Below are 72089 nucleotides of genomic sequence, written 5' to 3'. Positions count from 1 at the left end.
AAGCGAGGTCCTGACCCCCTTTTTGCCACCCTTTATTTTATGCTAATTATAGCGTTAACCAATTCTTTCAAATATGCAAATAACTTTCCCCCAAACCGGAAGTCAGGAACACCACTCGGCGACTTATCGCAGTTCGTCCGACGTCGGTATCCTCTTAACCTTTCTTCGCTCCACGCCTCCTATTTTACAGGTAAAATCACACTTTTCGTATTACTTATTTATGAATTGATTATACAAGTTACTTTTGTAAGACTTCGTAGATGGTTTTGAACCCAGTCTCTCATGCCTGTGTGTGATAGTAAGCCCGGTATTTAAGTGAAAAGTTAATTCTCAAAAGTTGACGAGTGTCTTGATAATTTTCGTCGACTAGCTATATGTCGTGTATCAGCTCGCCACAGAACGCCAGTTCTGCGAGAGAACATATTCGATGGGTATTCGAAGGGTTATACACACTTCGCACTCTGAGTCTATGAGAGAATATTCTATTCGTTCGACAGTTGATATACAAATTGAAAGTGCATGATATTCCTTTATGTGAAAGGGCAGACGCAGGTGATTGACGCCTTATTGTACAATGGGCGAATCGTCTTAAATTTGTTAATCACATTGTTTTAAATTTGAATGAAAGTAATCCACTGTTCGCGAAGAATAAAAGGTGCGTTCCGCTCAGCTGAGAGGAGTGCACAAGGGGTAGTCTACGAGTCGAGACCTGCCGAAGTGACAGCCGGCTAAGTTTGGCCGTAGATGTTGATATTGAATATATGCATTTTAACTGGGAAACGTAGGCGAGTAGAAGGATGAAATGACGATCATCAATGTGAAAGCTCGTGTACAGTATAATATTAACCTGCAGGTGGCGAACCAAGACGAAGCTTCGCAAGGTTCGTGATGTAGACTATCGATACGTTTCGAAGTACCGATGTTCGGGGAAAAGCTAGTCTCAGTAGAAGTTGCTGAAGGGGAAGAAGTGTTCGAAACGTGCACTCTATGCCATAATATTCGATGTGTACGAGGTATTAACTGTAGAACTAGATCCTCTGTGGAGTCAGTTCATAATAATGTTATAAATGTATTACAAGTACGCCAGCGAACTGCTTTCTTAAAGTTTCGTACGGTCAATCCTAAGGGTAGAGTAAGGCGTTGGATAGACTAACATTGGGCCTGACCAACGTGCATCATTCCAAAGGTATGTGAGTGATAGTGGAAGTAGTTGTCCACAGTTGGGACTGATCACCCCCCCCCCCCCCTTGTTCATGTTGTAAATCTTGCCTAAAGTACCGTATGCCACATCGAGGGAGAGAGAGAGAGGGAGAGAGCGAGCGAGGGAGACGGAGAGAGAAGGCGGAGGGAATCGCAGCCGTTGCTAAGGGTTACTCGTACAGGGGGCTCGCTTCGTACATCCTTGGTCTATGTAACTCTTTGTTTGACTGCAGAAGTCGAATCCGACTCAGTTCGCGTTTGATTTACGCTGTTTTCACTTTCAAAGGGGAAATAAGTTTTGAGTTTACTCGTCGCCGTGATCGTAGTTTAGAAAATGTGGCGGCTTAGCGAATTCGATTCGATGGTACGATAAACGTTGCATCATTAACATGTTGAATGTGACGGCTTGTTTGCAGTTGTATAGTTTTGTTGAATGCTTATGTAGATGATTTAGGAGTAAACGTCTACAATCAGATATATAAGCCTGACTTCCCCTTTTCTGCTCTTGTTACGATCGATGAATATCCGGTTATTATTGTCACTTTGCTGTACATATATGTTTATTTTCTGTTAGTCGTCGTGTATAGCTTTAGTCCATTAAATTGGCATGGATGTCAAGTGACACGGACGTCGGGTATTTATTTGGAAACTTGAGTAGTCATAGTAACCAGGTAAACCAATCATGTAAAGTAAATGCATCCTTTCATAATAAAGAAATAAAATCATTTCATTGGATAACAGAGTAAATAAATAAATTGTTTTAGCATTGTTTGGGTTAATATGACTACTCAGAGAAAGCAGTTTTTATATGATTACGGATAGTTCGTTTGATTAAACTCTGCGTTAGAAAATACAATCGTAAAGTTATTTATACATCGAGCTAATAAGGTGAATCATGTGTTTGTTTATTTTTGTACTAGGTGATTTTATGAAGTCATCAAGTTGCATAGTTTAGTATACAACGGTAACGGTTATTCGTAATAATAATATACGCATTAATAATGAATAAGGATAACGGGAAATGATAAGAATTGGATTTAGAATAGTTTGATTAATGCAATAAAGTAGATTGCAACAGTACACGAGCATTAGGGAAGTATAATGCGCTAGTTAGATAGTAAGGTAGTGAATTAAGATAGTTAATGAGTGGTACTGAACATCTTCGAGGTAAAGATGCATCACAAGTGACAGTCTTCCTTTGTGTTTTAACATTTGAGTCGGCATTAAGGAGAGTGTTTAATAATAATATGTTTGTTTTATTCTTGCCCTGCACTCTTTGTACATATACGGCCGCTGATTTGCTGTTTATTATTTTGTGTTCTTTGTTTACTTCCGGTTGGAAGTTGAAGTTAAGTAAATAAATGGCAGTTCGTCCGACGTCGGTATCCTCTTAACCTTTCTTCGCTCCACGCCTCCTATTTTACAGACTCGACTCCCTTCAAACATTCTTCATCTAGCCCCACCCTACTCCAAGGGAGGGTTACATTTCTGGCGTAGTCGGCAGGATCGGACGGGCTGCGACGAGTCTTAAAATAGCGGAAGGCGGTTCTTTTACTGAGGGAAAGGGAGGACACACGACCGTGTCCCACCATTGACTGGCCAGAGGCAGGACCTAGAGGGCAGGAGCAGGTGATCTGGAGGACCGAGAGGACTGGAACAGATGATCTGGAGACTGGACTGAGGGAGCGACGTTTCTGGACGAATCCGATCAATAATAGCTACATATTACATTTGCAATAATTTGTATAATACTTCAGGTGGATGCACTCCTGTAATTATCTGTTGTTTTATGTTATTTTTCTTCTTTCACGTATCTTCTGAATTTGAGTGGACACGTCTGCTTATATTACAGCCTGTAAGGTACATACCCATTCTATTTGCCGCCTCATTTTGTACGGGCTTCGTTTAACCCACCCGTGTCCACATAACATCACCTTGCTTCTTTCATTTTGACATTAATTGTTTCTTTGTTAGCAAATAGAGACAAAATGGTCACACGCGAGGAAGCCAGCTTGCAGTTCGACCAAAATGAAGCGATAGACTTCTCCCTACAAAACCAACCCGCACCCGGTCCGACGGCATTCACGCAGGTCAGGGGTGTCCCTGCCTTTAATGGGCGCGACTCGAAGGTAGGAGTAGATGATTGGATTCGCGACATGAACTACTTCTTGACGGCAACCAAGACCCCGGCCGCCCTCAAGTTCCCAACTATTGTACGAAACTTGAGTGGGGAAGCCCGTCGCCTCATCCTCAACCTACCAATCGATGAGCAAACACCAGCAGGGGCGTTCAAAGAGTTGAAACAGGAGTACGGGGATGTGACAGCGACAGATCCGTTTGCAGCCTTTTACGAGAGGACGCAACGGAATGGGGAATCGGCCACCTCTTTCGCGATTGCGCTCGAGGCACTACTGAGGGGGATCGAACAATACCATCCCAACGCAATCAGACCGGATCAGAGGGATTGTGTCCTGGCCACGCAATTTATGAGGGGGCTGAAGGACGACGAGTTGCGTCATAGGCTGGCTCCGATGAGACCTCGTGGGATGTCGTTTCGAGCTGTTAGAGAGGAGGTGCGTCTGATATCCCACGAGCGGCATGGTAAAGCCAGGAGACATGGTGGTGCGGTGTTCTCCCAACAGGCGAAACAGAGTGACGAACAGAATGAAACCCAGGCGCACTTGCTCCAAATCAGCCGGACATCGGAGGACGTCCTCAGGTTAGTAAAGGGTATCTCTGACCGACAGGAAGAAGCGGACCGAAAGCTGGCAAGCTTGGAGTCACGAGTCAAAGCTTTGGAGGTATCCCGACCTGGATCGGCAACCCAAACCCGGCCAGCAGGTTGTTGGAATTGCGGCCAACCGGGACATTGGAAGTCAAACTGTCCGAACAGACCGGCTCCCAACACCCGCGACGTCACCAACGGACGGTTGGACGCAATCCAGCAGGCGCAGAATTTAAACTGGTCGGGCCCGCGCCGTCTATAGATAGTTGCGCGGGCAATACCCAACTAGACCCCAATAATAATAATAACCCAAACCCCGAGAGTCACCAATATAAGACCCCAATAAGTAGACTACAGAATAACCTCCCAGTCGTTGGCCCGAGTAATATCGACACCGTCAACATAAATGGTGTGTCATGCACCACCCTTATCGATTCGGGGTCACAGGTTACTACAACCTCCGCCTCCTTCGCCAAGAGACACCCAGCACTCTCCAGAATACCGCCTACTCCCTCAGCAATTGAAATCAACGGTGCAGGCGGACACACCCTCCCTCACGTTGGCGTTGTCCATATCACCGTTGAATGCCAAGGGCAGAGGTTCGATAAGGTACCTGCTTTGATTGTCCCACCAAATAGTTACGGCCCAGGAATCGATGCTCTCATTGGCACAAATCTAATCCGCGCCTTCCAGGATGGAGAGAGACGTGTTCGGGGAGCAGCGTACCTGGCGCACCTGAAGGAGGTAAGCCCCGCATGGCATACGGCATGCGCAGCAGTAGAAGCTGCACTGCCGGGTGACCACCTTGGAAGAATGGGAGAGCTCACCTACCAGGGGAAAACTGCGAAAATAATCAAGCCCAGAGAGGAGGTAGACGTTTTCTGCTGCACAACGAAGAGGTTGCCAAGATGCACCGCCATTGTTGAGCCCCTTAGAATGCCCCAAGGAACCAGAATGCTGGTAGGTAGGACACTTGTCGATGTCACTCCGGATAAACTCATCCCTGTCCGCATACTCAACCCGTCAGAACAGGCAATCACCATTTCGCCCCGGTCCAGAATAGCACAATTGTGCGTAGCCTGCTCCTACGACGACCCCCAAGCTCTAAGGAGTACCCCACCTGTGAGGATGGCCCCAATATCAACTTCTCAACCCACCCCAGCAATCCCCGTCCCTGGTGTTGACCTCACCACCGCATCTTTTGCCAATCAAGAAGAGGAGACGCAGCTGGTTAATCTTCTACAGGAGTACACCGACGTATTTTCACAGCACGACTTTGATTATGGGTGCGCAAAAGGCATTGAACATGAAATCCCGCTGATCGACGATGATCCATTTAGACTCCCGTACAGGCGAATTCCCCCTGCCCAATTCCAGGATGTACGGCGGCACATTACGGAAATGGAGAATGCTGGTGTAATTCAGAAAAGCAGCAGTCCATACGCTTCCCCAATTGTTGTAGTCCACAAGAAGGATGGATCTATCCGCCTTTGCGTGGACTACCGACGCCTCAACAGTAAGACCCGTCGAGATGCCTTTCCGTTGCCCAGGATTGACGAATCACTAGACGCCTTAGGCAGGGCCAAATATTTCTCGACCCTGGATTTGACAAGTGGGTATTGGCAGGTGGAGGTTGCGGAAAAGGATCGTCAGAAGACAGCCTTCACGACCCCAATGGGACTCTACGAGTGCGTCCGTATGCCGTTTGGTCTGCAGAACGCCCCCGCAACATTCCAGAGATTAATGATGGCCTGCCTCGGTGACTACAATTTCGAATCCCTCCTCATCTACCTGGACGATGTAGTAGTCTTTTCCTCGGATTTCTCTCAGCACCTGGAACGTCTTCGTCTGGTCTTCAACCGCCTTCGCCAGCATGGCCTCAAACTTAAGCCGAAGAAATGTCATCTTCTCCAAACTTCAGTTAAGTACTTGGGGCATGTGATCAGCAAGGATGGGATTGAGACTGACCCAGAGAAGACAAGTACGGTGGAGGGATGGCCACGCCCTGAGAATGTTAAGGAGGTCAGGCGATTCTTGGGCTTTACGGGTTACTACCGGCGATTTGTCGAGGACTACGCCAAGATTGCCCGTCCACTCTTTCACCTCACCGAAGGGGGTGGTGGCCGACGGAAGGTGAAGAAACCAGCTCCACCCTTCATCTGGACCAATGATTGTGAGCATGTTTTCAACTCCCTGAAGGCTAAACTAGTCCAGCCCCCCGTTCTTGGTTTCCCCGACTTCGAACGACCATTCTTACTGGAGGTGGACGCATCTGGAGTGGGTCTGGGGGCAGTCCTGAGTCAGAAGCAAGGTGGCACCAAACGGGTCATCGCATACGCAAGCAGGGGTCTGACCATATCGGAGAGGAAGTACCCTGCACACAAACTTGAGTTCCTGGGCCTCAAGTGGGCAGTGGTAGATAAATTTAGGGAGTACTTGCTGGGCCGGCGGTTTCATGTCTTGACCGACAACAACCCCCTGCTCTACGTCACCACTTCGGCAAAGCTGGATGCCACCGGCCAGAGATGGGTTTCAGCATTAGCAGACTTCGATTTCAGTGTGGAGTACAGGAGTGGACGCACCAATGCTGCCGCTGATGCCCTGTCGCGAGTACCCACCGGGGAAGAGGGACACAAGAAGGACGGCCACTGCCTCGACCCACAGGTAGTGGTGGGTGCGCTATACCATGGACCCCGAGATGCTGACCCCCCATCGGCCCAACAACTCATAGCCAGCCTCAGCACTGATGTGCCTGGAGTGCCCTCCATCAAGAGTATCACCCCAGAGACCCTCTCCCACCAGCAAAGGGCTGACCCAGACATCGGGCCAGCATTGTTCTTTGTGGAACAGGGTTCTAGGCCTACCAAGGAGGAGTGGCAGAGCTGCCACCCAAATGCCCGTCTTTTACTCAGGCAGTTCCCTCGACTGGTGGTGAGGGATGGGGTGCTCCATCGGCAGGTCCAGGATCCCACTGGTGCTCGAAGGTTGCAGCTGGTCCTCCCTCAGTGTTATCGGAAGACGGTGCTTGCCCAACTCCATGACGACATTGGCCATCCTGGGGTGGAGCGGACTCAAGACACTGTACGGCAGCGTTTCTTCTGGATCCGAATGGCTGGTGATGTGCAGGCCTGGGTAACTACCTGCAAACGATGCTGCCTGCGGAAGACTCCAACTGCTGGAAACCGTGCACCACTTTCCAGTATCCACACTTCGGAACCCATGGAGCTGGTGTGCATTGACTTCCTCAAGCTTGAGAAGTCCAAGGGTGGTTATGAGCACGTTCTTGTTGTCACTGACCACTTTACGCGGTATGCCCAGGCTTACCCAACCAAGGACCAGCTCGCCTTGACGGTGGCGAAGACCTTGTGGCAGAACTTCTTCGTCCACTATGGATTCCCTCGAAGAATTCATGCCGACCAGGGTCGCAATTTCGAGAGTCGCCTCATTTCCGAGTTGTGCAAGGTAGCGGGCATTGAGAAATCCCGAACAACGGCCTACCACCCCCAAGGAAATGGTACCACCGAGCGATTTAATCGCACCCTCATTGATATGGTCGGAACCCTCAACCCATCTCAGAAGGCAGACTGGAAGGAACACCTTGGGCATCTGACTCACGCCTACAACGCTACGAGACACGAATCCACTGGCTTTGCCCCATTCTATTTGATGTTTGGGCGATCACCCAACCTTCCCGTGGATTTAATGTTCGGCTTAGACAATGACAGGGACGTGGAGGAGTACGATGATTATGTCGCTGATTTCCGGGATGGGCTTAAGGCGGCCTACGACCTAGCAGCAGAGAGAGCGAAGGTGGCAAAGGACCGACAGAAATTTCCAGTTCGACAAGAGGGCAAAGGTTGGCCCTCTCTCCCCCGGGGACAGGGTACTCGTCATGGACAAGGTGAACAATGGGCGGAAACTAGCAGATCGATGGGAAGCTACTCCGTACACAGTCCTCCGAAAACACGGAGACCTACCAGTGTACACGATCAGGCGCTTTGACACTGGTGCCGAACGCACGGTCCACCGGAATTTGCTGGCACCTTGCATGTTTCTCCCAAATGACGACATCCCTATGGACCCCGACCCCCCAGGATCCCCAAACCAAGCTCAATCCCCGGCCAGGGAGACAACCACACCAGCGGGAGAGCCGATGGAAGTGGCTAGTGACTTACCAAATGAAGAATGCGGGGATTGGATCCTCCTTCGGCAAGAGGAGACCTCCGATACCGGAGGACCAAGACCCCTCGAGCATCATCGAAATGAAGAAGCGGTTGAAGCAGAAGGGCCCCCTGAAGAGCCTCCCGATGCCGCTCAGCCTGATGTTAATCAGCCCCCATACAATGAGGTAGAGGAAGAGGCAAATGGGATAGAAGGGTCCCATGAAGAACTCCCCGATGTTGGTCAGCTCGATTTTAATCGGCCCAAACCGCACGACCGAGGGGAAGAAGTGAGTGACATAGCAGAGCCCCCTGGACGCCTCCCCGACGCAAATCAAAACTCGTCCCCACCCCCATCACCCGTCCTGACTGACACTCCACCCGCAGAGAACCCTTCCCCTACACCCCTGACCAGGCGCAGTGCCAGAACACGCCACCCAGTAGATCGCTTACAGTATGAGACCCTTGGTCAAAGTAGTAATCGGTCTGTCTATCACATGAAATTACAAGCCGGTAAACGATTGTGGGCACAGTGGAAGAGCCCCCGCATGGCGGCCGCAAGGGCAAGATTGGGTATGGCTTAAGTGGTGACGATAAAGTTATTGTTACGGTGAGTTCGTCGCTCATTACATGTGAATAATTCATGGCGATGTAAGTAAAACTTAATTTGTATTGGAGGCATGCCGGGACGGCATGGATTCGAAGAAGGGGAGAGTGTAACCAGACGACTGGTGACAAGAATATTATATTCTTTAAGTTTCTCTTTTCCCGTTCCCGCGCTGTGGATCACGGGTTCACGGGGTTCTGGAACCTTCCTTGGCAGACTTGTCACGTGGTCAAGCGAGGTCCTGACCCCCTTTTTGCCACCCTTTATTTTATGCTAATTATAGCGTTAACCAATTCTTTCAAATATGCAAATAACTTTCCCCCAAACCGGAAGTCAGGAACACCACTCGGCGACTTATCGCAGTTCGTCCGACGTCGGTATCCTCTTAACCTTTCTTCGCTCCACGCCTCCTATTTTACAGGTAAAATCACACTTTTCGTATTACTTATTTATGAATTGATTATACAAGTTACTTTTGTAAGACTTCGTAGATGGTTTTGAACCCAGTCTCTCATGCCTGTGTGTGATAGTAAGCCCGGTATTTAAGTGAAAAGTTAATTCTCAAAAGTTGACGAGTGTCTTGATAATTTTCGTCGACTAGCTATATGTCGTGTATCAGCTCGCCACAGAACGCCAGTTCTGCGAGAGAACATATTCGATGGGTATTCGAAGGGTTATACACACTTCGCACTCTGAGTCTATGAGAGAATATTCTATTCGTTCGACAGTTGATATACAAATTGAAAGTGCATGATATTCCTTTATGTGAAAGGGCAGACGCAGGTGATTGACGCCTTATTGTACAATGGGCGAATCGTCTTAAATTTGTTAATCACATTGTTTTAAATTTGAATGAAAGTAATCCACTGTTCGCGAAGAATAAAAGGTGCGTTCCGCTCAGCTGAGAGGAGTGCACAAGGGGTAGTCTACGAGTCGAGACCTGCCGAAGTGACAGCCGGCTAAGTTTGGCCGTAGATGTTGATATTGAATATATGCATTTTAACTGGGAAACGTAGGCGAGTAGAAGGATGAAATGACGATCATCAATGTGAAAGCTCGTGTACAGTATAATATTAACCTGCAGGTGGCGAACCAAGACGAAGCTTCGCAAGGTTCGTGATGTAGACTATCGATACGTTTCGAAGTACCGATGTTCGGGGAAAAGCTAGTCTCAGTAGAAGTTGCTGAAGGGGAAGAAGTGTTCGAAACGTGCACTCTATGCCATAATATTCGATGTGTACGAGGTATTAACTGTAGAACTAGATCCTCTGTGGAGTCAGTTCATAATAATGTTATAAATGTATTACAAGTACGCCAGCGAACTGCTTTCTTAAAGTTTCGTACGGTCAATCCTAAGGGTAGAGTAAGGCGTTGGATAGACTAACATTGGGCCTGACCAACGTGCATCATTCCAAAGGTATGTGAGTGATAGTGGAAGTAGTTGTCCACAGTTGGGACTGATCACCCCCCCCCCCCCCTTGTTCATGTTGTAAATCTTGCCTAAAGTACCGTATGCCACATCGAGGGAGAGAGAGAGAGGGAGAGAGCGAGCGAGGGAGACGGAGAGAGAAGGCGGAGGGAATCGCAGCCGTTGCTAAGGGTTACTCGTACAGGGGGCTCGCTTCGTACATCCTTGGTCTATGTAACTCTTTGTTTGACTGCAGAAGTCGAATCCGACTCAGTTCGCGTTTGATTTACGCTGTTTTCACTTTCAAAGGGGAAATAAGTTTTGAGTTTACTCGTCGCCGTGATCGTAGTTTAGAAAATGTGGCGGCTTAGCGAATTCGATTCGATGGTACGATAAACGTTGCATCATTAACATGTTGAATGTGACGGCTTGTTTGCAGTTGTATAGTTTTGTTGAATGCTTATGTAGATGATTTAGGAGTAAACGTCTACAATCAGATATATAAGCCTGACTTCCCCTTTTCTGCTCTTGTTACGATCGATGAATATCCGGTTATTATTGTCACTTTGCTGTACATATATGTTTATTTTCTGTTAGTCGTCGTGTATAGCTTTAGTCCATTAAATTGGCATGGATGTCAAGTGACACGGACGTCGGGTATTTATTTGGAAACTTGAGTAGTCATAGTAACCAGGTAAACCAATCATGTAAAGTAAATGCATCCTTTCATAATAAAGAAATAAAATCATTTCATTGGATAACAGAGTAAATAAATAAATTGTTTTAGCATTGTTTGGGTTAATATGACTACTCAGAGAAAGCAGTTTTTATATGATTACGGATAGTTCGTTTGATTAAACTCTGCGTTAGAAAATACAATCGTAAAGTTATTTATAAATCGAGCTAATAAGGTGAATCATGTGTTTGTTTATTTTTGTACTAGGTGATTTTATGAAGTCATCAAGTTACATAGTTTAGTATACAACGGTAACGGTTATTCGTAATAATAATATACGCATTAATAATGAATAAGGATAACGGGAAATGATAAGAATTGGATTTAGAATAGTTTGATTAATGCAATAAAGTAGATTGCAACAGTACACGAGCATTAGGGAAGTATAATGCGCTAGTTAGATAGTAAGGTAGTGAATTAAGATAGTTAATGAGTGGTACTGAACATCTTTGAGGTAAAGATGCATCACAAGTGACAGTCTTCCTTTGTGTTTTAACATTTGAGTCGGCATTAAGGAGAGTGTTTAATAATAATATGTTTGTTTTATTCTTGCCCTGCACTCTTTGTACATATACGGCCGCTGATTTGCTGTTTATTATTTTGTGTTCTTTGTTTACTTCCGGTTGGAAGTTGAAGTTAAGTAAATAAATGGCAGTTCGTCCGACGTCGGTATCCTCTTAACCTTTCTTCGCTCCACGCCTCCTATTTTACAGACTCGACTCCCTTCAAACATTCTTCATCTAGCCCCACCCTACTCCAAGGGAGGGTTACAGAAGTATATCACTTTTATCTTATTTTGTCTCAAGATCTCGTTTTCAGCATTTATTACAAACACACTCTGACCTATCAATTGCCTTTACAACTGTTTACTTGAGTAGGACGCAATTGTACCACGTTTGGACGATATGTTGAATTATCACTGTTTATTACTAGTCGATTTACAGTCCAATGAAGTATAGAAGTTATAATACAGTATCTGATTGTATTTATAAAAATCATTTACCCTGAACATTTCCGTTTCATGTGGAGTCTTTATTCGTCCATCTGTCCAGTAATATACAGTACGAGAATCTTACTCTCATTGTCACATTGGAACTTTATTTTCTCCTTCGCAGGTCGTCAAAAGAGACCAAGTCGTTTGAGGAACCAATCATCCAGCCCCACAACTCTGTCCCATCTGCCTTCAGGAAGGTTCAGCAATAAGATGTGTAATACACCACTCAGGGTGTCGTGCCCTGCTAAACTTGTGTGTGGATATAGGTTCAGAATGGAAACTGTCCTAACGTTGTGTGCAGCGGCTGCGATAGTAGATTTCCTACATGAGCTCCTAGCCGGGGACTTTGTCAGATTGTGACATGATTGATAAAAACAAATAAAATGGGCTTCTAAAAATGTTTTTTTTTCTTTTTAAAACATAATGTGTATAATGATAGTGAGGTATAATGGCACATGTTATAGAGGCACAGTCTCAACACATTGTACTTTTTTTTTTTAATATGTGCAATATTTTGTTGCTTTTTGTTAGTATTTTCATTATTGTTATGATACATTATCATCCCAGCTTAGGCGATAGCTTTATAATCAATGAAATAAGTTATGGAAAGATGACGGATGAATGGATTAATGGTTACAATCATATTTTCAGCACTGACAGTACTGGATTGCCGTTTTGATAAGAAATTCGAGATAAAGTTATTGCATGTCAACTCAATCACAGGCGTGACAAAATGTCTTTATCATTGGGAGATAAGAGAAAAGAAGCAAAACAAAACAAAACAAATATTACAATACAACAGGTGTACATGGAATATTCTAATGTTCCCCACTTGGTATAATATCCAATGCGTACCCTAACCTTCATATTTGAAAGAGTCGTAAAAAAGAAGAGAAATATATATTGTATATATATACATTATATATATATATATATATATATATATATATATATATATATATGGGTGAGAATTTTGAACGATGTACAATTGCCAATTTTCGTACCTTATGACATTCTTTCCCTCAGAACACGCCAGGATGATCTAAGAAACCAGATTTTTTCATGTCATCTCAAAGATTGGTAAATTTCCTTTCAGGAAATATATGGTTTGGTTGACTTCTGCCTGATATTTTTCATTTCACAAGGACTTAAAGCGTAAAAATACGGTAAAAACGCTATTTTCACAATAATTTTTGTTTTTCAAACTAATGATGTGCATTTTTAATGGTACGTGGCATCTAATATCTGACCATGTTCTGGATCTGACATATCATGGGTATGTACCACAAAATTATAAGAACTTTATGAGCACGTATAAAATTACAGAGAACAATTAAAATATCAAAGTCCTAAACAGACGAACGTCCGTGACGCTTTTATTTCTATCGCTGCTGCAAATTCTACTTTGATGTCCCAACTGTAACGTATACGAAAATTTGGTGTTCCACCTAATGAACATATCCTGCAAAAATTGTACGTCTGCTGGCTGTACATGGGACGTAATATTCTTTTATGCAAAATTATACTCAGTTTTTGTCACGGACGTGCTTCCGCTATTTTCTAATAAAGATCGTAGCCCATGTAACGTTATTGGCGATATTGTTCTGAGTCGTAATCAACTAAGATCTAGCCACACGATAATATGTTTGTTTTGAGTTTCTGTCCATCCTTTGTCAAATAGGAACCGAAATTATATTTTTAGACGAACCTCCAAGAAAAAAAGAACGTCCGTGATGATTAAAACGTTTTCGAGTGGGACACCATCTTGCTTTGATGGCGAAGGTGCATTTTACCTTTGGCTCTCTAGCCGAGGAGCTGCATGCCATTTCTGGAGCGGACTGAGGTTCGTCCGCAGTTTTTGGACCATGCAATTCACCAAAAACCAAGCATATAATTAATATTTTCTCTGAAAATTCACCTCCTGATCCCCCTCTGAGCACTACATATGTTGTAAGGATGTCAAATTTCTTATAATTTGCATTGACAATAGCTTTTCAAATTTTTGAAAGAGTTAGGAAGGCTAGGTACTCTCTGCCGATTAGTTATCCGTCCTGGAACATGACCCTAGTAGTAGAACGAACGTCCGTGATAATTCCAGAGAACGTCCGTGACGTATGCAATCCCTCCGATAGGGATAACTTGTCCCGAAAGTGTCCTGTATTCTTTAAAACTTTTGGCTCGAATAGCGACAAATAAAGTTTTACAAAGTAGAAAATGAGTTTAGAACAGTAGTTTCAGAATTTTTAAGGCGTTATGTGATCATGATGAACAAACAATTGAAAATTTACTCACAATTTTACGCTTGTTTTCCCTCTAATTATACAAAAAACAGCTAAATACTTAAAACAAAGTTATAGGAAAAAGGAATTTTGCATAATCTGTCATTTCTGTGCGTTTAAATTTCTTTCTAATGAGGCTCTGGAGACAATTTGTACTGTTACAGGTACTGAAAGTTTCGCTCACGGACGTTCTGTCCGAGAAAGGAAATTTCTGACAATTACAAATATATCACTGCACATAAGATTAATGTTATTTGAAAATATTACCAAATCACCGAGCCGCTCATATCCGAAAGTGAATAGCGTTCAGCACTAAATTTACCTGTAATAACAAACGGAAAACGTTTTTTTCACGGATGTTCGTTGGTTGAATAAGTCAGTGGATTACATAGTAGAAGAAAGAGGATCAGTGCCACTTTTTAGTGACAGGTGCTCTAAGTGTTTATCTTTTGAGTATGGTAGCTGCCGTCTCAAACAGAACACATCCAGTTTTGGTCTCCATAACGGACGTTCGCTGTAATTGTCATGATATTAAATGCCTTAATTCATTCTTATTTTTCTCTTCATGACGATTTTTCTCTCATTCCCTTAATAGCCTGAACATGCTGCGACCAAACAGAAAACAAAAACAAAACAAAACGAACCAAAACAAATCCGAAAAGTGCTACGCAATCACATTCAGGATAATGACGGAAGAAGTCTGTAATGAGCATGTGTTGAGTAAGAAACGGAAAAGTTTCAAAAGGACGTGGAAGCAGTTGAATGAAAATGACTGAGAAACAGAGAAGGGATCGAGCTCCAACACACAGAGAAAAGAATTGCCAGTGCACTCCCGTTATACCAAATTCCTCTGGAGAAGTTTTTGTTTGTTTGTTTATGTTTTTTCATTCATCGAAATGCCGTCACAAGCGAACAAAAATCATGCAGTATACAATTATTGTCTGATGAAAACACACAAATCCTCCGCTTATCATCACATGGTGTTGTTTTACACTCATCAATGAAAAGCAATATTCATTTGTAATTTTTTTCCAAGATTTTTTTTTTCATTTTACATTTAAGAGACAGAGAGATCGTCAATTTGTTTGTGCTTTTGTGCTTACTTTGAAAACACATGTTTAAAAAAGTAATGATTAAGAATAGGTTTAAGGTTGCACTTTGATACGTTCGCTCTTCCAAAGATTCGTTACTCCGATGTCCAAAGGTTTGTTATTCCAAAATGAAAAAAAAAAAATGTAGTTAATTCAGGAGGTTTGTTATTTGAAATGTTCTTCGAAAAATAGATATTAAGGATCATTATTTTTAGGTCCGTTCTTCTAAAAGTGGAATGGGCCTAATATTCGTTTAGGTGAAAACGGTTATTATGAGGTTTTGAAATTGGAGGATTTTAGTTGTTAACTTGTTTCTCCACATTTGGATAAGCGAACATAATTTTTCATGTTCCAATTAATAAGCCTTTCGGTTAACCTTCGGAGATTCCTATCATTTACCGAACAATAAAGCTTCATAATTATACGAACTCTATCAATCTTCGTATTGACAAACTGTATGAATAACGAGCCTCCGAAATGACGCGCTACAAAAGGTTTGTTATAACAAACCATATTGTATAATATCGAAGTCACAAACATCCATCCAAGTTATTTTATGGACTTATTATGGACTTGTTGTGACGAAACTTCGCAGTATGGAACCTATTGTCATTTCTGACTAATATAATAACACAAATTCTCCTCGGTAACAGTGTGTAACACAAGGAGCAAACACAGAGGGATTTCTTCCTAACGTATTCGTTTGCCCTCCCCAGCTAAACTTCGTATTTCTATAACGGAGCACATTTCTGTTGTTTTTCTATATTAATTCTTTGTCATAATTTTAACTGTGGCCATGTTCGTTATATAAAAAGCAAATTTTGCGTTGTAGACTTTATATAACAAGTGTAGGACCTGAATATTTACTTCATGATAACGAAATTTTGATAAATATATTCGTTCTCAAGGATGGACTACGTCACTGAGATTACACGTACGTTTGTACGTTCATTTACGAGAGATGGAAAAATTGTTTTCTTTGATTCCTCATTATGAGAAGATAAACAAGCTTATATAAATGAGAACTGGTAATATCTATTCAGGATTTTGCAGAGGAGTTTGTTCTCGACATGAAATTGCTGTTTGTTGTGAGTAGAATGCGTTTCCAACTCAAGAGAGCTGCATTGTTCAATATCTTGTTTGTTCCGAACGTCCGTGAGCTACATGCGAACCTCCGTGATGAAAACTATGCTATGTTTGTTGGGTTATAGAGACTGCCCAGATGAGATACATCTTAAAAAGGGATATTATTATTTGGGAGTGAGGATTAAAGTATGGGATAGTGAAATAAGAGGTGAAAATATTGAGTTTCTGTCAAATGCGCGTAAAGTTACGAAAGTGTTTAGCGGAAGAGCAATATTTCCACAGAAATTACGAATTTAGTTAAATCATCAGTTGTTTACCATTACGTACAGGTTAAGAGTACAAGCTTGATATTCTGCAATCACGTACACATGTCCCTTAAGATATTTCGTTAGGATTTTGAACTGAATCAGATCTTTGGAAACTATGTTAAATGGTATTCAAATGTATGTGCTGTACTATTCTTCACGGACGTTCGCTGCTCTGGACATGGTAAACTTCAGCGGTGAATAAAAACTTGTTCCTCTGGGAAAATCTTAGTATAATTGGGTTCATATCAAAGCTTGAGTTATACTCTTTCAGGTAAGATGGATGATTTGGAGAATTTCCTACTTTCTAAATTTTGCCTTGTTTTGGCTCAATTGTACATCGTTCAAAATTCTGACCCATATATATCCCAAATTTGCAATGAAGCAATGAGTTCCGCTCATGTTTAAAGAATGTCATAAATTAATGTTTGGGATGGATATGGTATAATGGTCAAAACACGATACATTTTCAGTGAAACTGTGATGAAAGTAATGTTTGAATGATGAGAACTACAGCTGTAGAAGTTTCATAAGGCATGGCACTATTCTATGAAATAATTCTCCGAGTAGTATTTCTAGACAGGATGAGGAACATTATATTGGCCAATGCTTATCATGCTTATCGTACAACGTCCTCATTTTGAAATATATATGCTTTCCTCTAGCTCTTTCCAACTTCCTTTTTTTCTTACTTTTTCTACCCATTATTGGTATCTACTCTCTATTAATTAATTCATTATTAGAGTGCGTTTATCTTTTGGCAATCTTGAAGTTAGCTTTCTTTATGTGTCCTTACCTGTAATTTCAAACAACCAATACTTCAGCAAACACCAGTTGTAATCATATAATGTACATACATACATACATATACATAAATACATATATTCGTATATTTATATATGTATATATATATATAATATATTTATATATGTATATATATAATATATTTATATATGTATATATATAATATATTTATATATGTATATATATAATATATTTATATATGTTTATATATAATATATTTATATATGTAACTATGAAGAGTGTTATTGCAAAATGAGCTAAGCGCTATTTTTAATCATCTCAAAGTATAAAGTCCATCATGAAATATAGAACAATATTGAACCTTTCCAGTAATACCTCACCTGTGACATGACAAGGAATAGTCTAGAACTTATGATTAAAGATATCCTGTATTTTCTTACTATTTTCTTGTGTCTTTGCAGCTTTAATCACAGATATCTCAACTTAAAGGGGAAGGCTAGTAACTGATCAGTGGGAATCAGTGGAAATGCTGGGAGATGATTGTTCCAATCCCTATGGGATTCATTCAAGAGTTCATTGTATATCTAGTGTTGTGTGAAAATGATTTGCTTCAGAATGGTCTCATATTCAAGTAATGTGCAGTTTAATGCTTCCAGGTTAGCGTCCCTGGTCAGTGACGGAGCATTAATCTGCACATTACTTGAATATGAGACCGTTCAGAAGCAAATCATTTTCACACAACAATAGATATACAATGAACTCTTGAATGAATCCCATAAGGATTGGAACAATCATCTCCCAGCATTTCCACTGATTACCACTGATCAGTTACTAGCCTTCCCCTTTAAAGGGACTGTATTGTACTGGTTGAGGTGGGGATTCATGTTTTGAACATTCCTAAGTGAGATAATGAGAAACCTCTTATGAAATATAAAAGAGCATGTAATTTCAAAAAGGATTCAATGTTCATTAATTTTGATGAAAATTGTTTTTCAAATAGCTGAGATATCCCAAAAAAGTGATAATAACAAAAGGCGACAGGCCACGCCTTTTATTAGGATCTCTTTGTTTAACCTTGTTTTTGGATATCTCATCCATTTCAAAATCGATTTTCATCAAATAAACTTTTGATACCCCTTAGAACTGCATACTCTTCGACATCTCATAGAGTGGTTTCTGAATGTCTCGTAAAACGTTACAAGCTAAATCCTCACCTCAACCAGAACTGTACACACCCTTTAACAAGAACGGAGTTTTGCGATAAACCTCTTCGTAATATGTATAATATATATACATATCATCAATCATTTTCAAGTAGGTTTTGTCGGTTTTGATTCGTTACAGATGGAACATTGATACATATCAAACAGGCAAGTTTGTTATTGGCGACACACTAATGGAGTATAACAAAATACCACAGTGTAAGTTTGATGTTTTCACTGTTTATTGATGTTATTCGATTCCTCCTCCGGAACTTGAACATACAAGAGAAATTAATTAGAATCTTTAGAATTTTTTTCTGAAAAAGCTATGAAAGCGCGATCACATTCTACGTGTATTTTCAAATCAAAGAAATAATAAGACTTGTGAAATTAGAAAGTAATGGAAATTATCAGTTTCAAATATTTACTCACAAAACACTAAAGACAGTTGCAACCACCTGACGCACATCATGTAACTTAGATAAGGAGGTGATGTTGATCACACCTTTAATACCTGCTTACACATTCAGTAGAATTCCTCTTACATTCAAATTACAAAGACTAAGATTCGTTTCGAGTAACTCTTGGCCTGTGGTGTTTAACCGACAATAATGATTTTAAGGCCGCAATGGTAGGGTCATGGTTTCTTAATTATTGGCCGACAATCTACTTTAAGGAGCACTGTAGATTTATGAAGTGCAGATATTGTCCCGTCACTAAAATGGCACATCTTACCAGTTACTACGATACCCAGTCACGTCGCAGATATCAAAGATATCAATTTAGTGCAATGCGAGATGATACGGCTGAGATATTCTGATTTTCAGCTGGTTTAGAGGTAAAAAATATCTTGCTTACTTTCAAAGTTTATGAATGTTTAGAAACTTATAATCTTTACAGTGTTTGGAGAGCTTTAGAATAATAATAATTCACACGAAACTACATGAGCAAGAAAAAGAATCTCTTGCACCTTTATCGGGCTCGGACACGGCGCGGCGGGCAAGAGAAATGAATGCGATTAGTTATTGTGATATAACTGACGATCGAGACTTAATTTGTCACGGGTAACAATAGTCCAGAGTCACTTTGTATGTTCAGACAAAAACAGCAGCAAAAATTAGTGACATTGGACTTGGTGGAATTGCCTTTCATTCAGTTAATGAATGCCTAACACTGCATCAATCATCAATATCGTTTCTCCAAAGTGTGGATTACTGTATTGTAAATGATACGTAAGTGATCTGCGTATATTATGTTGAATAAATCATACATAGTTGTACGAGCTACCGACACCATTATGACCAATGGAGTGTTGATTTGTCTGTCTCATAACCACCATAATAACTTATTATTAGCTTCTAGCCGGAGAATTTGTCAAATTGTGAGATGATTGATAAATACAAATAAAATGGGCTTCTAAAAATGTATTTATATTTGTTAGACATAATGTGTATGACGATAGTGACGTATAATCACACATGTTATAGAGGCATAGTCTCAACACAGTAAACCCGACAGTGTAGTTTTTTGTTAAATACATGCGATATTTTTTCTTTTAATTTTAATTGTTGTTGTAATATATTATCATCCCGGCTTAGGTGATAACGATATAATTAATATAAAAAGTTAAGTTAAGGAAAGATGATAGATGAATGGATAAGCTTAACAATCATATTTTCAGCACTGATATTACTGGATTTCCGTTTGATAAAAAAATTAATTTGAAATCAATTTATAACATGTCATCTCAATCACAGGCGTGACAAAATGACAAATACAAAAAAAAAAGCAAAACAAAACAAAACAAATATTACAATACAACAGGGGTACATGGATTTTTTTTCCAACGGGTATAAATGTATACCCTAAGCTTTATATGGGATATAACTGTTAAACAATTTTTTCATTAATTTGCATGGAAGCAATGGATTGATGTAAAGTTTGCAATGGTTATAGTATAATGGTCAGAAATCAATACATTTTCAGGGAAACCGTGATGAAAATAATGTTTGGTTAATCAACTGATGATGAGAACAACAGCTATAGCAGTTTCATAAGGCATGACACTATTCAATGAAATAATTCTCTGAGTGCTATTTCTAGACAGGATGAGGAAAATTGAAGTATTCAATGGCAAATGCTTATCATGTTTACAATGTCGTCATGTTAAAATAATTATGCTTTCCTCTAGCTCTTTCCTACTTCCTTTTATGTTACGTTGCTGATCTTCCATTTGTCCCTGTTTTTGGTAACCATTGTTTGTTCCTGCTTTCTATTAATTCGTTCATTATTACTGTGCATATATATACATTTTTGTCAATCTTGAAAATTTCTTTTTGTGTCCTTACTCGTATATCCAACAACCATGCAATACGTCACGCAAACACCATTTGGCACAATAATTTTATATACATAATTTACTTGTATAATTCATAACTAAACATACAATTATATATTATAAATATATATATATATATATATATATATATATATGAAGAGTTTGTTCGCAAAAACCGATAAGTCCATATTTGCCAAATGGAAATATTTGCAATTAAAGGTCAAGAAAAATATAGAGAATAATAAGAAAATTTTTGCTTCTTTTTACCATAACTTCAAAAATGTACCTTTATATGTAGTGACCAATATATCATTTAAAAGGTATTATTTTGTACTTTATGACAGAGACCGTACTTCAAAATCTTCAAAAATGGACTTATCGGTTTTTTGCGAACAAACTCTTCATATATATATATATGTATATATATATACATTTTATATATCAATGTATATATATATATATACATATATATACAATTATACATACACAATTTATGCATATATATATATATATATATATACATGCTTCGATTCCTCAGAGATATAATACTGATACATGTAAAAAAGACAATTTTGTTATTACGGCACACTAAGGAAGTATAACAAAATACCACTGTGTATTTTCATGTCTTGACTGTTTATTGATATTATCAAATAATATTATTCTTCTTCAGAACTTGTACATTCAAAGAAAAAATATCTTTTTTTTTTCTAAAAAAGCAATGACAGACCGATTACATTCTACGTGTATAGTCAAATCAAAGAAAAAAACAGAGCTTTCCAGTGTCGTAAAACTTGTGAAATCAAAAAGTTGTGGAATCTATTAGTTTCAAATAGTCGCAAAACACTGAAGACAGTAAAAAGTTGCAACCACGCATATTATGTAACTTAGAGGAGATGATGCCGATTATACATGAATTACCTGCTTACACATTCAGTACCATTCCTCTGACGTCAAATTAAAAAAATTCATAAGATCCTAGTTCGCTTTGGATTGATGGCTTGCGGTGTTTAACCAACAATGATGATTATAAGGATAGGGTCGCAGTTTCTTTAATAATTTACTGAGAATATCTACTTTAAGGAACACTTGAGATTTGTAAAATGCAGATATTATCCTGTCACTTATAAATTGTACAACTTACCAGTCACTACGATACTTCGACACGTTGCAGATATCAAAGATTTCAATAGTGCAACGTGTCATGATGCGGCTGAGAAATGATCAATCTCAAACAATGTTAAACAATGTCAAACTAGCGTAGAAATCTGAAAGTGATATCTTGCTTAAATATTTGGAATTTCTATAATATTTGAAGTGTTTTGAAAGCTTAAGAACCACAAAAGAAAGCAAATTGCGAGTGAAAGGAGAGAAATTTCTTGTCGCTTAATCGAACTCCCGCATAGTGACGGTAACAGAAATAAATGCAATTAATTATCGTAATGTAACTAACGATCGAGACTTCATTTGTTACGGGCAGAACAAATGTTAGTAGCATTTCTGGTCAAAATGCCAAACATTATCATCAATCATAAAGATTCTCCAAAGTGTAGATTAATGAATTGTTAATGATGCATAATGGATCCGCGTATAATGCTGAATGAATTACATGGGAGCTGCAGAAAATGAAACCAACCATTATGCTCAATAGAGTATTAATTTTTCTGTCTCATGACTGGCATGCACACACCCGGTCACGCACACACACACACACACACACATACCCACAACTGGGGAATAAAGTAATGATGTCGTATTTCTTTTTCAGTAAACGAAGAAGTTGAAGCCTGAATGTTATGTCCGTTGAGAAAATAATGTAAAGCAGAAGCAAGAAAGATCTTTGAACCCTCTTTACTTGGAAGCAATCCACATCCGAAGTATGTCCGTTTAGCGGCTGAAACTATTCAACTGTAAGGAAAGATTACGAAAGAAAAATGATCGAAATATGTCGTTTGTCGAATATTCTAGAAGCGAGTACGACAAAAAGGTAGATGCAAATCTTTGAATACAATCAAAATAACATACATGTAAGCCTATCGATGTCTTCATATATGCCGTCTTCAAAAGCAAAGGTCCCGAACATGAATAGCACCGAATTACCTCATCGCTACAGAGTGCCTTTCATTGAATATCCCGACGTTAACATTGCATGATATAATCTTAACCCTAACTAGGCCGGGCTATTTAGGTAGTTGATAGAGCGGGGGGGGGGGGGGGGGGGGGGAGGGCCTCCCAGGCCCCCCCCCCCCTCCAGATCTCGGCCGTCGACCGCGCGATCGCAACGAAAATTGGCACACACATTGCCTATGATGGACTCTAAAAATGCCATGAAGTTAATTTTCCAAAGAATCATCATTTATGCTAAATTATGCTAATTTATGCATGATGATGCATAAAATCAGACTATTTGGTATAAATCACAAAAAAAGCTCAAAACAGGCACATTTTTTGTGTAAATATTCTTTTTAGTGTCCTTAGCAAATGTAATAAAAATAAATTGTGATATGAGAAAAAATTCTTAAGTATTTTATTGTTTTGTTAATTTCTTATGTATTTCATTGTTTTTTCGACTTTATGTTTTTCATTGCTTTTTCGATGAAATTTGTCCGCGACATCGCTCCGAACAAGAAAATATGTTATTCATTGAATTTGATCAATAAAACACCAAAATAATCATGCTTTTATGAAATTTGCCAGTAAGCACAGTTTGCATTGAAATTGTACACGAATTAACGTTTTTGAGCAATTTTTGGTCTGACATGCATGTACATATTTATGCGTAACTTCGGAACCGCGCGCCCGGGTGTCGCAAATTTGGTGTCAAAAGATGCGGAAGACTTGAAAGAAAAAAGTCATGAAAAGTCGCGGCGATAGCCTTTTGCGATTGCGATACATCGCGCGGAACGTCGAGGGGGGGGGGGGCCTCGGAGCCCCCCCCCCCCCCCCCCCCCCCGGCCTAGTTAGGGTTAAACATTGAGCATTAAAGACGATTAACTTGCAACCCTAGAAAAATTGTTGTTTAGAAGGAATAGAGGTCCATCTTAGTTCCTACATATCCTGAAGACGAATGTCCCTAAAATAGTTGTATATAGATAAGAATTAATGAATTTGATAACTTCTCCTTTTTACTTGATAAGATCACAGGTTATGTATTTTTGGTTATGTTTTTCATATTTCTGACCCTACATACCTCTTCTCCGATTGTAAATTTTCTCCTGTTGACGAAGACGACGCAGAGAATTCCAGACATGACGAAGACGACTACCAGCAAAGCATATGTTGTCGACGACCGATAAAGAGCTCCCTGATGTCGCTGAAATTCTGCGATTATCTCCACTGGTTACATAATTATCAATAAGATAGACAACAGCACGGGAAAGTTAGTATGAGTATGATTGAGGATATGCTTTAGCCACATTAAATACTATGTCGTAAATCTGACTTGGACATACCAACTTACTATAGAGGCTATAGTGAAATCATTTGAGCTCGTTTATGAATACTGGCAGGCTTTAATAGATAACAATCCATATACTGAGTTTTATGTTAACTTATCATTTGTTTACATGGTTTGAACAAAATAAACAAAAATAAATCAGGAGCTTTTCCCACGGTGAAGGGGTAGGATAGTATATTGCTGTAAATGAGCGACGGGATATGTGTTACATTTGTGGTTGTGGAGTGTGTGTGTGTGCGTGTCTGTGTGCGTGTGGGTGTGTGTGTTTCGCAAGTGATATTCTTTCGTTGTTCGTTCACAATCTGTAATATTCCAGTACTAGCCTATTGCAAGTTCCACTCACACTTTGATTCATAATATCCATCAATCTTTCAAACTTCATTGAGAGTAGCAACACTGTTTCACAGAATACATTTAAATGGCTTAAAGCAAGAAGAGGCTTTGAAACAAACTTATCTCCATGATCACCTGTTTCGTAAACCTATATAATCCTTAATGTGCTTTTGAAAACCAATTGACATTAGGACGACCTCAACATTTGTCCACACGGCCAAACGTCCCCGACATCAAAAGGGCTATGTGTTATGTAATGTTTTTTTTTGTTTTTTTTTTTTTGAGATGGCGGTCTCTTCAGCTTTGATCATTGGCGCCGCACTTTCAACTAATGAAGTATGATGATATAATTTGGCCTACTTGTTGGGCGTATATTGCTAACATAATTATGGTTTTGCCACAACTCACCTGACGGGCAGAAGGTCTTGGTTGCAGTAGTGGAGCCAAAATCGTTCCAACCCGTACAGGAGACTTCTGTGCCCCCGTTGGCCCGAGGAGTGAAGGCAGTCGACGGCGAGCGGGAGTATGAGAGAGTGACGTTATCGGCTGTGATGAGGAAGGTATGGATACCTGGTGTCGGTTGGTACCCCTCGTCGATGTGACAGACCACCGTGTAGATTTTCCCGTTGTTCACTCCCACACGCTCGCTGAACTGGACGTCGATTATGTCCTCTGTTGTGTACAATAATCAAGCAAGAAGGGAATCGCAAAGAAGGTAAAAAGAATTCAAAATGAGTAGGCCATAGCAGTGAGATTCTTCACTCAGATAAATCTTAAGAATGCAATTCATGATAAAAGATACCAAACAACCTTCACTACCAATAACCTAACCTTTTGTCAAGGCTCTCTCGCTGTAATGGGTGAGCGCGACAGCGCGAGGGCCTTTTGAGATCTGCTTCACACATTACTATTCACGACACATGAACCTTACTTAATAGTCATATTAACGGGTTCAGGGGCTCGTTTCATAAAACTTGTCATCAGTGACAAGTTGTCATAGATGTGACAAGCTACTGAAATCCTTGTATCTGGTTGGCTGAGAGCAGTTTGTCATAGAAATGTGGCACTTGTCACTGATAACAAGTTTTATGAAACGGGCCCCCGGTCTACCAAAGGAATGGCGTGCTCCCCACATCCTTCGTCGTGGTGTGTCTGGTGTTCGCATGCCATCAGTAGAGGTCTGTGGCACGAATTCGCCGTATGCAAATTGACAGACATGCTGTGGTCGGTCTTTGGGAACAAAAAGTCGGTAATTCAAAGGGCTATTGAAGAAAAGGATGGAAAGCAGACCTCAAAGACCCTCGCGCATACCCACTCGACTGGGCTCTCTTTACCATACAGCGAAAGGGGCTTACCAAAAGGCAACGAATAACCCGACTTCACATCTGAATAATTTTATGCATGTCTGTGTATGCATATGATATAGCATTATTGTTCTTGTTGACAATTTACCTTTGTGACAAATCAATTCGGTAGCGAAGGTTGAGCCGTGTCTGTTACTTGCGTTACATCTAACGTTGATGCACCTGTTAGGCCGAGATTGTAGAACCACGGACGGGTTAGCTGACAATGAAATGGTCTGGCCGTCAACCGAGATTTCGAACGTGTCGATTGGAGGCGTCGGCTGGTCACGTGCTTCAATGTGGCACGTGATCTCAATGTTTGTGTCAGCACCCTCTCTCTGTTCTTCAAACCTAAGTGACATGATATCGTCTCCTGGAGGATCTACAAAATATGGGAAATAAACATTTATTAAATGTTGATGCGATTTAAGGGTGTACAACTGATATTACAAGGAAAACACATGAAACAATATGAAAGTAAAAGACACGCATAGATACGAAGACATTATTATTACTATTATCATTATAATTATTATTATTATTATTATTATCATTATTATTATTATTATTATTATTATTATTATTATCATCATTATTATCATTGATTCATTTATTCGGCCATACAATTGCTATTTACAGTACAATGTCATGTAACATACATAGAGGGGTATATATGTATAAAATGTACCGGAGTGACACATGGGCCAGGGCTCACAAAAATAAAACTCTTTATTATTACCCGGGGGCATGTGAGCCTTCATTTGTCACTCCATATCACATAATGAAGATTTTTACATTTTCTACATCTTAACTTCTTCTCAGCGATTGTGTAACTGTAAGAGTCAATTTTTTTTTGGTCAATTTACCTGTTTTGTATGTTCATTGCATAAAACCAATAAAACAATCATTCATGAAGCCTGCTGTGTCCTTTGTAGAAGTCTTTGGAGCTTTAAGAATCTCGTAAGTAGTATTATGCTATGATACACAACTGCCCTGTCTCTATTTTTGTTTGTTTTTGTTATATATTGCCTGACATGATATTTGCATTGCTACCTCTGTCCATATTTATACGACACAGATATTCTAGAAGTTATAAAGAACGAATTACACCACAGTTTCTTCAAGTGGCAGCAACTGTGTTTTTACCTGAGGGGCAAAACTCTTCCGTGGTCGAAGTGGAGTCAAGAGTGTTTGCACCGGTACAAGTGACTTCGGTACACCTATCGGGGCGTGTCGAGAGCGTAAATGATGACGAACTCGAGTTCGATACCGACTCATTTCCAACTTTGATGTCATAATTGTGTAGGGGAGGGAACGGTTGATCTGTATCGTTCACGTGACAAGAAATTATGACAATAGCTCGACCATCGTTGTCCAGTCTCTCGTTGAACTCGATGTCGATTATACCATTCCTCGGCGGATCTGGGCGGAAGTCATGAGAAACATTAACAGAATCGAATTATAATCTCACAACGGGTAATATACAGTTTGAATTATTCTGGTAGTGTCTAACAATTGATCTAAAACATTTGAACTCGTTAATATTTAATAAACCATTTGAAAACATGCAGGGAATTGTTTTAAGCCATTACTTAACGTGTAAATTGCGAATATCAAAAGGAACGACAGTTTGGCGAGAAAGTAGACCAATTACATTTGATTCAATTATGTGTCTTTGATGTCTCTCTGCATGTTCGACAAGATTATTCTGACAAGAAACATTTTCCATTGTATATAACACATAATACAAACAGTGTTACAATGAATGTGGTAATTCAAAAGAACATTTTCGCTTTCACCTAATTCACTGCAGAAGTAGATATTCCTGTAATTGAGAAGTCAATTCGTGCTTGTTTATCATGTTTATATTCAATTATATTCGATGGCTACAAACTTCGGCATGCAATCTGTATTATGTTTATGTGTCTCTGCCTATAGAAATGTGCGTGTAATCAAATGATCAGACCTTCTACCTGCTTTTATGAATGTCAATCCTTCACGAGTTTATTGGCCAGTACAAATGTTGCTTTCACCCTAACCCTGCAACTGGTAATTTTAGCATGTGCACTAGGAATTTAGTGAGAGCGGTACCGAAAAGGTTATGTAGAGTGTAAATTAGCCATTGAAAGGATTTTCACAAAATGTTACCAACAATCATGAACAGTTAAATAGAGATCGTTTACTCACTGGTAGGACAGTATCTACGTGTACGCATTGTTAATCCCTGGCCGTTGTTTCCAATGCAAGTTATATTTGAGCACGTGTCGGGCCGAGGTGAAAGGACCACAGTTTTCGAGGCAGACACCGATTCTTCATCCTTCTTGACAGCGTACGTTTGGATGGGGGGAAAAGGTTGGTCCTCCGGACTGACGTTACATGTTACATTGAGGTTGATTTGCCCCTCGCCTTGTACGCGATCCCCAAGCTCCTCGAGAACGACTGATATGGCATCTGTCGCTGGAGGCGCTGTTGAGAACAATGTATCGAAAGTGTATGTATCAGATGTTAAATACAATATGTCGAAGAACACAATAAAACGAGCAGATTTGAGCATTGCCGTCAACAATTTCTCGAGCCCGAGAAAGTAATGAAATTACTTTTCTTAGTATTTAATTTTCATACAGCTTGTCATAAGAATAATCCCTTTCAGTGCACGTTCTGTTCACAATGTGTGAATATTGGAAGTAGAAATTACTTCTGATGTGTGAATTAATGTTCAATACTCAGAATTAATTTTTCAAAACTCAGAATGTTTAAACACAGAATAATCGGCCTACAGGAAACTCATGCCAAATGTTTGATAATCTATGATACTCTCTTCAAAGGTAAATTCTGCTTTGCCTATGCGTTACTTTGAGTTCAAAGGAATCGGTAAAACAACAACAAATCCTCTTAAAATCTTTTGTGAAAATCAAGTTATTTTGAATTTTTTTTGAAATTATTTCAGTAATATGGTTCACATTTAGATTTTTATCAGAATTTGTTGTACTGACGATAATTATCAAAATTTCCTTTTTGAAATGAGAAAAACAATCGTAATTATCATCGTTCACTTCATTATCTATAATTATTAACCATAATCTTCTAGAGTTCACGTGGCTTCCTACAAGAATGACTGTTGGAACATCATAATACGCATGCACAAGCAGTTGAATTGGATGTAAGTGTGCATCATCAATGTCTCAAGTTTCTAAAGTTTTGAGTAGATGTTAAAGAATTTAACAAAGAAGAAGAAGAAGAAGAAGAAGAAGAGAGAGAAAGAATCCATTGCTACCTTTGGGACAGTAGATGGCGCTACTCGTTGTATCTCCAAGTCCGTTGCTTGCCGTACATGAAACTTCGATGCACCATCGAGGCCTCGGGGAAAGCCGAGCACGCGAAGAAGACGATTGGGAGAGAGTGATATTTTCAGCTTCGATGACGTATGAATTGATTGCCGGGTGCGGTTGGTCGTGACAGCATTTCCTTGATCTTGGAACTTGATTGTTATGATGTCATCCACAGGACCATCTGTGCGAAGACATTGTAGTCATAATGTGTGAGGACAGTTTATGCATAGGCTACCTTTGTGGTTGTACGTTCTACATATAGTATATGTATTCTGCAAATCACAATCCTGACCCAAGTCTGTCTCGAATCAGCGACATAATGATCCGCATAGTATTGGTGATGTCACCTGTGTGAACTAGAAATCGATTTTTCGAAATATTAATTTACTCATTTTGTCTTTTTTTTTAGTTTGATGTCCAATTATGCAAGCTAAGCTACAATTATTGCTAACATGCTAAAGAGGAAATTTTGAAGGATTTAGTTCTTGTTCAAATGCTAACACCGTATGTATAATATATATATATATATATATATATATATTCGATTTTTTTGATACACGAATCTCGAATGATCTTAACTCGGATTAACTTGAATTCCTTGTATCTCACTATGATATCACTATATTATGGCGTAATAGTGAATTTATTCATTATTCTTTAAGCTCTTCGATGTTCTACCTAAAAGCGAAGGGTTAACTCCAGGGAAGTGAAATGCCAGATTGCTTACCGACACGGAGAACGGACCGGTTCTCATTGTAGTAATTAGCATTGCGACGGAAAGTGTTTTAAAACTATAATCATTGATTGTCTTGTAGCCTTTTAAGCCTGACCAACTGTTTTGGATCACAATGTAAACTCGTTACATGCCTGACAAAATATCCCCTCTATATAAGATGATCTATCATATTTTAAGATGTTTTGAAGGACTCGTGGACTTCTTGGTATATTTTTATTTGTTCTTAAGTCATATGTGTTCTAAATGATGGATCTCAGGTAACGATAATTAGTTGTAAAAGCTTACAAAGAAAATTACGAGGGTAATATTTTTTACGGGTTTAAATGTCAGGAATAAAAGTGTCTTAAGTAAAAATGGCGGCGGTGAAAATAGCACGGGAAAATTGTCGTTGGAGAGGGTGGGAGGGGTGGAAATGTCAAATTAAAAGAAGTGCACAAACAAATATAAGCTTTTCGAGCATGTGCCCCGTGATCTCATTTTTTTTTTCAACTTTATTTTCCCAATTCACATGCTGCTTCATATACCAAATATATGCATAATAATGAATAGTACATTATGGAACAAACAAATAACATAGAAAACTATGGTATAAGAGCTTGCCATTTGCTCACATGAAAATCTAGACGATTCTTTTTCATAGCTATGAAACTTTTAAAGAACTGGCGTCCAATATCACTTCTTAATAGTGATTACAAGATTTTGGCAAAAAATCTCTCCCAAAGACTTAAAAAGGTTTTACCTTATATAATAAGTAGGGATCAATATGGTTGCCTGAAACGTAGATACATAGGAGAAATTATACGGTTGTCCATTGATATAAAACATTATTGTGAAATGCATAACATGGAAGGTATTGCTTTAAGCATTGATTTTGAAAAAGCCTTTGGGTCAAATTGCTATACTGCAAATTTGAGGGTTGCGTAATAAATAATAGGTTTTCTTCGAAATCTTTTGATATACAACGTGTAGTGAGACAAGGTTGTCCTTTATCTCAATATCTTTTTATAATTGCAGTTGAATTACTTGGCTGTTTAATGGGAGAAAATGAGGAAATCAAGGGATTAAGAATATGCGATATGGATGTGAAAATATGTCAATATGCAGACGACACAATTATGTTTTTGAAGCCAAATGAATTGAATCTAAGAAAATGTCTTGGAGTGTTGGATAGTTTCAGAAAAATGTCAGGCCTAAGAATAAACCTTGAGAAATACAATGTAGTCAGGCTTGGAGGTTTTTCAGAAACATTGTGTCGAGACATTCCATTTATTTGGCCAACAGATTTGTTTATGTATCTAGGAATAACGATTCCCCTCTCTGATTGTATCAACGATTATGATTTGAATTTCAGACCTCAAATTGCAGAAATAAGAGCACTTTTGAATTTGTGGAATTGGAGATCTTTGACACAGTATGGAAAAATTGTTATCACAAAATCTTTAATAATTCCAAAATTGATTTATCCTTTAAGTTTATTGCCAAATCCTCCTCCATCTTTCTTTGATGAGGTTCAAAAATTATTTTGTGGGTTTTTATGGAGTTATAAGAACGATAAGACAAAACGTTCTTTGTTGTATAATGATTATGATGAGGGTGGTCTGAAAATGCCGCATCTGCAATCTTTTAGCTCTGGTATGAAAATAACTTGGGTAAAGAGGTATCTTGATAAAAAAAAATGAGAGTAAACATAAAATTTTTCTTTGAATGTATGTAAAAACTATGGGCGGTGTATGTTCTTTAAATGGAATCTTTCATCTCGGCACCTTATTCTAAATAATATTGATATTTTTTTGGTACGATGTTCTTTTTGCATGGTGTCATTACAAGTACTACAATCCAGTTAAATTCAAGGAAATTGTTTCATAGCCATTATGGTTTAATTCCCATATTTTAGTTGATGGTCAGCCTATTTATTCTAGAAATTTGTTTGAATCAAACGTGACTTACATAGGAGATATTATCAACCCTGATGGTTCCTTCATGAATTATGACCAAATATTACAGAAATTTAATCCAGGGTTATTCTTGATTTATTTTTCAATAGTATATGCAATTCCTCAAGAATGGAAATTTGCCATAAAACAAAATATAGGTTGTCAAAGTGTAGTATTACTTTCGAATCCTTGTGATCTTCTACTGAACAATTTTTTAAATCCAAAAGAGTTTCAAATTTTTGTTACCCATACTTTGTAAAGAATCATAAAACCACACTTTCAGAGACAGACCATCAAGTAAAATGGGAAATTGATTTACCGTTGAACGTTTTTCTTTGATCTATAGATCATCGATAGAGAATAGAATTCGTAATTTTCAATTTAAGTTCGTACATAGAAAAATCGCTACTCAATATTATCTATGTAAAATAGGTATCAGTGATTCTGCAATTTGTAATTTTTGTGACTCTCATCCACAGACATTAATACATTTATTTCTGAAATGTACAAATGTGTCATCTTTCTGGTATGAAGTATTTTTTTTTTTTTGGCTCAAAGCTAAAAATGTCCGCAATGTTATGTTCACAGATGAAGAAATCTGTTTTGGAACTTTGCATGTTGAAAGAGGACATTTCGTGAATACAATTATCTATTATGCAAAATATTTTGTATTTTCTTGTAAAATCAAAAATATCATTCCAACTCTAAGTCCGATTCTGTTTTCTATGAAGCATTTGGAAAATACAGAACGCATCATAGCTATGTGCCCCGTGATTTTAACAAAAAGCATACTTCTGTTATAATTATTAACTTACAAGTTTGGAAAAAAAAAGTACATGTTCTGCAAAAAGCACACAAGCATGACTTGTGTGGATGGCTTCGGTCACATAAAATGCAGCTAGCCAAAGGGTACTTGATGTATGACTTTAGACTGAGGACAGGATGAATAAACATTTATTTGGGGGTATGCATTTCGCTTTGAATAAGTACCATGATTTCCTCTTTGCCTCCCTTTCCCCTATACGTAAATTTTGAGCAATGATCGTTCCAATGTAATCTTAGCAAAAATAATATTTTCACGTTTATAACATTCATTGTTCGCACTTTTAATCTACTGTTCAGTGCATAAACATTTGCTGTATAAATATATCTCTATGAATGGTTTTAACATACCTATGTAATGTACATTATATACATATACATAACATAAATAAAAGAATATATATATACATAATTTATTACAACATACGACATGTATACATGCATCGTTAATATATCGGCTGCATATTGAAGGTCAGAAAAAAAAGAATTTTGATGCGAAACAGATATATCAATTTTAACAATATTTGAAATCCAAGCTGCTGAAAAATAAATTAAAGTGTTAAGATAATCATGTGATATGTTTGATACCTTCAAAATAATTGATGTTATGAAACGAGTGCTGTATCATTGAAAATATTTTTTCTCTTTTTGACGATGACCTCACTTTATTGAAATTCGCGTTTGTGTGTGTTTGCATGGAAATCTTCAAATATAGTTAATATATTTTTGCCTACGTAAACATGCATGTGCTTAACATACACAAAACATCAATATCAAAATGTAGACCACACTTTCACAAAAATTTCACATACATTATGTTTTGTATTTTACTTTCACATAAGATATTGATGAAAAACACTTACATCCCTCAAACACTTAAACAAGGAAATCCATTGAAAAACGAATAAACTTCAAAAGAAAGAGAAAAATATTCCATACAGTATTTTAGAAAAATGAAATATCTTACATAAATGAAATCAGTCATTTAGTCGACGAAATTATCATTTTGTATTAAACGAAATGAATATTTCGTTAACAAAATCGTTATATTTCGTCGAAGAAATGACTGATTTCGTTACGAAATATTCCGTGCGGACACTTGGCGCCCAGTGGTCTTTGTCCATGGTTTAAACGATGGACAAAATTGTACCACCTTCGTGAATTCGGGCCTTTGTATCGACAAAGAAAACCTAATCGTCATAAGTGCGTGGCAAATTCGGAGTTTTCAATTTTTAGTAATAGTAGGCGTACAGTATCAATTCGATTTGATTTCAAGATGATCAAAACAATGTTAATATATCACATAAATGTATTAATCGCATAGTTGTGCACGTGTTCATATATATTATGGCCGTTTGATATCAATTTCATATATATATATATATATATATATACGTATTTGTAGTTACTTAATTGTATTATTAGAATATGCCTTTGACCTGCTAGTCCGAATGATTATCGTTTCTTTGTAATTTTGTACTATTTTGGATATGGAAAATAAAATGATATCATAAATTTAATAAAGTTATTTTTTTGGGAAAATTTTCCATCCAACTCTAATGACAGTAAACGTGACTAAGAATAACAATACCTATTCATCTCTTTCGCTAGTAGGACAATACCATCCTGATACTGTCGTTGTAGAATTTGTGGAAGCTCACTTTTACCCCAAGATATTTGTACTACATGCAGACGTTAGTGTCAATGATACGTCTTCCTTGTAATAGTTATCACAATGATTTTAATAATGAGACTAACTTACAGTCCAAGATCATTGCACAGTATTTTTCTTTTCTCTCGAACGTCCTGAAGTCCATAACTCAATAGTTCCATAATTCCAAAAATCCATAAAATTATAATTCTACGATATCGGCATCGACATAGTTGGTTTTTTTTAAGTGTGTGTGTGTGTGTGTGTGTGTGTGTGTGTGTGTGTGTGTGTGTGAATGTGTGTATGTGTGTGTTGACGATGAAAGGCTGGGAGGCAGATAAAAATCTTTTGTATTTGTACTTACGTCTAACGTTTAAGACAGATGACTCTGCAGTACCGGAAATCAAGCACTGGAGAATCTTTCCGTGATTGGTAGAGGAAGGAGTGAAGGTCAAGTCACTTTCGATGTCGTAGTATCGGTAATATATGTAGCAACGTGAATCACAATAATATAAGCACTCCATTAAGGTTCGCAGTTGGTCTTCAGTTTACGTAACATACACTGTATGTCAGTGACGTTATATCTATGGGGAGCGCTTTACCTCAACCTGTCTTTATTGTTTTGAGGCATTGTGTGAAGAGGGATAGCTAAATCAGTTATATTTCCTATTTGCATTTTCGTACTTCATGGTCGGTAAGTCAACTGATTGCTTGAAGCTTCCACATGCATTAATTGCCTACAAAGTAGACTGTTACAAGAACCGTTGAAATTAATGATAGACTATAAAAAAAAATACAGGTTTATCAGTGTAAAGTCTTTATTTGCAGGAAATTTGGCATTGGAAAGCCCAGAAACACTTAAAATCTATACATATCATTAAGCTACCAGTAGTAATCAATCAGTTTTCAAAGACAGTTATGGAAAAAAGAAAAAACAAAGACTAATAAATATCACACTTCCATTGAGTGACATTTGTTATCACGTGTCGATACAAAAATTTTGGAAGAAAATCAGCCCCAGATTTTCTGACACTTTCGATCATGCTCAGTAGAAGTTGGACATTTAAGTGTTTCTTGAGTAGTGATTTGTGATCTTCTCCTCCATGGACTACCGTAGGTTACGGTATGAGATATTTCATAGGGAATAAAGTATTTTTGCGGATAATCTATGATATCATAGATAGGTCGCTACACAAGTCTCAACATCTTCCTTCACATTGACATCAACGGCACGAGAACAGTCTTGTCATGATTCTTGTCATATTGAAACATTTAACTTCTTTTCAACCACAAAAATACCACTGTCAAGTTCTGTGAAGGAAATTCTTGTCTCCAATTCAGGAATATCAGCCGTGAAAACATTCCATGTAGCTATAACACTGGTTTGACGATGGATATTTAACAATGTTTTTCAACACGACCAAAGTTCACTTCCGTCCCACTGTCTCAAGAAAGGTAAGAAAATGAGACATTATCTAGGATATTTCATACTATGATTTTGTATAACATAATGCCTTTCATAGAGAGAGAAAGGACGAATATCCAAGATATTCAATAGTATGAATCGATCCATCACAGTTTGATTTGAATTGTTATTTCAATATTCTTACAGAGGGCACAAAAGCGTGCATGCAGACTTCATATTCAGGAACCATAATCTTCCGAAAATCGCAGCAAATGACTCTTTGGAATGAAATCTTGTTTTTCAAGGAAGCCATAATGACAGATGAACAAATTTAAACCAGTCAGCACAATTCATGATTTTGTCGAGGATGTACTATAATATGTAGATAAGATGGTCGATGAGGTGTTCTCAGTTTCTTCCATCTGATGTTACTACGTGGGAATGTGTTTCTACGTTAAATCCTCCCACCTATCATGTAATTCATTGCTTGTACGGATGCATTTATGTTCTTTTGGTAGATACATCTGTCTTGTTTGTTCTACATGTGAAGAAAACTGGCAAGGATGTGGTTTTGTGTGATTTCTTCCAAGTTACTCTCGCCACTTCAATATCAATTTTATACAGCTGAAAGATGACTTCCGTCCCCATGTCGGAAGTTTGGACACTCTACTGCAAGAACAGCACGAATTACTGACATAGTTTCATGTTTGACATTATATATCTATGCCACTGCAGTGGAAGCAGTGCTTAAAAGGCACAATTTAGAAATGACTTGCTCACAGCTACACAGTTTGTAGGAGGTCACTGTATGAAAATACGGGAAGAAATGTTCTGTCAAATACTAATCAGAAATTAATTGCTCTTGCTTAACAATGCTTTTAATCGATCAAACCTTGCATAATCCAAGAATATATGATAAAAATCAGTGCCCGGTATCACGCTCGAATTCGCAAAGTCACGATGTTAAAATCACAAATATTCTATATCCTTAGAGTGTACGCTGACATATCTGGTAATGTCTTCCTCCGAGTGGTTTTATTCGTTCACGGTAAGTTCTCCGTAAAATAATTGAAAGGTATAGACATTGAAAATAGGATTACGTCGGAAACTGCAATTTGAAGAATATATATATATTCTTGTATCTTTCCTGATAGTTGTATGGGCATATCTCTTTTTTAAACGTGGGAAAATCGAACGTTAATCAACGTACGCACCATCTGGGGTAAAGGCCACTTCCGTCTTAGGAACATTTTTGACACTAACGGCTTCACACATTTCTTCCTTGTTTAAAATGTATTAGATATATATACGTAGATACTCTGTTATTCTATGCAAATTACCTGAGAAGTTACAATATTTGAAAACTTTATGGTGAATTTCACAACTTCTGACTTGATATGAAATAGTGAAGTACAGTATAAAAATATAGAAAATTATACAATTAATCTATCTACTTGGATATACAACGTTCCCATCGAAATTGAGTCAATAGAAATGATAATGTAGTCATAAAGTTGATTTTGATGAGGTACCGAAATGTTTATATGAACAACATAGCAGGAAAAACTCCTAAAACATGCATATTTTGTCTACCACAACTGATGCCACATCAGAGTAATGCGTTGTACTAGTATCTGCGGGCAGAAATTCGTGAATTTTAAGCAGCGTTGTCGGCAGTCTCTCTCATAAACCGTAGGGGAGGAACATATTTGCAAACTGGCGGCTCGTTTTGCAGAGTCATGCCCTTTGATTCATGCATGTTTGAATGTCCCGGGATTTTTCATTTTGATATTGTGGTCACACTATTAATGAGAATATGCACCACCGTTCCAGCCCCATCTCTTGTCTTGTCTGTCTTGTGTACTCGTTGTATCAACCCCGTTTGTAATCTGGACTCCATCCAAGTACCATTTCGCTGTCTGAGTGTTATACACAGCGTCAGCGGTACACCTCGCAGTGATTTCCTGACCGGTGGTTAGTTCACTCGGTACAGTCAGAGTCACGGCATCTAGGGTTTGGAAGATGGAAGAGAAGAAACGTAATCAATTAGATGTATGAACAACCAAAACAAGCAAAGACAATGTAAAGAACAAAATTAACTAAAGAAACATACTGAAATTAATCCCCCCCCCCCAAAAAAAAAATCCATACGCAACCTCTTTTCACCAAAGGTGACATTTGTGATATCATCTTTTTCTTCGTTTGTGTTTTCCTTTTTTTTTTGCTGTTACTCTACGAACTTTAACAATATTTTTCAGCATCAAAACATGAGCAAAGTAAAATGTTATACGGATAACATGGTTTATATGTAGTAAAATGAAATTTCCAAATAAGCGCATTATAGACGAATACTGTCACTAGTGGGGAACCTTTTTTTTTTTACTCTCAAAACAAAATCTTTCTATTAATGAAGCCTTCTTTTTTTCTCTTTCCCCCGTTTTTATTCATTATAGTTTCTGTTCTCAAGGTTTAGTGTTCGGATATAGAAACAAGGGTGAGGCAAATTTAAAGGAAAACTCACCAGAGACACGCAAGGACACCATGAAGACTGCAACTAGACGTACTGGCAAGTCCATCATGGTTGCGATATGAAGCGACGATCAGGAAACACGTCTTTAGTCCTGGAAAGGATCGAAAAGGTTAAAACACACACAATTATGATGATATTGTAACCTGCAGGGGAAGAAATACCGCCTTATAAAGCCCTGTCATGCAGTAGTATTTAGAATGCTGCATTTCAACACACTCTTCAAACGCATCTAACAATAATAGACTAAATTGTAGCCAAGTAAGCAGTAACAATCAGACATAATTTTATTTCCAGTTTAGAAAAACGCATGAAATACATCAACCATTGACTAGTTACCGTGAAATAAGAGAAGGTGAACATGCGTTCGTGTTTGGAATAACGACTGATTTGAACAGCCAGTCAATTTTATAGAGAATATCATGGCTTAGCAACAGTGCTGCAGCACGTTCCTCTGCGTCATTGAGCGCATGCGTAATAGTGTGAAAAAAGCGCGGCTTATGAGAAACGGAAATTTGAGAGCTGGAATGAGCTGAAATTACACTACAGGCTTCGTCAAATGATCTTTCGTAAAGTTTCCTTCCTCAATATAGAATCTGATAGGTTTTGATGTCCCCTAGGCCTACTATCATTTCAAATACATCGTTGCAGCGTCTATAAATGTGTACACCAGCAAAACTTGGATTCCTCTGTTCAACTTGGGATAGTCGAAAAAAAAAAACCATTCATACATAAAACGATAATAGGATAATTAGGATAATTGGGAATACTCATAGATGTACGCTATGCAATGTACATATATTACACACACACACAAACACACACACACACAGACAGAAGTACATACATCTTGTTTGACTTTGTCTTCAAATAATATCAGTATAGTAGGTGCGTTGGAATTATCCATTCAGATTTGTGCAAGACCTTTAAAAATTTTGAACGGCCAAATTCTGCTATTTTTCAGTGCCCGTGTCACCGTCAGGAGTTTATGCATACATCGAGCTAATAAATGAATACATGGAAAGTAACATTCAGGATTTGGTCTCGCGTCATTGAAAGACAATCAAAGTGTGTTTGCTTTGGCGCGGATCATTGTTTCTCTTCCCGTTTCCTCATGACTCTCTTACCATACGGTTTCGCGAAAACATCTCAACAGAGACATGTTAACAGGAATCAAATTCATAAATTACTTCAAAGTAAAGCAAAGCAGATGCGTCATGAAGTTCAAGTATCCATCATTGAGCTTTAGATCTGCTATGGGAACGCTAAGATGACGCCTCTTCCCAGGTTGGACAGTAGAAATAGCTGTCTTGCGCATGGACACACCACCATTTTTGGCTTAATAGCGTCGTCTTAGCGTTCGCATCACATATCTTTAGGGGGATGGCTAGTAACTGATCAGTGGGAATGCTGGGAGATGATAGTTCCAATCTTTGTGGGATTCATTTAAGAGTACATTATCTATTGTTGTGTGAAAATTAGTTGCTTCAGAACGGTCTCATATTCAAGTAATGTGCAGTTTAATGCCTCGTCGCTGTACAGGCATGCTAACCTGGAAACAGTAAACATTAATGAAAGAGGTTCCACTGAATAAAAATTGATGTTAAAATTATTAGAATGATTCAGAAATTTAAACTTTCATATTGGTTGAAACGTGGTGATATCATGAAGCCATAAGTCCCATATAACACTGGTTCGTAAACACAAATGCCACAAAAAAGAGAGTTTGTGCTTGGTGAATTAAGGAAATATATCAATTGCCTTTACACCGGTTTATTTGAGTAGGACGCACTTTTAAGACGTTCGGACGATATGCTGAATTAACAATGTTTATTATGAGTCGATTTACAGTCCAATGAAGTATAGAAGTCATAATGTTGGATTATTATAGATAAAAAAATCTTTTCCCCGAACATTTCTGATTTATGTGGAGTCTTTTTTCGTTCATCTGTCCAGTAATATACAGTAGGAGATCTCTCACTGTCTCATTGGAACTTTATTTTCTCCTTCAGTTCGTCGAAAGAGACCAAGCCGTTTGAGGAACCAGCCATCCAGCCCCACAACTCCGCCCCATCTGCCTTCAGGAAGGTCCAGGAATAAGATGTGTAATACACCACTCAAGATGTCGTGCCCTGCTAAACTTGTGTGTAGATATAGGTTCAGACTGGAAACTGTCCTAACGTTGTGTGCAGCGGCTGCTATGGTAGATTTCATACATTAGCTCTTAGCCCTAGCCAGGGACTTTTTCAAATTGTGAGATGTTAGATAAACACAAATAAAATGGGCTTCTAAAAATATTGTGGTTCTTTTTTGTCAGACATAATGTGTGTAATGGTAATGAAGAATAATCACACATGTTATAGAGGCATCCAGGTCGCCGTGGAGACATTATATAGGCGTATTGAAATATGTTCATGGAGGTCAACGACCCCCACACCCACATACGCGCGCGCGAACACGCACACACACACACACACACACACACACGCCCTCTATTCCAAAACATGACACCAACATTAAACAACACGCTCACCGGAACGCTGTGAAACCCATCACATAACAATGGCTACTTGATCATCGCGAAATGTTTGTATACCTTTTCTACATAATTACGTTATAATTATATCCATATACGTGTGTGTGTGTGTGTGTGTGTGTGTGTGTGTGTGTGTGTGAGTGCGGGTGCCCTTTATATTTACACACACCATGTGATTTTAGTGCTTTGAAGCGATGTTATTTCACATACATGTAAGTCGTGTTATAAATAATGGGACTGGCACATTTGTCATTTTGTTTTTGCATAGATCCTGATGAAGGCCGACACAACCGAAAGGTAATAAAGGAAATAGGAAGAAGAAGCTACGTCTCCCGTTAAATACTAAATGTCTTTCGCCTAAATGTAATAATAATAGTAATGATAATAACACTAATAATGATAATAATAATAATATATACACATATATTATATATATATATATGTATATATATATGTGTGTATATATATAAATATATATATATATATATATGTATGTATTTTAATTCAATTTCATTTCATTTCATTGTTTCTTTTATGGTACAATATAATTAACGATGATCACTTTCAGAAATATACACATGGTTCATAATAATTTACGGCTGATTTTGCACATGAAAGGTAAGCAAATCATTGTGACAGAGAACGGAGATATGACACTGATTAAAAAGAGTCAAGGTACCATACAGGAGGATCCCCAGTAAGCCGAGCCTAATATTGGGGCCTCATGCAAAAAGAAATACAAAAGAAAATTCAATCAACTATCGACTTACTTAACTACAAGTTTGAAGAGTTATATTGCAAAATGAGCGTAGCGCCATTGTTAATCATTTCAAAGTATGAAGTCCATCATGACATAGAAAATTAAATCTTTCCCAGTAATACTTCACTTGTGACATGACAAGGAATATTCTAGAAGTTATGTTGAAAGATATCCTGTATTTTCTTACTATTTTCTTCTTTTGCAACTTTAATCACAAATATCTCAACTGAACAGTAATGGAGTTAGCTCCTTTTACGATAAAACTCTTCACATGTATAATATGTAGATTATATATATATATATATATATATATATATATATGCATAATAGATCGTCGCTGGGGTGACAAGACCTTGTATCTGCAATTTTGGTGAAAATGACTCTTTTTCATCAGTTTGCTCTTCTGAACATTTGACATTTTGTAGATACGAGGTCTTGTATATATATATTTTTTTCTCAAGTTGGTTTTGTCTGTTTAATTAGTTACATTGATTGTACCATTGATTGTATCATTAATACATGCCAAACAGGCATGTTTGTTATTGGTGACAAACTAATGAAGTACAACAAAATACCACAGTGAAAGTTCGATGTTTTCACTGTTTATTCATGTTATTCGATTCCTCTTCCGGAACTTGCACATTCAAGAGAAATGAATTAGGTTTTTTTTTTTTCTGAAAAGCTATGAATGTGCGATAACATTCTACGTGTATTTTCAAATCAAAGAAACAATCAGAGCTTTCAAAGTGTCGTCAAACTTGTGAAATTAGAAATTTATGAAATTTATTATTTTCAAATACTCGCATAACACTGAAAACAGTTGCAACCACGTATGCACATTATGTAACTTAAATAAGGAGGTGATGTTGATCAAACCTTTAAAACCTGCTAACACATTCAGCAGATAATTCCTCTTACATTCAAATTACAAAGATCAAGATTGTCATATTTCGCTTTGAATTCTTGGACTGTGGTGTTTAACCAACAACAACGATTTAAGGCCGCAATGATAGGGTCATGGTTTCTTAATTATTAGCTGACAATCTACTTTAAGAAGCAGTGAAGATTTGTGAAGTTCAAATATTATCTCGCCACTTAAATTTCACATCTGTAGAGTTAGTACGATACCTCGACACGTCTCAGATATCAAAAGATTTCAGTGGGCAATGTGAGATGATACGGCTAAGAATTTATGTTTTTCAAACTTTTGTCTATCTTGCTTTACTTTCAAAGTTCAAGAATGTTTAGAAACTTGTAATTTTTACAGTGTTTGAAGAGCTTAAAAATAATGAAAATACAAAAATTACAGGAACAATGATATTAAAAAAAGGTGATAAAAAAACAAATTACATGTGTAAGAAAAGGAATATCCTTCGGCTTTATCAGTTGCTCACGGTGACGGGCAAGAGAAATGAATGCGATTAATTATCGTAATATAACTGACGATTGAGACTTAATTTGTCACGGGTAACAATACTCCAGAGCCACTTATTACGTTCAGACAAAACCAGTAACAAACATCAATGACACTGAACTTGGTGGGTCCATTCAAAACAAATGGTAATGGCCTTTCTGGTCAAAATGCCTAACATTATACCTCAATAGTCAACACTACTTCTCCAAAGTGTGTATTAATGCATTGTAAATAATGCATAATGGATCTGCGTATATTATGCTGAATGAATCAAATAGGAGCTGGAGAAAATGAAACCAACCATTATCACGTGATTATAGCCAGTAAAGTGTTGATTTTTCTGTCTCATAACCGTCATGCACACAGAAAGAGAAGCACACACACAGACACACATGCAATTTAGGAATAAAGTAATGGTGTTGTATTTCTTTTTCAGTAAACGAAGAAGTTGAAGTCTGAATGTTATGTCCGTTGAGAAAATAATGTAAAGCAGAAGCAAGAAAGATCTTTGAACCCTCTTTACTTGGAAGCAATCCAAATCCGAAGTATGTCCGTTTAGCGGCTGAAACTATTCAACTGTAAGGGAAAATTACGAAAAAAAATGATCAAAATATGTCGTTTGTCGAATATTCAAGAAGCAAGTACGACAAAAAGATAGATAATACAAATTTTTGAATACAATTAAGATAACGTAAGCCTACAGATGTCTTCATATAGGGCCTACATTTGTATGTCAATTTGTGCCGTCTTCAAAAGCAAAGGTCCCGAACATGCATAGTACCGAATTACCTCATCGCTACGGAGTTCACATTAATGTATATAACCGATGCCTTTAATTGAATATCCGGACGTCAACATCGCATGATATAATCTTAGACATTGGGAATGAAAGCAGTTTAACTTGCAACCAAAATAATTATTTATAAACATATATATATATATATATATATATATATATACACATGTATATATAAACATAAAGTAAGAATTAGCCAATTTGATGACATCTCCTTTTTACTTGATAAGGTCACAGATTTGTGTTTTTTTCAGTTTTCTCATACTACATACCTCTTCTCCGAGTGCAAATTTTCTCCTGTTGACAAAGACGACGCAGAGAATTCCAGACATGACGAAGACGACTACCAGCAAAGCATATGTTGTCGACGATCGATAAAGAGCTCCTTGATGTCGCTGAAATTCTGCGATTATCTCCACTGGTTACATATCAATAAGACAGACAACAGCACGGGAAAGTTAGTTTGAATGAGTATGATAGAAGAAACGCTTCTGCCATATTACGCACAATGTCTTAAACCTTTACACGTGGGCATAATACTAACACTAGACGACGATATTTAAATCATTCTAGCTCCTAAATGAGCAGTGACAGGCTGTAGCTAGTAACTCATATAACTTTAATAATAGGTTATCATTTTGCTACAGGGTGTGAAACAAAACAAGCCAAACAAACAAGCAAACAAACAAAGATTGTTGATGGGGGGGGGGGGTGTATAATGTAGATGTACATGATTGACGGGATATATTTTGATTTTGTGTGTGTGTGTGTGTGTGTGTGTGTATATATATATATATATATACATATGTACCTTATTTGCTTTTGTTCTTCATTCAGAATTTGTAATATTCCAATATTAGTGCAAGTTCCACAGAAGCGTTGGTTCATAATGTCCATGCCATCTTTCGAGTTTCGTTGAGAGTAGCAACACTGTTTCACAGAATACATTTAAATGGCTCAGAGGAAGGAGAGGCTTTGAAACAAACTTAACTCCATGATCACCTGTTTAGCAAACCTATATAATCCTTAATGTGCCTTTGAAAACCAATTGACATAGGACGACCTCAAGATTTGTCCACATGGCAAAACGTCCCCGCCACCAAAAGGGCTATGTGTTATGTTATGATTTGTTTTGTTTTTTTTGAGATGGCGGTCTCTTCAGCTTTGATCATTGATGCCATACTTTCAACTAATGAAGTATGATGATATAATTTGGCCTACTTGTTGGGTTTATATTGCTAAAATACTATGTCACATCTCACCTGACGGGCAGAAGGTCTTGGTTGCAGTAGTGGAGCCAAAATCGTTCCATCCCGTACATGAGACTTCTGTGCCCCCGTTGGCTCGAGGAGTGAAGGCAGTCGACGGCGAGCGGGAGGATGAGAGAGTGACGTTATCGGCTGTGATGAGGAAAGTGTGGATACCTGGTGTCGGTTGGTACCGCTCGTCGATGTGACAGACCACCGTGTAGATTTTCCCGTGGTTCATTCCCACGCGCTCGCTGAACTGAACGTCGATTATGTCCTCTGTTGTGTGCAATAATTAAGCAAGAAGGAAATCGCACAGAAGTTCAAAAGAATTAAAAATGAATAGGCTATAGCAGTGAGTTTCTTCACTCGGATAAATCTTTCGAATGCAATTCATCAATTAAAAGATAGCAAACAACCTTCACCACCAATAACCTAGCCTTTTGTCAAGGCCCTCTCGCTGTAACGGGAGAGCGTGCACTCGACTGGGCTCTCTTCATCATACAGCGCAAGGGGCTTGACAAAAAGCAACTTATAACCCGACTTCGCATCTGAATAATTCTATGCATGACTGAGTATGCATATAGCATTATTGTTCTTGACAATTTACCTTTGTAACAAATCAGCTCTGTAGCAAAGGTTGAGCCGTGTCTGTTACTTCCTTTGCACCTGACATTGATGCACCTATTAGGGCGAGATTCTAGAACCACAGACGGGTTAGCTGACAATGAAATGTTCTGGCCGTCAACCGAGATTTCGAAGGTGTCGATTGGAGGCGTCGGCTGATCACGTGGTTCAATGTGGCACGTGATCTCAATGTTTGTGGCAGCACCCTCTCTCTGTTCTTCGAACTTAATTGACATGATATCGTCTCCTGGAGGATCTATAAAACAGGGGGTGGGGGAGGGGAATGAAAAGTTAATAAATGCTGATTTGAATTAATTATGTAGAACTGAAATTACAAGGAAAACACATAAAAAAATATGGAAGTAAAAGGCACGCAGTATAGACAGGAAGACATAATGACATTTTCTACATTTTTCGCTTATATCCTTGCAGCGATTCTGTAACTGGAAGAGTCCATTAGTCATCTTGATTTCAACTGTCCTGTTTTGTGTGTTCATTGCATAAAACCATCAACACAATGAGTTCTAAAGCCTTTCGAATCCTCTTATAAGTCTTTGGAGCTTTCAGAATCCTGTAGGTAGTACAATGTAGGATGATATTTATTACACATTACTGGATAAACTGCCCTGTGTTTAGTTTTGTTTGTTTTTGTTATCATATTTTACTGACATGATATTTGCATAACTACCTCTGTCCATATTTATACGCCACAGATTTTCTAGAAGTAATAAGGAACGAGTTACCGCAGTTGTTTCAAGTGGTAGCAAATGTGTTTTTACCTGAGGGGCAAAACTCTTCCGTGGTCGAAGTAGAGTCAAGAGTGTTTGCACCGGTACAAGTGACTTCGGTACACCTATCTGGGCGTGTCGAGAGCGTGAATGATGACGAACTCGAGTTCGATACCGACTCATTTCCAACTTTGATGTCATAATTGTGAAGGAAAGGGAACGGCTGATCTGCATCGCTCACGTGACAAGAAATTATGACAATAGCACGACCATCGCTGTCAAGTCTCTCGTCGAACTCGATGTCGATTATACCATTCCTCGGCGGATCTGGGCGGAAGTCATGCCAAATATTAACCACATCAAATTGGTGAAATGTTACGGGCAATGTAACGTTTGAATTATTCTGGTAATGCCTAGTTATTGATCCAGAACATTTGAACTCGTTAATATTTAATGAGCTATTTGAAAAGTGCAGGCAGTTGTCATAAGTCATGACTTAACGTGTAAATTGTGGTTATCAAAGGGAACGACAGTTTGGCGAGAAAGTAGACTCATTCCATTTTGGTTCAATTATGTGTCTTTGCTGTCTCTCTGCAAGTTCAACAAGATTATTCTGACAAGAAACATTTTGCATTGTATATAACACATAACCCATCCATTGTTACAATGAATGTGGTAATTCAAAAGAACAATTTTTTTCTTCACGTAATTTACTGCAGAATTAAATATTCCAGTAATTGAGACGTCACTTCTGTGCTTGTTTGCAGTCGATGGTACAAAAGTAAGCATGCAATATGTAATATGATTATGTGTCTCTGCCTAATGTGAGTGTAATACAATTATCATACCTATTACCTGCTATTATGAATGTCAATCCTTCAAGAGTCAATTGGCCAGTACAAATGTTGCTTTCACCCTACCCCTGCAACTAGTAAGGGGAATTTAGAGAGAAAGCGGTACCGAAAGGGTTCATTGTAGAGTGTAAATTAGTCATTGAAAAGGTTTGCACAAAATGTTACCAACAATCATGAACGGTTAGATAGAGACCGTTTACTCACTGGTAGGACAATATCTACGTGTACGCGTTGTCAGTCCCTGGCCGTTGTTTCCGATACAAGTTATATTCGCGCACGTGTCGGGCCGCGGTGAAAGGACCACAGTTTTTGAGGCAGACACCGATTCTTCATCCTTCTTGATAGCGTATGTGTGGATGGGGGGAAAAGGTTGGTCCTCCGGACTGACGTTACATGTTATGCTGAGGTCGATTTGTCCTTCACCTTGTACGCGATCCCCAAGCTCCTCGAGAACGACCGATATGGCATCTGACGCTGGAGGCGCTGTTGACAAGAATGTATCACAAGTGTATTGTTTGTATCATATTCAAATTACATGCAGACGAACAAAATGAAGCGTGCAGATATGAATATTGTAGGTATTCTACAATATCAAATCTTATGTAATGTTGCGATGACCGTCAACAATTTCTCGCGCAGGAGAAAGTAATGAGATAATATTATTGTTATGGGGTTTGACATTTTCATTTCATTTCGTTTCATTTTTGTTTCATTTCCGGCCGAAGCATATAATATGACAATTTCATATAAACAAATTAAGTACAATGTAACTATTACATTTCCAAATGAAATTTAGATACACGTCATTTGTTTACATGAATCAATAAACATACCAGTTGAAAAAATACATGGGCAAAATGTGACTGAATCATAAGAAAGAAAAGGTCGGAAATGGAGGGGACTGCTAAAAAGCCAAGCTTGTAGAATGCACTCCCCTCGTATTTTATACAGACCATCTTTGCAGATCTCATAAGAAAAGAAATCCTGCTAGTGCATGTTGTTTAAAAAAAATGAAAATTGCAGACTTTGAAAGCTAATTTCAATCTGTGAACTGTGTTGAGTAATTTTCAGAAAACAGAATTATCGATCTACTTGTCCATTAAAAAAGTTGTTTTTTCTCCAACATTTTGATTATTTTTTAATGAGCAATAATGTTGCCAACATTGAGCACGTCACATCATAGTCAGACATGTTAAACATAACAGTCTGTTCAAAGGTAAATTCTACTCTGTGGATGCATTACCTTAACGTCACAGGAATCCGTGAAACAACAACAAATCCCACATAGATCTATTGTGAAAATCAGGAAATTTTCAATTTAAATTTGAGACACTTCAGTAATATGGTTCGCTTTTAGGCCTACCATGTAAACGTGTTATTTTAGCGATATCATCAGGTCTCAACACTAAATTTGGCATTATTTTTGAATCGAGGAAAAAAGGAAATCGTAATTTGTCTGTAATTATCATTCACATCATTGATAATTATGATAATTAACCTTAAATATTCTAAAACTGGGAGTTCACGTGGCTAAATTTCCGACAAAAAATTATTGTTACATCACCACATGCATGAACAAGAAATTGAAAGGGATGAGAGTGTATGAATGTGCATCATCAATCTTTCCTCCAAGATTCATTATTATTGAGTAGATGTTAAAGAATTTACGTCAACAAAGAAGAGAGAGAGAGAGAGAGAGAGAGAAAGAGAGAGAGAATCCACTGCTACCTTTGGGACAGTAGATGGCGCCACTCGATGTGTCTCCAAGTCCGTTGCTTGCAGTACATGAAACTTCGATGCACCAGCGAGGCCTCGGGGAAAGCCGAGCACGCGAAGAAGAAGACTGGGAGAGTGTGACGTTATCAGCTTTGATAATGTAAGAATTGATGGCCGGATACAGTTGCTCGCGAGAAGTCACGTGACATTCTATCTCTACAGCAGTACTCTGGTCGTGGAACTTGATTGATATGATATCATCCACGGGACCATCTGTGTTGGATGTCGGAATCCAAACAAGTCTTTACGTATTGCCTGATGTGTTTTTTTAAGTCTCTCTAACATTATGACAACTTCATTAAGACAAATCCTGTTGCCTGAATAAGTGACTTCCATCGCCAAAAAGTCTGCTCTCGACAGTTATCCTTTAAACAGCACAAACTTGTTCATATCTTAAATAATACGCAAAAGTGACATATAATAATGTATATGTATATATGATATGATTTAAATGCACTTTGTTTCATAGAGCACTTTAAATGAAAATGGAAGGATGCCAAGATGTGTGATGCAGGCTCCCCAACTATGGTAGATTTTTGCAATACATATATAGAACTTTTGTTCTACTTTTTAAAATTCAAAATAAATACACATAAAGCAAAGAGTACGGAAAGACACAACTCTGGTGATATGACGAGCGCACACTCACGCACAGACAGACAGACAGACACATGTAACACACACACACACACACACACACACACAGACACACAGACACATTAGAACCGAAAAAGAAGAAACACATCGGTGCTGTCACCCAGTAAAGAACAGTAAGGAATGTGTGAGAGAGAGAGATGGGGGGGGGGATAGAAAAAGTCAACACATCCGCGATGCAGGACGAAATACGAACAGTTCGGAGTCAGAGAGACTAATAAATGAAGAGTTTTATCACAAAAGGTGGCAGACAAATCTCCATTCTAGTTACTTGAGATATTTGTGATTCAAGCTGCTAAAAAAAGTAATAAGACATAATTTTAATCATAACTCCTTGAATATCCCTTGTCATGTTACAAGTGAGGTATCAACGGAAAAGGATTCGTTTTACTCTATCTGACTATGGACATACTTAAAATGATTAAAAATGGCTTTACCCCAGTTTGCAATGAAATACTTCATATATTAACGTATAATAAATAATAAGAAATTCCCTGCACAATGATTCAGAAGTGAAAATACTTTTTTTTTTGAATTTTCCTTTTTAAAGGAAATTCCATAACCATTGTCACTATGAAAAAAAAAATAAAAACGCCGTTAATGAAATAGTGAAAAAGAACTCGAATAAAGAAGCAAATAATGGCATATATCTGTTTGAAAAGTGGGGTACTTTACTAACACTTTTATTTTTACTTAACACGTTTTCAAACACTGACGACGGGAAGTTTTATATAAGGTTTACATTATTTGGCCCAAGTAATGATAAAAAAGAAAAAAAGAATCCCTGACTCTCAAAATATCAGAGCTCGATAACACGCTAAGACTGTTAGGAAGCAATAGATATCATTCGAGTTGTCTTTCTGTGCAGTATGTTTCATCCAATCAAGTCAAATGTGTGTTATATTCCATGCTATAACTCTATGAGTGAAATAAGGGTAAATTAAAGTTTATTATAACATTATTTACGTTTTAACAAGGAAACCAAATTTTACTTAATTTTTTCACACTTGCATTTTCTAGCTTTATATTGTATTATATTTTGTTTCTTTTTTTTTTCCTGGATGGAAAATAAAACTTAACTGAAGTATATCGTTTACTATTGGAGACAGTGATTTTAAAAACGTTCGAGTTATCACACTTGATGCATAAGTGTAGATCAGTTAATTGTATCACAAAACATCTTACCATATAACATTTTGCAATAAAGCCTAGAATATAAGAAGATATCACTACTTTTCTCAATAAAAAAGTGTATTCGGTTTACTATAGAAACAATTTTATTATCTCTTTTGTTCATATTTTGTATATTTAACAATAGTTAACATTGATTACACCGATTAACATGTTTACACCGGATGTTTCTATTCCTAACTCACAGTTAGATCTATTTTAAAGCACTAAAGCTGGGTTTTGTTTCATCTGCAAATGGTAAAACATGCCTTTAAACTGTACCAAAAAATCCAATTTAATACCTTAAAGTACATGTTATTAAAACTTGAATCACACCCTGTACTCAACTTGACATTTTAAAAAGATATATATTTAAATTGCAATCAAACGCAGTCACTGAGAGTGTCAATATGGAAGGACAGATGAACTTACTGTAATGAAATGGTTTAGAGAAAGTGTATATAGCTTGCATACTTACGTCTAACATTTAAGACAGATGACTCTGCAGTACCGGAAATCACGCACTGGAGAATCTTTCTATGATTGGTAGAGGAAGGAGTGAAGGTCAAGTCACTCTCGATGTCGTAGTATCGGTAATAGATGTAGCAACGCGAATAATCCTAGACGGTCCACCACGACAGTAGTGGATGTGCCGAATCGTTGTACATACATTACCGGTCGTACAGTGAACATAAGCAACTCCTCAACGGCCACGGTATTGTTGACGGCAATCATTTATCTTTTAACTTCCCGTTAATGTTCAAACAAATAAGCAAATAGTCTTGGTGTTTATTACCCTAGCAGTTTTCCATAGAGGGAGACTACCCTTCTATCAGCCCGACCAAATTGTAAAATCCCTATCAAGAGGACGTGACAAGTAAGTGATTGTTTAAAAAAATCCATTATGTATACTTGACATGAAAGTAAACCCTTTCAGTGCCAGTAAGTATGTTTACAAGTTCGATAAAAGCATTCTAGATATCTATAAAGTCTAAAAGATATAATAAAATTGCAAACATTTCATATTTATTCTCGTAAAGATCGATATATATGTAACAAAAATGAACAGTACTGGCGGACAATCTATAGCATGTGTTTGATGCAATGAACTGGAAGAAAAAATGTATGTAATGCTAGGCAACATTCAATCATGTACACGACATGCTTAACATGCGGGTGAATTGTACTCCTAAGCAAACACATTTTGTATCATAATTTCACGACTATAAGGGTAAAAAATGATTTTTAGATTTCCGTAAATTTTGATGGATCACTTTAACAAAAATATCTTGAGGTTCCCTTTCAGAAGACTATCTAAAACCCAAAAAAAAAAACCTTATACTCACAAATAAAACAACTTTCATTCTCAGAGAGAGAGAGAAAAAAAAAACCTGTGTGCAAGAATCTGTTGAACACATAACAATAGACAAAAACACCAACCCCCACGAACACTGTCCGTTAACTAATCAATCACTAATGATAATTCGAATGATGAAACATGACATAACCCAGTCCCTGCATTTGAATGACTTTAATACTACTTTCGAACATATACTGTAGCTTTGTCAAGCTCACTTCAGATGTACCTTCTCTCTACTGGAAATTCTTTGTCTGTTTCTACATTTAATCATAGTTTATACTTTCCTGCATTACAACAAGTCTGTTCCGCCTCTCTCTTGCATTCTTAGACTCAAACAACACTGAGAGGTACATGTAGCATGTCATTTGCCATCAGTGGTCCCACATACTGACAATAGCGTTTGTTTGGATAGGTGAGATGATATGAAAGCTACTTGAAGTATTTGAATAGCAAGACAAAGGAAGGGAAAAACTGCAAAAAAAAAAAAAAAAAAAAAGATAGACATCTTCGCCCCACAAATACAGTGTACCTGTCTTATAAAAAATTTCAGACACTTAACACATTAAAATGTTTTGGTGGTAACTTGTTTGTTCTCCATCCTTCCACAATCCCCTGGTTAAGCTTACTTTGCCTTTTAATGATAGCAGGAAGATTGATAGATATATATCAAGAACTGAAAGGAAATATTACTGTAGTTTTGATAAAAGAAGACAAGAAGAGAGAAAAAAATGCTACTCTAAAGGTTCATATTCCACCTAAAGTAAAGTGAAAATAATCAGTAACACGACAGTTTTCATCTACATTTTCTCAGCCTCTCTTGATAATGTTTTACCGACAAAGGAAAAGATGTGTGAAATATCAAATAAAGAGGAAAGGGCATTTAACGAACCCTGTCCTTATAAATCTTTAGATTTTTGTAGATGCACATTGAAAGTCCACATCATCATATTCTGACATACAATTTGTAACTGTTGTCACCTTCAAGCAACCTTTGGTAGAATGTCACAAGTGCTGAAAGCACGCCTACATTCTTCTATTCATTCGGGCATTTATTTTCCGTTTTATAATGTTTATTTATCTATCCATTCATCAAGCTTTAAACTCTATTTTCAATAGTGAAAGATTCATCCTGAGGCATCCATGGTTTCTGTACTCAAGGCACATATACATTTTACGTTTATTTCAAAGCTGTACCTGTCATCATTACTTTATAAAGCAGAAATATTTGAAGCGTTTATATCGCACATACAAATTGTCGTAGCTTATGAACACTTAGCAACACTTTTACCTCGCATCAGCAAGTTATACGTTATATTCGTATACAAACGCGCACCTCACGATTATTATGCGATGAAACAATGAAATTTTGGTGTGTTTGATGGGTGTCAGACTTTCATAACATACGAAGAGTTTGTTTGCAAAAATCAATAAGTCCATATTTGCCAAATGGAGATATTTGCGATTAAAGGTCAAGAAAAATAAAGAGAATAATAAGAAAATGTTTGCTTCTTTTGACCATAACTTCAAAAATGTACCTTTATATATAGTGACCAGTGTATCATTTGAAAGGTATTATTTTGTACTTTATGACAGAGACTGTACTTCAAAATCTTCAAAAATGGACTTATTGGTTTTTGTGAACAAACTCTTCATATCATCAAGACATGTTATTTTAGCACTTTTTTTCAGTCTCTTATCTTTTTATTTTTTTATTGCAATGTGTGTTGTATTGTGACCTGCTCTTTCCTCAGCAAAGAAGTGATTGTTCAAGTGTAGGCGGCAGTAAAGTTTGCATGCCTCAAATTCGTCTTCCAGTAGCCTTTGCTGTAGACCAACTTCTCCCTTGGTCAGTCCCATATGTGTCTGTCGTTGAGCAAGTTTAAGTTTTTGTGCAGTGTATGCTCAAAGGGTGCAGAATTCAACAATTTTAGCTTTTGTTATATCATTTCTAAGATTAGGGTTATGTGTGTGCTACTTTTACCCGACATCGGAGGGTGGGGGGGGGGGGGGGGGTAAAACAGAAGAAATAGAGAAGGAGCTTACTTAAAAGGAAGAAGAATAAGAAGACAGGTAAATTCGGAATCATACTTAGATATGAATACATAGTTCATTGTGTTTCAGTCAAAATGATAGAGATGGATATCAACAGTTTTTTGATTGTATATCCTTGTTGAAGGTTTGCAGACCTCCCATATTGCTTTTAACAGATTTGATATGTTTTTGGACGAGGAAAGTGATACTTGTTCCACTATGACTTCTACATGTGTAAATGGTTTTTGTTGTGAATCCAGCTCGCTGAGACCCTGTATACATGTTGTACCCAAAGCCATGCATAGGCATGAAAGGATACCCCTTTCTGTGTTGCATTTCCTGTCTCAATGTACAGTATGCGTTTCTTGTTGGTGTACACTAATTTAGGACAGCAGTTTTCCCCTCCCGCTCCCCCCTAAAAAAAAAAAGGTATTATATGAATTGAGCACTCTCAATGAATAAATCAATTATGTAAATGAATATAATTTCATTATGATATATTTCACACTTGCCACAGAGCATTATGACAGTAAACGAAATACACCTTGTAATTATGTAGGTGAATAGGATTGCATTCTGATATATGATTCCATGTTGCCACCGAACAAGCCAGAAAACGCCTGTTAGTAAGCAAATATGAGATATGTAGGAAAAAAAATGTCTGTTGCAAGGATTTAAGGGATTATATTGATAAACAGGCCGAAAAAGAGATGAATGCACTGAAAAATAAAACAACAGATCACAGAGAGTGTGTGTAATTCTTTGTGTTTGTGAGTAGTAATGGGGACCCTTCAATAGATTGAAGTCAAAGCTACAGCCACCATTAAAGTGGAAATCTTAGTGCCTTCTAATTAAGATAAAGCACAGGAAATTTTGCTTGTTATATATGTGTAGTTCTACAATGTATTTTATACTTGATATTAAATATTATGCAAAATTCATTTTTTCCCTGCTAAGTTCAAAGAAATCACTCAAGCAAAAATCTCCGCCTGTTAAGTTTACTTTCAGGACCACTGTTTGAAGTCTGCGTGAACACCAAGGGGGCGTGGGCATTGAAGTTTCTCTAACAGACAGAATAATGCCAAGAGTGTGTGTGTATGTGTGTGTTTGCGTCTGTTTGTGTTTGTACCACTTGGTTTATACATACACTTCGTATGATATGCATGTAGGTTTATGAATGAGCTCAGTAGGGTCCTACACACTGCATCACCTGTCAAAGTACATCTGCCAAATTTTCCAGGCTACTTCACAATGGCCATCTCTCCTGCCTTATTGTGACATGGCTCGTATCAAACTGCATCTTGTTACCTTGGCATTTATCTAGATGTTAACCAAGTTTATATCTATTCTGTTGCTTACACGCATATTCAAACCATCTTACGATCTTTCTACTTGACTCGTAATCATTTCACATCAATGACTTTTGCCTGTAATATTATTGGATTCTGGGGAAAGATTTTCAAAGCAGGGTTGAAAGTATATATGAAGGGTTTGTTTGCAAAAACCGATAAGTCCATTTTTGAAGATTTTGAAGTACGATCTCTGTCATAAAGTACAAAATAATACCTTTTAAATTATATATTTGTCACTACATATAAAGGTATATATTTTAAGTTATGGTCAAAAGAAGCAAAAATTTTCTTATTATTCTCTTTATCTTTCTTGACCTTTAATCGAAAATATCTCCATTTGGCAAATCTGGACTTATCGGTTTTTGCAAACAAACTCTTCATATTTTCCTTCAATACATATATATGATTATTTATTTATTGCAATGGAGACAAGACAATTCTAGCTGCAGAACATTGAGATCTCTTTCATTTACTCTGCAAGAATAGTAACAGGAAGATTAATTGTGTCACCAAATTTGAAAAGGATAGTGATTATTTTGGTTCTGACTTAGATAGATTGCAATGCCATTTCCAACTGTCACAAAGTAGAGTGATGTCACAGTTTAGTTCAGTGAGTTCTTCAAATATTTACATTTTAAAAAAAAAAATTAAAGTTGAAAACTGATTCGAAATATAGATGACAAAGAATAAGGACCTGAGCTGCCATGTTCTAGGTTTGTTTGTTGGTTTGTTGGTTGTAACCCAATCCTGTGAAAGAATAGAGTATCTGAGATTAAATTGTGTTCAGATGGAAGAGGAAATAATTTAATTACTTGACTGAATAAAAGCTATTACTTTTTTATGCCTCAACCACGAAGTGGTGCAGGAGGCATTATGTTTTCGGGTTGTCCGTCCGTCTGTCCGTCCTTCCGTCCGTCCGTAATCAATTTTGTGGACAGCGTAACTAAAAAAACGTTCGAGGTATCCTAATGAAACATGGCATGTATATGTATGAGTGGGCGAAGTTGAGCCTATCAACTGTAAGGTGCACATGTTCAAGGTCAAAGGTCAAAAGGTTAAGGTCAAATGTGACCCGCTACAACAAAATGGTCCTAAAGTCGCGGAAGGTCGAAGCCGTGAAAATCGAGTTTGAAGTCAGAGCATCAAAATTGGTCAAAACTTACGATTTTCTGAATTTGACATATTGGAGTCTGACATGTCTTCTATCATCTGTCAAAATTTTGAAGCAAAATGATGAAAGGAAAGACCGAAAAATAGCGTTTTTCTGGGCCATGTTTTTTGGCGTTTCAACGAAGCAGAAACTGGTTCGAACATTTGGATTGGGCGCCACACATAGGCTCCACCCCTAACAACGACCAGAGTGATCTCATTGGTCAGTTTGCTGCTTGCCGCTTACCGAAGCGTGAAGCTCGCACACTGCCCAGTCGACTGGAGCGTACTGGCGGGATGTGCTATGCCCAGCCGCTGCTCCTGGCATTCTGGTCACTGATTGGTCGTTGAGGAGACCGTCGACGTTGTGTTTGAATGAGCATTTCGGGGCTTGCTAGGACTTGCCTTCTATTGTCCGGAAGTGAATACTGACTGATCGTGATTGCGTCGCAAGGAGAACTTTTAGGGTGCTTTTCTCGAAACAGTGATTTCCCAGACGTCTCGACGTCCTCTCTTTTAAACGTCGATATCTCCGCAGCCGATTATCTTTATAAGATGTGTTATATATCAATTTAAAGCAGAAAGATTAGGGAATTGTGTCATGTAATTTTCAAATAATCGACCTCGCCCGACTTTAGGATCATTTTGTTGTAGCGGGTCACAAATGCTCAAAATGTCACTATTTCCCCCATATCCATGCAATGCCTGAAGGTATTTTCTTGAAACTTAGTTTCTGTATGTACTACTAAATGTGATGCGCTCCGTCGGAATGAGTCAAAAGTCGCAAAAAATGAAATCGTAGTTATGCCTATAAGTGAATTCTACAGACTCTAAGCTTTACACTGATATGTAATACAACTCATTTCGACATCCCTATAGATCATAAAACGAATATTAACTACGCTTATGATGTCAGTCCATTTTCTAAATAACGGCGAAAATCGCTCTCAAAGTTCGGGCTATGTTCAAGCTCACAACCTGTTTCTTTCACGGGACGAAACAATACAACAGTCCTGCTTAGCGACGGCGTTTACGCTCCATCGCACGCACTACCGTATAAGGCGATAGCTTGGGTGTGTAAGATAATTAACCCGTTCCATACTAAATTCTGAAATCCCCATAGACTTAATACACAGGCCATTAGGTTCGCGTATGGAACGGGTTAACCAATCACAGGACAGGTCTATCATTAACGATTCTGACCAATACGGCAGCCCGAATGTAAACTTCGGCGCGTTTGTGTCCGTGCCGCTGCCGCCGCATGAATGAGTCGGTACGCGTTGTGTGTCGGCTGCGTTGTAGTTTGCCGCAAGTTTTTAACTCACAAACAATAGGAAACAGTAGAAAGAAAAAAAAGCACTCAGCGCGTATTACGAGAAGCGTCTTTTAGCGAGGGCGTTGATCGCTTCCATTCTCCTCCTATGTTGTCAATTGTTGTCAATGGAAACTAAAGAGGATGCGTTTAGCAAGTACCAATACCTAAATAGAACCTGAGAACCTATTGTAGGCGGGGGTTCAAAAGACAGCATCGGTAGAAAAAGTCATTGAAGTTAATTAACGATAGTCGTCTTTTGAGATCGTGTTCTTTGAGTGTACTAAAAACCCTCAAATTACGCACATGGTAGTAATGTTGCAGAGCATCAAAGACTGCTTTCGCGTCTGTTCTGCTGCAGCTGTATACAGCCGTAACATTCTGAATTCCCGCCATAGTAGGCACATTTCCTTTATAGGCGTTGCGTGCACAATAATTATCGCTTATTACGCTTGCCAATGCTGCACATTATACGTATCAGAAGCAAAGATTGGTGTAGGCTTGACAGCTTCACGTTGGGTTTATAATGATTGTATCATAAATATACTTCTTATTCTCAGTCACTTTTGTAATACCATAGCATATAAAGAACCATTAACTTGTAGCTTAAGCTTAATCTTTTTTTTTTACATCACATTTGCGGTTACAATCCTCCTGCATTTGAGAAGTGGAGTATAAATAATTATACGGACAAATATTCGGAATTAATACTTAGGCCTTCCTCACTTCGTTTTGTATTCACAAACCTTATTAGAAAAAATGATTGCTTGATTACTTTCGGGTAAAGGAACCGCATTTAATTTTCTTGTTAACGAACCTAAGCTAATAGCGAACCATATTTCTTTGTGTGATTAACGAACCTTCAGAATAATCAAATGTATTAACCCCCCCAGAAAAAAAGCATTTCAATGTCATGCGTTGTCAATAGTGATAAAAGATCCGTTTTTATTTCGTAGTGTGTCTCAGTACTCCTGTGCTGAGACACACAGGATGTGCCTCTCTTTATGATTGCGATTGATGTTCAACTATTTTTTCCCGCAAGCTTGAAAAGGAAGAAGCTAAAATTCAGGCAAGGAGACGAGTTTTCTTCCATGAGATACAATCATCAAGACATACATTTATTCCCGAAAGTTGTGTGATTTCTTATGTGCTAAAGAATTGTGTCCATTACATGAATCAGGCACTATACAAAACGGTTGAAATCTGCTGAAAGTCGAACTTCGTTTTTTTTTTTTTTTCATTTCCATTTCAAGCGGGGATAGACTAGAAATTAGTTTGTCTATACTGGCAGGAGACATTAGTTTTCCAGTACATACTCCGCATTTAAACAGTCGTTATATTTTCGTGGTCAGAATCAGATAATGGACACATGATAAATTATAAAAATGAAAATACAAAACAACGAACACGCCATATATACAAACATTATGAACTTCGATGAATTAAACTTACCTTTGATATTCTGCATAAAAAACAAGCCCGCCTATTAGATAATTTAATAGAATTAATAGAACACACAGCGATATCATGCATGGCAGATCAAATCAAGTTCAATTGGTGAGAAAGCTAAATGAAGTTAAAAAGTTGACTTCTTTTCGTGTCTCTTTCATTTCATGAAAACAGAATTACAGTGTGTATCTATTGAAGAGGATTGTCTCTGTTGCGAACGATCGCCAAATATAGCACTGTTATTCTTCTGCGCAAATCCGAATCCCTAAATACTTTAATTTTTGCTTGATAATGTAATAACCCTGGTTATAACTTTATAAAGGACTCGCAAATTCAAAGTTTCAAACCGTATACGAAAACATTATATTGTACACGGTGTATTTCAAAAAAACATTTTGAATGCGTTGTATGTTAGCATGTTAATAGCATCAATCTGCCTTTTATTTTCCGTACGTTAAGCGCACAGAAACATATCCAAACGTTACCAAATACAGTGAAATGCATTGTACGGCGTGGTACTATCATTAGAAGTATATCCCATTCCTTTTTATTTTTATTTGCTTGAAGCAGTCGTCAAACCATGTGTCATTTTCGTAGCGACATCACTTAGGAATTAGAATGTATGAAGATAATCGTTACTCATTTATTTTGCGCTACTATTATAGCATTTACATTTTCCAACTTTTATTGACAATATTATGTTACTGTATGGTTACGATTACGAATGTTGGTTATGAATTCAAAAGACTGGTTTATTAATTGAACTATAAAGGTAATAGCTGTTTTGAAAGTAGTTCGATACAAGTTCCAAACGCAATCGAAGTCATCGTCATAGGGGTAACTGATAGCTCTATAGAAAACTTGTTTAGGCCAGTAAAGACTGCCGTATGCAATCTTTGTTGAAAGTTTTGACTCATGCCATCTTTTGAGTATTTTGAGAAATTATATAAAAAATTATTTGTTTTGATTATGTCAAGAATTAGTTTGAACTATGAGAATAAAAAGGCGCGGTTACCCCAACAATGTCGTAGTTCGATTAGACATGATGGGTAAAGTGAATTCATGACTTGACTAATCCTTACTGAATTGATGATCATTTCTGTAAACCATCAGTTAAGTCTTGTAGATGATACCTCTGTAATCGTAGTCAAAATTCTTTTGAGCGATGAGACGAAAACCAACAAACAAAATGCCATGTATCATCGCTCGAGATTCCAACATTTGGCGTCACCCGACCAACAATAAGTGACGAATCAAATGGAACATGCTATGTTGTGGGATAGCAGACTGTGTTACGATTTCTAAATGTTGCGAGCAATTGTTCAAAAAAAAGAGAAAATGGGGCAAAGTTCAAGAAATTAGAAAAAGCACGTAAATGCAGGCGATCATGTTTGATTATCAAAGTAAGAGATTACAATCGGCCATTGCGGATGTATATGATTGCCTTATTTACATGTCTGATTTCTGTAAACTATGTTATATTTAGATTTAAGTTCCCTTCCCTCCTTGATAAAAGTTGTGTTGGGTTTTCGCTATAGGCATTTATTAGGAAACGCTGTAAAAACGACAACAAATGCCTACTATACATCAAGAGATGGTATACATGGAACACAAAAATTCTGTACGTTCTGATATGATGCAACTGCTTGTTTGTTTGTTTGTTTGTTTGTTTTGAATTACCATGGTCTTTGTCGGGGGAAAGATGAAGAAAGATAGTAGAGTGTATCACTCTCAAATCCGGATGATTGCGATAAGTGTGTATCCCCGCCCTTTCTATACAGGTAAACGATTTAAGCTTGGTATGTTATTATGAAAAGCCTGGTGTCACGCACGCAGAAGAACTGATTCCGCGATCACTTTTAACCTTTCATAAAATTCACGTTTGAAGATAGTAACGATAGCTTGTAGGAGATAAAGTAAGTTAGCGTTCCTGACTGTGGTTCTGAACACAAAAGGGGACTGAAAAATTCTTTTACAAATTAGCAGACATAATGCCGATCCTCCAACACTGTTGCTCCATTACGTCACTGATTCTGCTATCAATGGCGAAGAAAGAATACTGGTTGCGTGATTATCCACCTCTTGATAGCAGGAAGTTTACCTTTCATTGTTTAAGGCTTCGTTGATGCGGGGTTTACTCGGATACAAGGCGTGAACAGTGTCGTCCCAATTCTTTCATTCGGAATTCCTCAGAATACGCAATTCAATGGGCAATTAGCGCTGCTACTTCGCAAAGCTGTTAGCCAAATTCTTTGCAGACTTGACCTCTCACATGTCAGCTACACGCAATACACGACAAACAGCTACCATTACAAACATTCTGATTAAAAAACAAAACAAAATGAAGAAGCACACTTTTGAGTCGCGACACAGCTTTTTGTCACTTTCTCAAATAGTCCTACTTCAAAAAAAAATACACTGATGACAAGAGTCAGAATATCCTCCAAAGGGAACACGAGATATTTGGGCATTAATAATGTTTGTCTTCCGATTGATTTGTCTCCATGCCGTCACGGCCCAAACCATCATAAGAAATAGGGCAATAAGTTTTATTAACCAGGGAAATAATAGTACGCATTACATATATTTGGCGAATTATCACACGAATTGACGACTTTATAAAAACGAGAATAATTGACAACTTAGGCCCTACTTTATCTCCAAAGATGAACTTTAAACAGCAAGTCACATACCAGGGAACGAAAGTTATGATTATTTGAATGAATTCATTAATGAGGCCAATAACCGTTGTAAAAGTACACACACGCATAAATAGGTTTCAAGTTCGATATGTTATCATGTATTAGCTCATTGATAAAGTATAATGAATTTTGCGTGATCGTTCGTTGGAATTATTTTTTTCAGCGCGATTTGTGCGTCACATCAATCACCACTTCATGAAATGTGGTGCATGTATCAAACGAAACTCGCTGGTCATGCAATCGAAAGCCTTGGTCAGCTCACTATTATTGCGTAATTCTAAAGCCCTCGCCGCTTGGCCGCCGACGCCGCCGCGGGCACCATGCTTTGTTTTGTCTTCAATGGGGTCAAGAGCAATGCTTCATTAGCATACGCCCTAGCAACGGAGGCGGAGTCTCGATCGGGCAAGAACAAAAGGTGCGAAACGCAACGCAGAGGCGAGCGTTCGAAAAAAAAAATGTAACCGAAAAAAATTGTCTCAGTAAAATTGTGATTTGGGACACTTGTACTCATTTTTACACACTGACATTTTCTGTGCAAATAAATAAAACATCAAGGAATCAAAATCCGTCATTAAAAAAAAAAAAAAAAAAAATCGACCCGAGCAGTGCTTCCCCTTCTTTTTCAGCTCTTTACGGGAAAACTCCCCGTGCGACTTTATGACTCATTTTGTCGGAGCGCCATACAAATAAAGATTCTCTAGAGAGAGTTTCAGGTCATGAGGTCAAGGGTCAAAGGTCAAGGTAAAATGTTGAAATTGTTCGCTTTTCTCCATATCTTGCTATGGTTCAAGGTATCTCTGTGGAACTTAGTAAATATGCATGTACTGACTGGCAGTGATTATCTAGGAAATTTAGGGGTCACGGGTCAGAGGTGAGGGGTCAAAGGTCAAGGTCAACTCCTCAAATGTCACTACTTCCCTCATATTTATGCAATGACTGCAGGATTTTTCCTGAAACTTGAAATATTGGTGGTGTATGTATTACCCGATAGATATTTTGTGAGAAGTTCCTCGCCAAAAGGTCAAAGGTCAAAAGGTCAAAGGTCAAGTGTAAGTGTTAAATTTCACTTCTTCCTCCATATCCCGAAAATAACTCAAGGTATCATCACAAAACTTCTTACATACTTATGCATGTTCTACCTAACAGTGATTCTCTTTGGAACTTTAAAGTCAAAGGTCAAGGGTCAAAGGCCAAGTTTAAATACTAATATTTTACCATTTAATACTGCAATTACACTTTTTCTCCATTCCTTGTAAATTACTCAATGCATAGTCAAGTAAAGTCAAGTAAAAATCCTCAAATTCCCAAATACCTGCACTCTGACAACTTAGTCATTCATCCAGTGAAACCTAGTTCAAGGAAATGAACATTCAGCACATTTGTGACAAACCTGTAATTTTAATATAAAATTGCCAATTTTGTGAAACTGTCATCACACATTGTCAAGACATTGTACTATAGACCTATTAGGAGAACCATGCATTATGGCGGAGGCATACCAGTCGCCGTAGCAACATTTCTTGTCTTTTTCTCTTTTTTTTCTCTTTCATTTTTTTTTTCTCTTTTTTTTTTTTGGGGGGGGGGTATTATTTTGGGTGTTTTTTGTGTTTTGTTTTATTTTCATTATTTTGGGTGACAGGCATGTAAATAAGCATTAGTAGAAATCTTTGCAGTTGGCCAGGGAATGTGCAATGCACAGGACTGCCACAAGTTGTCACAAGTTTTACAACAGTGCAAATTAGAGCTGCTTTATATCTACTGTACATGTAAATCCTTGAAATAGCAAGCATTGTGTGATTATGGCGTATCCCATCAAAGTGATTGTATGCAAGATTCATTACAAGCAGAGAGAGAGAGAGTGTGTGTGAAGGGTAGAGGGAGAGAAAGGTGTGTAATTTGATTTAGAATCTTCCGTATTTTTTCCACTTTTCCCTGAAAAGCTAACCTAGAAAGACATTTTCTATCACCTTTTCCTCTTAGAAAATTGATGAACTGTGTCATAAATATGTAGGAGAAATAGCTATTATATCTGAATGAAAGACAATAGATTGTGAGGAGAGTTTTTATTCAACTGAATAATGTCCTTTTTAGTGGAAAAATGAGCAAAGAAAATAGGATTCCACCGGGATTCAAACCCGAGACCTCCGGATCGTTACCCTGGTGCTCTACCGAATGAGCTATAGAAAGCCCGAGTTCAGTGTTCGTCCCAGAAACCCTAAATTCTCAATGCTCGGTTGGTCAGAAGCTATAGCAGTGTGTTTGTGCGTGACACACACACACACACACACACACACTTAATTTGGCATAAACCCGAAGGATAATTCAACTTGGGGATAAATACGAGGGATCACCGAAATGATGCAGCTTTTTGAGTATAAAATAAATAATATTATTTCTGGTAAATTTATTCTGTCTTAAAGGACAAGTTCACCTTCATAGACGTGTGGGTTGAATGAATTCAGCAATATTACTAGTGTGAGAGTGTGAGGAAAATCAGACAATTTGTTCAAAAGTTATGAATTTTTGAAGTTTCTGCTCAGTAAATGCTGGATGAAAAGACTACTATAGCTTGTGATGTCACATGTGTACAACGATATAAAGAAAGAATAAAGAAAATTCAACATATTTCCATTTTTCTTGCATAACAAAAGAACACTCGCCTTCTCTCTTTCAGAAGGCAGGGGGATGATATTACCATACATTCATACATCAGTAACAAGTCGAAGGAATGTGCACTTTATTCATAAAGTAAAGTTTTGTGAAATTCTCTTTTTATTTTCCTTATATCGTTGTATATACACATGTGACATCATACACTGTAGTAGTCTTTTCATTCAGTAGTGACTGCGCAGATACCTCAAAAAAAATCATAACTTTTGAACGGATTGTCCCATTTTTCTCAAACTTTCACTGATGTTCTACTAATATTGCTGCATTCTCTCAATCCTTATGTATAGAAAGGTGGACTTGTCCTTTGATGTACTTTTTGTAAGTTTCCTTGGGCTTGTTTCATCGGACATGTTTTAACTTTGAGAGTTTGCTGCAATATTGTAGCCAGCTTTGCTTGGCTTGTTGCCAGCACAATCTTGCACCTGAGAACAACCTCGTACGCTGTGAGACACATAGCAATTAGATGACGCCTATTTGCTGCACCTAACCCCAGCACAGTGGATGTGCTTTGGCACTATCTGCCATGACCTTTGCCCTTTGCCCTTTGACACACCTGCACAGTATGTAGTTTATGCAAACTTCACACCTGACTTAGAATCCTCAACCTTTAGGTCCATATTCAACTTAATGTGTAAGATCTCTCTGACTGTGTTATTTCTGTGACCAGCAGACTACCAAGTCCAGGAACGTTCTACAGCAGACTACTTAGTCAAGGAACTTCCTCATACCGGATATATTACTGTCATAGATAATGTATCTGTACATTCTTAACTTTAACAGCAAAAAGATAAACAAAAATAAACAATCAACACTTTAACAAAAACTACCGAACAAAATGTATTACAAGTAAGTCCCTCAAACCAACAACAAAACAAATGACAGAAAATTGTGGACAGCTTATGAGAAAATGTCTCTTTTTCTTTTGCATAATTGTATTTTATGCTAAATGGTTTATAAGTATAAATGCAGGTTTTGTTTTTTTTTTAATTCTAAGTGCTCCAGGTTTTTAATATGCGCTGCGCTGTCGCTTTCTCATATAGCACTTTTAAATTTAATTCAAGAACAAAACATAATTTGGTTTGACATTTCCATGCATGAAAATTACGGGTTCACAGAAATCATGCAAATATAGCCAACATGAGCTAAAAGGAATGCTAGGACACATTGACTACTCTTGTAGAATTATATACAGTTCAGCTGATGAAGCACAGCGCAATTCAATCGTACAGATATTTTTGAGGGTCTGGGAATTCGCACTGGACAAAAGTAGAGCTGAATCCAGGAAATTAGTGTACTGTGAATATTCATGCATTTACAGTACACTGACTTTAACACAGGGCCAGCGCAGCATTTTTTACGGGGGGGGGGGGGGGGGGGTGGGCAGTTTATATTTCTGGTGCCACTCCCATGATTAATCACCTAACAATAAAACAAAAACAACAACAACAACAACAAAACAAAATCCTTCAGCAGCAATTTTCTGGTACAACTTCCGAGAATCAGTGGCTTGCAAACCAAAAAAAAAAAAAAAAAAAAAAAAAAGAAAAAGAAGAAAAAAAAAAGGAAAGCTTAACCACGTTTTCTAGTGTCGCTTCCAGGATAGTAAAAGTGGGGGCCCCAAGTGGTTAATTAGACCCTATGTATGCTTGCCCAACCCCCAGGTGCACGGCAATGTACCATACACAAAATATGTAGGTATATCATGTTCAAATATGACCAGAAGCTGTTCAGTGACACAAAGGTGCACTGTAGTATAGAAATCACATTGGGTATAATTGGATCTAAAAAGACCCTCTGACCAATTGAACATAGACACACACAAAAAAAATAATAGAAAACATGAATAATATCAGTTTTTAGCCAGATATGAAGTTCCAAATTAAAGAAGATGAAGCAAAGTAGAGCAAAATATGAATTCTGAAATATATAAGCCTTAAAAGCATATGAGGGATTCTATTTTTTTTAAAATATATTTGCAAGTCATCTATGTACAAAGGTGATGAGAAGAATGAACTTTTTTTTCCTATACCAAGGAAAATATGCTTGGATATGCGTACAAGTGATATCTTATCCTATACTATCAACCCTCGTTCAGAGATACATGTAAATAGGAAGAAAAGATCATTTGCGTTAGAATTATGTATGTGACATGAAAAGAAAGATGGACTTATTTTAAAACTCTGGATCAGAAACAGGAAAAATGGATCAGAAAAAGTCAGCCAAAAGTAAGACACCTACAAAAGTGGCGTCTTCACATTTGTTGTTGTTGTACATCTTATCTCTGTCTTGCAGGGTGAGCTAGGTAGATTTAGGCGTGACCCCTCTTGGCGGAAAATGTTCAAAAGCAAAGAGGCCGCCGCCCACCACCGCAAAGATAAACTCCCATTGGACATGACGGCGGGGGAGTGCATGGAGGCCTACAGCCCCTCCCCGGGCTCCCCCACCCAGAGGACCATGATGTTCCCCACCCAACGGGCCACACCCGTGGCCCACGGGGTGCCCGTGCTGCCCGCCTCCCCGCCCCCAAAGGGACCCGGGGGTGGGGGTGGAATCGGTGGAGGCGGAGGGGGAGCGACGACCTCACCTAGCAATACGGGCGATCTCAGAACTTATTCCTGCTGACATAAGACCAGTGAGGGCGCTCTTACATAGTTTAGCAAAAGGTGTGTGTCATACCTGTCATTTCTATCTTATCAAGACTAATCCTATCAAGACAGTTCAGATTTTACCCTAAATTTCAGAGTTTTCCTAAAAGGTGTTTGGTATCCCCACAAAGTGGAGTTGATTGAACTCAAAGGGATGGTACAACTTTGGTTAAGATGGGGTTTCAATTGTTTGTTTGATTTTGTGTGTGTGTGTGTTTTTTTTTGTTATTTTTTTATGTAAGATAATGAGAAAGTACTCATGAATTATGAAAGGCCATGCCATTCTAAGAGGAACTCAAAGTTTTCTTGATGAAAGAAATTGCTTTTGAAATGGCTGACATATTTGGTTAAGATGGGGTTTCAATTGTTTGTTTGATTTTGTGTGTGTTTTTTGTTGTTTTTTATGTAAGATAATGAGAAACTACTCATGAATTATGAAAGGCCATGCCATTTTAAGAGGAACTTAAAGTTTACTTGATGAAAGAAATTGCTTTTGAAATGGCTGACATATTATATCCAAAATCAAAATCCAAAATCAAAGTGGACCTGATAAAATGTAGGACCCACCTTTTATTAGGGCCACAGCCAAAACTGTATCATCCCTTTAATGTGTGCTGTCTCCTTGTTTGAATGGCTCTTTCCTATTATAGCATCATACCACAAACTGTTTAAGAGTGCATTCCTGGAAGGAGAGTTATATTAAAGATTCATCAACAACTAAAACATAAAACCAATAATTATGCCACAGTTTGATAAGTTAGAATGCAATTTTTTAATGGAGAGAACAGGGCAGGAATAATGTAGGTTGGGCGTGGATTTCACATCCACGCACGCAACTGTGAACTCGAACAGCCTGAGCAAAATTTTGTTTATACAGGAACTGAAGATTGACATCTTGGTTTACATCGGCAGAAATGCTTTGGAAGTAGTGCTTCAAGAAAAATGTGTCCACATTGGGCATTGCACTCTGGGATTTTCAATCATTTTGTTTTATTTTTTTTGTTCTTTATTTTTTTTTTTACACAGAAGGGAGGTCATTTAGATCGATGTTCTTGTACGTAGCCTTGCTTGATTAACAAACACTCACTGTAATCGTAACTGCCACCTTACTACCCAATCATGTTAAGTTTCAAATTGTTGCATGCTTTCACAGCTCTCACCATTAGTTGCTCGTTGGATTAATCTCTATTAAAAGCCATCTACTACCTAAAGAGCCAGACGGTGAAATTTGAATAAGTGATGCATGCGCATAGCCTCAAGAGGCCTGCGTTTCTCACTGAACAATGAAGCACGCATTAGTTTCATTTTTCAACAGAATGTAGTTTCTACTTTTGAATGTTTTGTTTTCATGATTTAAAGTCCCAGATTGATGACTCGGTCAGACCAAAAGTTAAGCAACCAGACAAATGCAATTTTCTATTCTTGGAAAGTTTGTGGTGTCCATTTCCTGTACACTGGTGGAAAGAAAATGCCTCAGAAAAAAAAGAAATGTATAAATAAAGCAGTTTCTATTTAAAGCGAAAACATATCGTCGCTGGGGTGATAAGACTTTGTATCTGCAATTTTGATGAAAATGACTTTTATGAATTATTGGTCAAATAATGGGTTAAGTGATGTCCTGTCCAAATCCAGGGATGCCAAGTTCAAAAAAAAAATGTTATGAGTGAGATTTTCATGACTCGGCATCTCGGGGAGCGAATGTGCGTACAAGAGAGGGTGTGGGAGGGGTCAACCCCCCTCCCCCCCCCCCCCCCCCCCCGTGGCCTCCCACGGTAGGGAGCTTTTGTCAATTTTTTGCTCTTAATGGTGCGGTCAGGGGCATTTATTTTTTACTTATTTTGAAAGACTAAAGGAAAATGTACCTTCAATTGTAACTATCGCTTTAATCCTTTGAGCTATCCTCCTTATTATGGGCCCAAATTGCAGACTTTGCCCGATGCGTGAGAAAATGGGTGCCATGCGTGAGATCGTGAGACGACCCCTAAATGCTTGAGTCTCACTCAGAATGCGTGAGACTTGGTAGCTCTGCAAATCCCAACTGTCTTACTCCAAAAATGAAGTCGCCACGGCATGCCAAAGGAAAGGCTATCCCATTCGCCACAGTGCTTTGGCCGTCATGTTTTTTTGTTCTCCTGAACATTGGACATTTTGTAGATACGAGGTCTTATTGCCCCAGCGACGATATATTAGGAGACCCATGCTTCAAATTGAGAGTCATATCCTGAATATTGGATTTACAGCTCAGATATTTTTGTGACTATTAACCCGTTGAGGACAGACTGATTTTGCTACAACACACATTTCTAATAGACACCTGCCCGAGTTTACCCGGGACTAGTCTTCAGCGGGTTAAAGTGACAGTGGTGAGATTGTGGGTGTGTGCACAATCCACAAAAGACTTGTACCGCCTTGCCATTGCTCACAACATCAGTGAATGACATACTAGCACCCATGCATAATATGTGGTTCAAAATTGAGAGTGTGACCATAATCTTGTGATTTTGTTTTGCTTTTGTGTTGTTGTTGTTGTTGTTGTTGTTGTTGTTTTTTTTTTGCTTTTTTTTTTTGGGGGGGGGGGGGAGGGGATGGGGAGAGGGTGGCAGTAGCTGGGAGGTATGCACACACATACACACATAAATGCACACACTTTCCAGTGTAAGTGTATGTACTGTGCAGTGATAACTTCAATTCCAAAAGATGTAGGAGAGCTATGTGTAAACTGAAGGAGTGAATTTGTGGCTAAAAACAATGAAAACATGTATCCGCATTTACAGCATAGCATAGTAGCATCATTAGTCACATGAAAATATTTTGTATTTTCTCTGCAGGGGATAACATTGCAATGTCACATTTTGTAGATAGATACTGATTTTATATATTTGTTTTTTTTTGTGTATTTTTTGTGAGTATCCAAAATGGGTCACATTTTCATTATGCTGCTTTCAAGACAAAGGAGGTATCAAAATGCATTCATGCAAATTCAACCAATACCACTTTATGGCACGAGACCTCAGGTTATGTGCATGGTACATTAAGTGTTCATCCTAGCAGGCATTACATTGTAATTATGTAGGTTATATAATTGCCCATGAATTTAACCCTAACTAGGCCGGGGGGGGGGGGGGGGGGGCTCCGAGGGCCCCCTCCCCCCCCCCCCACGTTCCGCGCGATGTATCGCTATCGCGAAAAGCTATCGCCGCGACGTTTCATGACTTTTTTTTCGAGTCTCCCTCATCTTTTGACACTAAATTTGTGATGCCCGGGCGCGCGGTTCCGAAGTTGAGCATAAATATGTACGTGCATGTCAGACCAAAAATTGCTCAAAAACGTGAATTCGTGTACAATTTCAATGCAAACTGTACTTACAGGCAAATTTCATAAAAGCATGATTATTTTGGTGTTTTATTGATTAAAATCAATTAATAACATATTTTCTTGTTCGGAACAATGTCACCAACAAATTTCATCGAAAAAAACAATGAAAAACATAAAGTCGAAAAAACACAGAAATACATTAGAAATTCAAAAAACAATAAAATACTTTTTAGAATTTTTTTCTGATGGCACATTTTTTTTTCTCTTACATTTGCTAAGGACACTAACAAGAATATTTACACAAAAAATGTGCCTGTTTTGAGCTTTGTTTTGCCAATTTTCATCGCGATCGCGCGGTCGAAGGCGGAGATCTGGAGGGGGGGGGGGGGCTGCGAGTCCCCCCCCCCCCCCCCGGCTCTGTCATCTACCTAAATAGCCCGGCCTAGTTAGGGTTAAAAGGTCTGTAGAACATGGAGAGATCAAGATCTACATTTGCCAATTAATATTGCTACACGTGTACTTCTGAATTGCTAGAGAAAGTATTACAGAGCAATTTTAGGTTTGTTTTGTTACTGGTTTTTTTTTCCACCTTGGGAACATCTTCTAGATATCATGCATATGAAGACAAGTCCTGCATGTGGATGGGTACCCATAGCCTGCATTAACAGTCATGTGCTTCTTCCTGTAAAATAGCTTCCATTATGTGTGACATGTATTTTGTTGTATTTAACCCTACCTTTTTTTAATTCCTGTGATGACTGAACTTCGTTTCCACGGATGTGCATTTCACATATTCATCAAATTTTCCGTTTGCCCTTTTTTTCTTTCATCTTATGAAATATGTAGGATTTTATCCTCGCTTCCATTTCAATTCTGGGTTCTATTAGCCTTAAATATTTTGATAGGGATGTAATCTGTGGTAAAAGGTAATTTACCTTCTATGATATGCAAAGAGAGAATCTGACTTATCTAATCACACATCTTTCCCTTCTAATAAAAATGTTACCCGAGTCGAGATGTTGTGGGTTTTTAATATGAATAAAAAAAAAAAAAAAAAAAAAAAAAAAAAAAAAAAAACGTTCTGGACTATTTGATATAGAGTACCTGAG

At 38.0% G+C, this 72089-nt stretch overlaps 1 protein-coding gene and 1 long non-coding RNA gene across 2 annotated transcripts; both read right to left on the bottom strand.

The window, feature by feature from the left end:
- Positions 1–22740: 22740 nt before the first annotated feature.
- Positions 22741–29462, bottom strand: LOC139710630 (uncharacterized). Its single transcript, XM_071622556.1, has 7 exons — positions 29304–29462; positions 28217–28495; positions 27176–27451; positions 26139–26411; positions 25095–25358; positions 24087–24232; positions 22741–22804 (listed from the first exon to the last, which is right to left on the bottom strand). Exons 2-7 carry the CDS (start codon positions 28242–28244, stop codon positions 22784–22786), a joined length of 1008 nt encoding a protein of 335 aa, XP_071478657.1. The 5' UTR covers positions 28245–28495; positions 29304–29462; the 3' UTR covers positions 22741–22783.
- An 8272-nt stretch (positions 29463–37734) lies between these two features.
- Positions 37735–38817, bottom strand: LOC139710623 (uncharacterized). The gene is made up of 3 exons (XR_011709468.1): positions 38773–38817; positions 38428–38527; positions 37735–37914 (listed from the first exon to the last, which is right to left on the bottom strand). It is a non-coding gene; the product is annotated as an uncharacterized lncRNA (long non-coding RNA).
- Positions 38818–72089: the final 33272 nt, after the last annotated feature.

This window comes from Diadema antillarum, unplaced genomic scaffold (genome assembly GCF_040938485.1).
Source record: "Diadema antillarum isolate AM-2024a unplaced genomic scaffold, OU_Dant_1.0 scf00000039, whole genome shotgun sequence".
NCBI lineage: Eukaryota > Metazoa > Echinodermata > Echinoidea > Diadematoida > Diadematidae > Diadema > Diadema antillarum.
This window is presented reverse-complemented; position numbering and strand designations above follow the sequence as displayed.

What these genes read in the sequence shown, in the direction of transcription:
- LOC139710630 (XM_071622556.1), bottom strand. Translation starts at nt 28,244, where the DNA reads ATGCGTACACGTAGATACTGTCCTACCA. An exon ending in CGAATTGATTTGTCACAAAG is followed by an intron (nt 25,359 to 26,138) that starts GTAAATTGTCAA and finishes TGTACACAACAG; the next exon opens with AGGACATAATCGACGTCCAG. An exon ending in CAAGACCTTCTGCCCGTCAG is followed by an intron (nt 24,233 to 25,094) that starts GTGAGTTGTGGC and finishes TTATGTAACCAG; the next exon opens with TGGAGATAATCGCAGAATTT.